The following is a 66,083-nucleotide window of genomic DNA, read 5'->3' as shown; positions in this document are numbered from 1 at the left end:
TTCCTCCATCATTTAGTCCCTCAGAGTTAAAAGCTCTAATAAGAGACGAAACTCTGGAGTGGCTCCGCCGTTGTTGTGAACTCAATTCTTTGGCTCCATTGCTGAGAATCGTTAGCTGTTCCTCCTTGAGAGCTTTCTTTTGCTGCGACATTTCCATAAAGGGGTGCTGGAATGTTGCAGAAACCTGGCCCTGTGTTCTTTCCCAATGGGTTTCCCACTGTGGGTCACTATGGATCTCAGATCCCCACATTCTTCCATGCATCCAGTCTTGTCCATATTGCTGCATCCTCTGCCTAAAGCTCCAATGAGCAGTTCTTTTAAGTTCCTCTCTCTCATTGTCTTCTCTGTCCTGTCCACTATGGCATAAAGCGATCTGTCTGTCTTTCTGTGAGCAGGGTGAAGGTGGACAAAGGTCTGAGTCATTATAAACCGCCTCATCTCCGATACAGAGACTTCTGAACGCTCGATCGGTCAGATTGCTAACTTCACGATCAGTCTCATCGAGAAAGGATCCGCAACTGGAAGTGTCACTAAAGCCACCATCGCTGTGTTTTCTATGTCTGCCATTCTTTCGGCTTGAGCGGCGTTTTTCAATTGAGGTCATGGTGCAGACTTGCGAACGAAAGGCTGTATCCTCTGGTGCTCAGTCATTTGAGCAAATGCTGTCCTCAGAAATCTAAACAATGTCCGTAACAGAAGTTTGTAGAACCCCAAGATCAGGGCTCCATTCAGGATGAGGTTTCTCCCCTAAGACATTTTGTGTTTCAGTTATTCTCTGTCCCAAGTAACCCTGGAAACTCTTGTCACCCTGTGAAAAAAAGAAAGGAAGATTATCCTGGACACTGGCGTACACTCACACATTTCAACACAACCTTTAATGTTTAAAAGAGCAGCTTTATTGTGCTTGTATAATGTCTGTGTATTTTAGCTTTGTTATTTCAGTGATTACATTAAAGTTCACAGTTTTCAGTCATTGGAGAATGGTTTAAAACCTCTCCATATGGCCTTTTTCTAGCCTTTTTTCTGCATTAGGTAGCGATGTACAGTATGCCGTTCCTAAAACAGCCTTGAAAATCCTTCCGATCAATCACCGTGACCTTCATAGGCATGTTATGAATAAAACTACACTGTTGCTAGGTGCAGTAAAGAAAGTCTCACGAGAATGAACTTGGAAGAGCTGGTAGCGAACTCTGTTCTTATACCGCTGTATTGACTTCAATGTTTTTCCTTTTTTTTTGTTGTTAAATGTAATCAGAAAAGTTTTCCTGCCCAGTCACAGAAAATTCGACAGCAGGTTGAGCTTTTTACTTGGCCGTTTTAATATTATTTTAACATTTTCAAATGAAGGAAACTGATCATGGAAATAATCTTTGAATAAATAGATAAATACATAAAAATGTACTTATATATGCGTATATATATGTATATATATGTACATATGTATGTATGTGTGTGTGTGTATCTATGTACATATGTATATATAAGTGTGTATTTCTATATGTATATATATACATATTTATGTATAGCATATACATATAGATAGATAGATAGATAGATAGATAGATAGATAGATAGATAGATAGATAGATAGATAGATAGATTTGAAAGAACTAATTAAAAAAAGGACCCTAATTGAACTAGAACTATTGATCGAGAATTAAAGAAGAAAAGTTTTGAAAGTCTATTGCTGTTAATATGTCATGTTTCATGTGGCAGTTTACATAAATAGTTTACCTACAATCATTGGCAACCAAACTTAAAATTAAAATTGGTAAAGCATTAAATCTTTACTGTTAGTGAAGATTTTTTAATCATTATCTTAATAATAGAAACTGAACTGTAGAGCCATGTTTTTGTACTCTCATAATGTTAAATCTATTGACACATTGACCTTTCCTGCCTTATTGCCTTCATTCATCATCACCTGTAAACCAATTCTGCATTTGTCTGTCAAGTAAGTTTTATATAAAGAGCTATTTGATATAAGACGCTCTAGAGAGGGGAAAAATATTATAAATAACCCTCTTACCGCATGCATTCTCAGTGCAAGCTGTACAACAGCAACGTTTGCGAAAGACGATAAACATAGTAGTTGAAACAGACAGTCATCGAAGAGGGTTTAGCAGGAAATATGTACAAATTTGCATTTATGCCCTAAGCCTCTTACAGGTTAGTTTAGCCCTAAATATTTGAAGATTTAGAGGCAAACAAGAAATGTTGTATGTATGGTTATGTTTCGATTAAATTTATAACAAATGCCAGGAAGCCATCTCCTCAGAATGTACATAGCTTCATTAACAGCCTCAGACCTGGAGGTTCTTCATTTCATTTGCTTTTAGCGAAGAGCTAAAACAAACCAGTGTGTTGTTATGCTCCACAAAACAATCGATGAAATAATATGAGAAGTGAAAAAGATAGAGTTCATTGAACACTTGCATTTAATGAATTTGCATGATGGACTGTTTTTGATGTGACAGAATCTGTTTCTCAACTTGGAAAAAAACATTATCTCCGAGGGAGAAACATTGGCTCATCACTCTATTTCCACTCTTTCCATTGTTCAGCATCACACACAGCTCAGTGGAGAAAGTGGTAGCAACAACTACAAAATCAGTGGAAAATCATTTTTAAAAGCACAGTTGTGGTAACTATGTCTCCTTTTTGCAGCGGCAATCTCACGACAAGCTGTCAGAGTGATTTCTGTTCATTCTTTGCGTGTGGTTTATTTCTGTCCAGTGACGGGGCCTCTAACTCTAAAACCTGACACCCATCAAGTCTACTTGCAGAATCTCTGCCGTGAACGTATCATTCTTATGAGAAAAATAAGCACAACAGTAAAAGCAAAGTGTCATTTGTAGGCAAACAAATACCCTTTGTGTATATATAGATTTCTGATTCTGATTCTGACATATCCATTGATAACATAAACACCCGCATGCATGTATTCACATGCAAACTAGCATGTACTGCCTGTGTGTGTGAAAATGAAAATGTATAATATTTTACGATATGATTTTTTTTTTTATTACATACTGTCCTTTTTTATAATACCGGTTTGGAAGAACACATAGAGCGACGTCTTACCGTGTCCACAAGGTTTTTAATCCATGATTTGAGCACTGAAAAACTTGGTCTCCCCAATACTTCAACATGGTCCTGCCTTATTCGGCTCTTCCTTTGAAAAGTAATCCATAGAAAAAAATCATCTATAAGTCCAAAGCAGATGCGTGTCGGAGCTTCTGACCGTAGGAAGGCAGCAGGATTCAGGGCTGGAGACCAGACAGAAATAGAAGAGCTGTCCCGGAGAGTCGTCCACCATGGGGGACAGAATAGGGCACGAGCCAGCATGAGGATATGCAAGATCCTTTGGTGTCGAGTGTCATGTGAATGAAACAAACAGCTTCTCAACTATTTATATATCTGGACAGCTTTATGCTGGCCATTAGCACTACAGCTAACTGTCAGCAAAATAGGAAAATGTTACAGAATTGCTGAGGAGGTCTTTGTGTATATTTAAAACAAAAAGCCATGCACCCAGTTGTGTTATTTTTGCAGACGGGGGTCGGGGGGCTGTGGTTTGGGTGCCCCTCGAAGAGTTGTAAATAACTCAACAGCCTCTCGGCGGAGGCCGGCCCGCATGTAGTGTCAACAAGTGCCTCTTATTCAGAGCCACCTGCTCTCAGTCCCTGAAAAACACTAATTTATTCTTTTCTATCGCGAACAATTCTCCTGCATCTCCTATAAATTAATTTCAACACAGATTATACTTTCTCCCCATCACACTTGACTTGGTCTAATCTTCCCAGCTACAGCCTCACTCACCCCCAAGCAGAAAGGCCATAAGACAGAGGAAGGGGGAGGGCATTCTCTCCCCCAAGCCCACCTCCCTGTCCCCGGCTGCTGCTATAATAGGAGATTGCTGCAGCAGATAGTTCCCTGGATTCTTGGCGGATGCAATGCAACCCTGGCGGCATGATGGACACACACACATGGGGTCTGAGTGCACCACACTGCTCCTCGTGTGCCCGATACACACACACACACACTCACAGATGGTTTTACGTACAGCTCACTTAACTTCGGAAAAGGCTGAGGTAATCCCTTTTTTGAGATAATCTCTTTCCTCCCTTTAAAACAGGCCCACCTCCACCCCCTGCTCCTCAGGCCTCCTCTCTGTGGGCTCCTGTCATGCCAAGATCAGCTTCTCTGATTTCCACGCATCCCCGGGCATTTTGTTTTGCAGTAAAAATGTGGGGTATCTAACACTCGGCGCTTGTTCAAAAAAAATTGATTAACGCAGTTTTATTTAACAAAAACCACCCTCAGCAAATATTAGTCAGCGTGCAATTTTCTCGGATTTTTTTTTTTCCCAGCGCCTTTGGAGACATGAAGCAGGATGTGAGAGTGCGGGTTAGTTTCTCGCTTGCATGCGCCCTCTCGTGGTAAAACGCGGTACCGACGCACTATTTGGGTCCTCACTGAGAGTTGTGTTGAGTTTTTGTCCAGTGGAACTGGGCCCAAGTTGTCGTAAAGCTACATTGGACTTTGAGAATTGATCCGAACAACTGAGGATGCTCTTCCCCGGTGCTGAGTAAGGAGGAGAGACTCGGTGGTTCTGTGGCAGAAAGCTGACGGGCACATTATTCGTTGCATTAAGGTATGCTTGGTTTGTACTATTTCCATTCGGAGATGAGCGTAATTGATTCTAATTGATTGGGGTATTGATTAGCAAGAATTAAAAGCAGAGATGACAATCAAGCGGCGAGTTTGCCCGTCAGTGAAACAGCCCTACGTCAGAGAGAGGAAGCTGGTTCAAGAATGAGGTGCCGTACCTGATGTCAAGTAAAAGAATGTTTATAAGCGCCGAGTCTGTTTGTGATTTATTGTATTTGTGTATATCTGTGGATGGGGTCCATATGCACGGCGCCCGGTTTCAGAAAGCATTTTCCCACATCCCTGCAAAATATTTCATTACTGCAACAAAAGAAGCCCATTAACTGCATTGTAAGAACAGAGTTCAACTGCTGTCGCCCATATTCACCATGTTTGTCTGCATTTCTGGCCGCTCTCCAGCTAATTTGATATAACAATGCTCCACAAAACTGCCTCAGGACTTTTTTAGGTGACAGAAAATTATCAATGATGCCACATGCACAGCTGAATGTCAACACCAACTTGACTTCTTTATGAAATATTAAAGCAGTGAATTATGGGCTCCATGTAGAACTTAATGATGATCGTAGTCATTATAACTTCAGCATCCTTTGTTTTGGCTGATGATTAAATTCCACAACTACTGTATTCAATTCTGGAGAAATTGAATGTTTTCCACATCTTTTGTATGAGTTGGCTGGATTCTGCTGCCCACATTGGTGCATTTCTGGTAAAGGAATTGATTTGTGTAAGGATATTGTGTTATCATTAGCTCCCATGTCATTGGGCTCAACAACTTGTCTCTCATGTATTTAAACCGAAATCATTAGATGAGGTATTGGATAATATTATTTGGGGCATGAATAGATACTGCAAAATACCTGATATATAATGAGTCTAAAATATAGTAAAAACAAATAAATGGGCACAGAATAACATCCCAACTGATTAAGGATTAAAATTCTGTGCCTGAAAAATATTTGTCCGCATATTTCTAGGAATGATGTGTGTGTGTGTGTGTGTGTTTATATATGTTCCTTTTCTGCTGAAAACGGTGTTCAGATAAAATAAAAACGGATACCGTCTGAAGAGGGCAACTCATTTGTTAGCCACAGCTCACTTTATTGGTTCATATGTGAGGTATTTACAACATGCACACATAATGATGTTAAAGGAGGATGTGAGTGCTCAATTCTGTGTACAATCTGGCACAACTTTTGACATTAGCTCTCTTTTCTCTGTCACCAGGGTGTCGCTTCATCAATTATTGAACCAGTACTTCATGGTAATACATAATTTCTTATCAATTATTCATGATAATGTGTGTGTAGTTTACTTAATTGTGTTATTGACTATCAAAAGTAATTTCCTGAAAATCCTCACGGATGCAAATTGAATCAAGCCCGACTACTCGTTGTGCGCTCCGCGGTTAAGTATTTTCAATGTGATCACCTGATCCTTTATTCAAGAGTCATCGGAGTAGGGAGATATTTAGAAATAATGACTCAACAAATATATTGCTTGTGATAAGATTCTGTGTGAAGAGCCCCGAGGTGATGAGAGAAAATAATTCTGAATGTGATTTCTACGTAAATAAATAGCCTATATCAATTCAATGTAGTTTATTAAATTGCTTAGACAGAAGAAGGGTGGAAGAGATTGAGCGTTCCTATAAGTAAATAACTAAGAGTCACAATTTGCTCCTTTCCTGGCTTTAAGGGAGGCTGATAAATAATGTATTAGAACAGATGGCTGGCGCGAGAGGCAACAGGAGAGGAACATGAGCGACTACATCTTTAATTGTTTTAAAGAACATGTCACAACAGGACTGGTGTGTTCGCTGTCTGCTGGTGCCAAAGATGTGCTAACAGAGAGAAAGGGACGCAATCTCTGTCACTCAATCTCGTTCAGCCCGCTCAACATATCATACACATCAACACGGAAAACGGCTGACTAATATTAAAGTGCACTTTCACTTTAAAATAAAACAACTAGAAATGATTGTTGGAGCCCATCGCTGCTCCATGGCATAGACGACATATTGCCAATGTCCCGTAGAACCCTCGCCGCCATCTGCTCCACAATTACACTTTACATGCATTAACAGGGACAATGTAAGTATTTGTCCACTTTATGAAAACTAGAGAAACTGTCAGAAATATTTAAACTCACATCATCAAATAGGTATTTAGTCTCTCTTTCACACATTGTAGTCCATCAAATAAAGCCCCAGAGTGCATGAAGACAGAGACCCAAAAATCACAGTTGTGCTTACATGAGGGTCACACGACCCCTAAGGTTGAGGATGTCTCACAAAGAATATAATTTTCTGTAAAATAAATAGTTTAATGTTTGAATCCATACATTAAGATATCAGTAATTTCTTCCGCAGTCGGTTTTTGGAGTCAGGCGACAGTTGTGCTTCGTAGCGCAAAAGACCAGGCAAGAGAGCAGGCACCATCACACAGAGTCAGAGTATCAGTACATCCACAATTTTGTCCAGCATCTCACTTTTTCTCCAGTGGTTCCTTAGAGCAGGGAGTAGGGTGTTTGTCGGGGCCGCTTCCCAGGACCGAAACCTTAGTGCCAGGGTTCGGACTAGAGCCGTCACCTCCTCGTCCCACACTGCTTCCCACTTCGATGGCAGGACCCACTGCAGGTCGCGCCATCCCGGAGGTGCTCACGCTAACGCCAGATAAGACTCCCACAGCGGAACTGGGGCCGGTCGTTGCACCAAGTAGATTGGCAGACTGCAATACGGCCTCCGAGTGCTCGCGAGCCTTCATGCGAAGGGCGGCCACACTGGCTGTGCGGTTGCCTTGACAACCATAGGGCGGCAGGAAGGACAAGCCCATCGGGTCAGAGACACAGCAGGAGCACAGACCATTACCTGGGAGAGAAACAAGAATAACGAGAACAAGAGAATTAGGCAATTGCGATTTGAAAAAACATGACCCACATCATCACTAATGTTGGTCAAATTTACCTTTCAATGTGGCAACTTGGGAGAGTGCTTGGGCATACGTGGCAGAGTTGAGAAGGGTGCCGGGGAGACACGACGGGAAAAAGGGACCAGCAGGAGCCACTGTCCTATTAATACTGAAGAAACAAGTACGACTGAGTCACTCTGCACAAACCTTGAATAGTCGAAACATCCTCATGCGAAAACTCTAACCCATATTTATCCAAAACATGAATTATTCAAACTGAGGTGATATTTTCTTTAAATATGTTGTACATTGATATTTCTCAGACCTTTGCGTTTTATATTTGTTTAGTTTTTTGACATTCAGGCGATGTGACAATTTGAAATTCACTCGTCCGGAGGAATGGTCAAGATTTCTTACACAAACGTGACAGCTGCTGAAGTGAATATATGTCCTCCATCGTCCAGACAGTCAGCTGTCAGGATTTGGTTTCACTATAGCAAGAAAAATAATCCATCTTTTCTCACCTCTGCTGCATTTCCAAGGACTCTTTCTGTTTTCTGCTCTGGTCCACCGGAGACTGAGAGTTGATACTGCGGGACGGAGGAGCGCCCTCGCATATCTGCTCTTTGCCTCCTTCAGGGTCGGTGCTGCCGCGCTCAGTCTTCCTCCACTTTGCTCTGCGGTTCTGAAACCAAACCTACGGTTAAAAGACACAGAGAAAGGGATTAATCTACAATTAAACACGTTGATTACAACCGTCAAATTGCTTTATTTGTGTATCGTTCATATCCATGCCTTATATTTCTATTATTTATGGCATACCGCAAATCAAAGCAAATTTAAAGTGCACATTTTTTGGTCATGTCTTGCAAAAAGCCTTTCCACAAATGTTCGGCTTGTTGTCTTTACTCTTGTGCATCAAGCAGCGTGCTGAAGGTGTCACCGATATCCCAGAGTCTGCAACTTAATGCCACAAAAAAACTTTACCATGCACAAAGCTGAGGACATATAGCCAAGTAACGGTATCTTAATGGAATGAAGGTCACTGCCTATAACAACATTTAATTGAGCAATTTTTCATTATCATATTTTAATGACTTCCCAGTGACAGTTGTGCAGCCCGAGAGAGAGGCAGCTATGATGAAGTCGTTTATTTCCCTATTTAGTGATTGTTTGACAACATCAGATTCGATTAGGACTTGGTTCTAGCAGGCATTAATCATAATGTGTGAATGGAGGTTAGAGTCACTGGGCATGTGCTCCGCATCCCTCCTATTGTACCAGAGGTATAAATGATGTCAACAGCCAAACAAAACATACGCATTTATTCAGCATAAAGAAAGGACAACGTTTTAGTGGCAGGACAACAATGCAGCCAATGGACTTATCTCACCCCTGCACCTTCCAGCTAGAAGTCGTGCCCCCCCACACGAACCCCTCTCTGAATGGGCTATAATTGCTCCATTAATCTCAATTTGCGGCATGCTCTTAATGCGGGGGAGGCCCATTGACACTTTACAAAAAGGGGGGCAACAACACTACAACAGAAAGGAAATTTATTTTCTAATAATAATGTAAGTTTAATATCCCTGCATACTGCGTTGGATTCATGTTCAGATTTAATAATAGGAATGCTGTAATCGGATTAGGAGGGGAATAATTTGTTTACAATCCCTAATTTACAGCGCTGGATTCCATTATCAACCCCGCCATTGGATTTAAGCGATAGTAAGATGACCCTGGGGAACAAAAGGCAAACTATTATATTTCCCACAATTAGATCTGTGCGCACAACAAAACCCAAAAGCAAATCTGGAATGCAGGAAATTACATACAGGCCCCATAACTTAATTACATCTGGCCAAGTTTATAAACGCGCATATGTGCAAAAGGCGGGAGCGGAATATAAATTGGCACATTTGAGATGTTTTTGCTTTTGCTTCTTTCGTCGCAAAGTTTTGCAGGCCCCCCTTCTTCTTCTTCTTTTTTTTTTAAAAACCCGCAAAAGCCTCCCAAAGAGCGGGGAGGTGACAGAAGAAGAAGAACTGGCCACACCTGTGAGACGTGGACAAATCAGCGAGGCACATTATCGCCGGTTAATTATGAATGACCGATTAATCACGCTAATCTAATATTCACCATTATGTTGATGTTATTAAAGAATGACAGAGTGGTTTCATTCCGCCTCCACTCCCACCCCCTTTCCTCTACCCCCCAGCCCGGTGTCGTGGCGCTGCCGGCGCCGTACCTGCACTCTGGCCTCGGTCAGGTTGATCTTCATCGCCAGCTCCTCCCGCGTAAACACATCCGGGTAGTGGGTCTGGGCGAAGACGGCCTCGAGAGCCTCGAGCTGCGCGCACACCAGTCACGTGACTTCAGGTCAAACCATTATTCAGGTAGGAACACGGTTACCTTAAATTTTTATTTATTCCTCTCTTTATCGTGTTTACAGGTCGAATTGTGTCAAGATTATGAGAACAAAAGCAGTTTGTGTTCTGGAAACTGGAGCCTCGCGATGACTGAGGCTTTCTAAATATCGATTTTTATTATTATTTAATAAGCGGCGCGGCCATTAGTATTCTGTGAAACTAGGCGCCTCTGAGGGCCTTTCGGACGTAGTGAAAGCACAACTCCAAGATAAAAGTCCTCTTTTAGAAAACTTTACCTATTGCACGACTTAAGAACTACTACATGCTTTACCTCTTTATTTTCTTTTTATTCCAACTGTAAATTACCTGTTGCAGAGTAAACGTCGTCCTGTTCCTGCGTTGTTTCCGGCGTAGAAAGCCGTCATCGAAATCCGCCGGGGCGTGGCCGCCAAAACCGCTCGAATTCACTGGAAAAATAAAAATAAAATAAAGTTTATAAGAGTTATTTTACTTATGAACTGAACCGCACGTCTTAGATCATCCTTAAATAAATCAACCAAATGCACTCAAATTGACACGCGGACCGATGGTTTTATAGGCAGGATAATTATCAAAATAAAATAAAAAGTTGATTTTTATGCCAAGGCGTAGAAGACAGGGGGGCTTGTTCTCTGGCACATTTCGACCCTTTTCCACCATTAGTTGCATGAAACATTGATGCCGAGAGTCTGAGGGGAACCATGACGGACTAAGGAGCCATGACACCCAACATCTGTGCCCGGGACAAAACGAGCCTTTTGCCCCGGGGCCAGAACACCAGCGCCTGTCAGCCAAACCCGATTCACATAACAGAGGCGGCACACACACTCACACACTCACACACACGTTATGCTGTCAAACACATTCGGACAGTATTTATTTCCAAGAAAAAAAATACAAGCAGGTAAGATGGGCAGTGTATAAAATGCCGCATCGCCCCGGTTATTTCATGTCTATGTTCCTCTTTGAAGGGATGAAAAAGCATTTCCGGGGCCTGCTCGCAGTCCTTCAACTCCAATCTACGCGCAACTTTTTTTTTCAGATTGCGCAAAATGCAATTGAAGGAAGTTTAGAAAAAACTGAACAAAGCAAATAAAACCAACAAACAACAAAAACGCCCCCTCCCCGAGTAGAGAGGAAGTGATACTTACACGTGTTTGAGCGACAACACTCCCCATCCAGCTGCGGAGGACAGTGAAAGTAGAACATACCGTCGCGTCTGACAGCCGCCCCAAGTCTAACTCCAAAGTTTGAACCTCTAATCGGCCCGCAGCACCTAGGGAAAAAAAAAGAAGAGGGGGGGGATAAAAATTAAGTGGTGATAATGTTGCGATCTGATGCTCGGTCGCAGGATACCACGCTGAAGGTGGGATGGTTTTGGTGGGAGGAGGGGGAAGAGGGGAGCATCAGATCATACCTGCAGAGGATGCTGATGTGAGAGGGATACTGCTCTGGAGAGAAGTGGCTCCACTTCCACTCACCCTGTCTGGGAGGGTCCGGATCTCTTCCTCCCCCCCTCTGTGTGTGAGTGTGAGTGTGTGTGTGTGTGTGTGTGTGTGTCTCTCTCTCTCTCTCTCCCTCTCTCTCTCTTACATACACACACACACACACACACACACTCCGGGAGCTGCTGGGAGTGTCCAGATGTCTCTATAACTGTCTACGGAGTGTTAAGGTTTTCAGCCAGTGTCGCAGAATCTCACGCCTAATTGCTCCTAATCGGATTATCACGGCTTTGTCTCTCTCACCCCCAACCGCTGATGTGTGTGTGTGCGTGTGTGTGTGTGTACGTGTGTGTGTGTGTGTGTGCGCGCGCCGGGTATGCGCGCAAGTGAGCGAGCGAGAAAGGAGATATAGTCGACTCAGAATGGCAAACGGCAGCTCTGGTCTGGTTTGAGGGGGGGAAAATAATCACAAGTGATTGTTATTCCAGAGTCAGGCATATTCCCTAACCATAAACATGCTCACATGCCCGCTGCACTTTTTATTCGGTTCTTTCATATATTAAAAAAAGGAGGATGACTGCTTTTGGGTTTTAGATTGACTGCGGGTGGGTTAATTGCTCGTCAGGGTGTGTTAGGGGCTCCACTTTACAAGGGCTTGCGCATATAGAACACTCGCAAGGCCAAATTTTTGATTTTGTTCACAGCAAGGGGTCCCGCGATTTATTTCGCTTCCTCAGATAAATGATCTGCGGCGGGACCCTTTCAATTAGTTTTAAAGCGCATCTGGGACGGCAGAGCGCAGACGCCATGCGTCTCTGAGGTGGAGGCAAAATGAGGCTTCGAGAAGCAGCTGAAATTTAGAAGAGGAGTGCGGGATTGGACTAAACCACATAAAGTGCAGAAAATCCCTTCTAATGGCGCGTAATTGGTTCTGTAATATCATTACAGGCGGATAATGGCCAGTTACGGGGCCCCGCGCTATTAAGGCTTTCCCTGGCGTGCAGCGTTTATGTTATTAAAGGGGGAATATAATGATATTTTAGTTATTAAATGCGCGTAATTAATTTATGCATCACTGAAAATAAAGTTGTTATTATGACCTCAGTGAGGTGCGTGGAGAAAATTGAAATCAAATAACGGTTGATAACTTTATCCCAATATTTGGTCTAGACTCCTCTGAAGAGAGGGAAGGCCTCAAGTGTCGGCACCTGCTTCCTGTCAGCGCATTTCCGCCGCACCTAATTGAAATTACCTCTGCTCTTTTTGAGGCTTGAGACTGTGTTCAAGGCAAACTGATGAGATTTTTGAATGATCTGGATTCGTGTTTGCATTAAGTCTAAATTCACAAGTAAGTTTATGCTGGAGACTGATTTGTATTGGCCTTGGATTTGAAATTTCCACCTTTAAGGCAGCGAATTCTCAACATGGAAAAAAGGAAAAAATGTATACTAGCTGCTTGGTCACAATATGATAATCTTTGAAATATCTGGTGACATATTTGGTAGGTCATCCATTGTGTAAAACAGCACAAAGTAATTCATACATCACTCACATGTTTATTACATATACTATTACAAAAAAGCCTTCATATCAGAATAATAAACAGCAGCTGAATGTCATTGTTTTGAAAGTTGTTCATACATAATTTTAATCAGGGTCCCATTCTACCGTTCACAGTGTATTTACCCATGAAAAAGGAACTGTCAGTTAATGTTATGTGAGTATTGCTCCAACAATGACACACAACTCCCCAGATGAAAAACAACCCACAATTGTGGAAATAATTAGCCAATGTAATACATTGTCAATATTCAGGCAATGATGAGAAGATTCAAGTATAACCAGATATAAAAGACTTCTGACAAACAATTGAAAATGTCAACTCAAAATTGAGAGCTAATAAAAAAAAAGCAGTTTTCCTTTGCGAGCTAGTCGACTGATATCATTTAAGTCAGTAGTCCTTTGTACTATGGCATTGTGTGTGGTCCTGCCGATAAGGTCTTTCAAAACAGCAAAATACAGTATTTGCATTGAACACATTTTTTCCACATGGGATACAGTACTGCAAATGTAGAGTTGCTCCGTTTATCATAAATGATACAGAAAAAGAAACAAACAAAAAAACAAATTAACTTGAAACTTTGAGGGTTCAAAGTTAGGAAGTGGTCAGGTTGATTTATCGTTTCCCCAGCTTTCACTCAGCGGAAGCTCTCCTTTAGTCTCCAGATCCCCTCCTGACCAGGTGACCTATAAAAGTCACAAATGTTCCTGAGAAGCTCCCTGAAAACGGGTGCCTGCTGCTGAGTCAGTCTAGGTTTGAAGTATTCTAGTACTTCATGTGTACTGGCCTGTCCGTCCACATGCGCCTGAAAAGCTACGAAGTTGCGCAAATCTGCCAGCAGTTCATCATGCTCGGTGGCTGGAGCTGGGAGGGAGCTGGTGCTTTCATTTACTGGCCCGTTGTCTTCCTCTGTTTCTTCTTGTTGACTGGAGGGCACGCCGAGGTGATTACGGGCCATCATTTTGGCCAGAAGGGAGGATGAGGATAGTGGGGCGGAGCTAGGGTCACTCTCTGCCCCCTCCCCTGAGAAATGCACCTCTGAACAGGGCTTCTTCGGCGTAGTCTTCCTTATTATAGCAGCGTCCTAAACAAAGAAAGATGCATTTACACAAAATGGCATTATGTGTAAAACTCTGCATTAGTGAAAACACTGCTGATACCTTGCATTTGGTCAAAGCAGGGAGAGACTCAACAGCAGGTGCAACCAAGAGAGAATTCTTTTTTTGTCCAAATCTTTTCCTGATAAGTAAAAAAGGGAGTTATTTATGCAACATACACTATGATTACATTTAAATAACTGCAGCCGGATTATGAGACTGTGTACTTTGCAGGTGGTGGAGGAGGTCGACTGAAGGCCTGCCTGCACTGCTGACGAGATACTTTAACGGCTTTCAGGGCATCTCTGGCCACTCTGTTGGCTTCTGCCTCAACCAAAACGTAGTCTGGGTTGGACGACTCCATGATAGTGTCATGCTGCATCACACTGTGGATACCTGTACAACACATGACAAGAAATTTGATTTTTTTTTTTTTTCTGGATCATTATATTAATTCCTTCTGACAATGTCTACATATGCAAACTCTTACCTGATTTTTTGAAGAGCTTTGCCAAAACATAATCATCTGATTTTTTCTGAGCTTCAGAACCCTCTTCTGTCTCCTCTTTCTTATAGGACCTTTTCTTCACCAAGTGTGAGATGCGCTGGCCTTCAAACCGAGCATCCCTACGTTGTTTATGCTTCTTACTTCTGCTTCTTTCGACGTCAGATGGGTCGCAATGCTTCCTCTTTTCCCTGCGTTTCTGTGGACTTGTAAGGACTGTGTCTTTGTCTGTATTTTGATGAGGTCTGACTGATTTGTTTCCAGACGTTACTCCCTCACAGTTATCCTGTCCAGTAAGGAGTAATGTTGCGTCAACACTCATGCTGTTTTGGCTGTTACTTGAAACATTTGGTTTACCCTGAGAGTTCTGACTGCATGGTGAGGTATTTCTGTTTGGTATAACATTAATGTTCGGAGAATATTTGACGGCACATGTTTCATTCTGGTTGGCTGTGGCATTTGTATGGAAGTGGTGGTCATGGCTCTGTGTGATCAATGGCATAGGCCTCTCAGGTTTCTTGGGGACCTTCACATCAGAACCTGTACCTGTCAGAGCAATGCAAATGGTAATGTGAATTTGTCCAATGTTGTATTGGCAAACTCCTCAGATTTACAGAAATTTATAAATGAAATGGAGGAGGAACATTCTTCAAACCTGCAAATATGGCACTGGTTTCCGTTCCCTGAGTTCCATCAGGGTCAGAGAGAGTGAACAGTTCATAGATATCATTAGACTTGAAGAAGCGTCTTTGTTTGGGGTCCTTCAGAACACGGTTTGTCAGGAACTGTTTGAAAATTTGCCTGAATTTCAACAATAGAAAAACAATTATAATTCTGTGTGACGCACTGATTTGCTTCAGCAGCTAACTTTAATCCTCTCACAACAGAAACCTTGCTAACTCAAACCAAAGGTAACAAAGCAACTGTTTAAACCGTCCAGTTAAAAATTTTGGGGAGTTAAAATGAAAGAGAGCCATATGAGTGGAAAGGGTATAAAAGCGATCCAATTTCAATAATTAATTTCCTTTTTCCAGACAAATATTAAGATAGAATGTTGGAGATGATATCTGACCTGTGGTATATTTTCTCCTCAATGGTACCTGCAGTCAGCAACCGGTAGACCGTCACTTGCTGTTTTTGACCTATCCTCCACGCACGCTCACGAGCCTACAAGCAACGTCCCATGTTAAAATTGTTGTAAAGAAAGATCTGGTATACTGAAGTTTTTGTTGAGGTTAATTTTGGTGACTAACTTATTCAAAAAACCTCATTTGTCCCTTGGGGAAAATGACAATGCTTATACTTTCCAGCTGAACGGAAACTTTATAAATCTCATTTTAAAGGGCTGTGTGTTCAATGAATTATGTTGAACCCTTCTGTTTTACTCTATTTTATTTATTTATACCTTTTATACCAATCTGTATCATTTTCTAGATAGTTTTTTTTCCCATTGTTAATATGATCTATGGTCTGTGGGTCTGAGATCAATGCAATTTCAATCCTCTATATGTGTACAACATAATAGCAGCATTGAAATTAAAGAAGACCTTTGACTTTTGACTTTTGATTTGACTATAACAGACAATAACATGTTATGCATATCCCTAAGTGATGGAGAATGGTGTAGACGGGAAACATTTTTCTCATATGTGCTTGTGTGTCCAACCTGGGTGTCTGTACTGGGGTTCCAGTCTGGGTCGTATATGATAACTCTATTGGCTCCAGTCAAATTGACTCCCAGACCTCCTACTTTAGTCGTTAACAGGAAGATAAAAATGGATTTGTCCTGAAAAGAAATACAAGCATTGGGGGAGAAATTGCCTGTCAAAATCTAACAGATTGATAAAAAATAATGTTCCTTGTTTAAAACATATCAATACATTACATAAAAATGAATAATGGTTGTACTTTAACACAAATAAAATACTCATTTAATTAAAAACTGTATTGATTGATGCTAAATCTAAACTTGGTTATTACCAATGTAATCAGTAGTAGGGGCATTAGATATTTTAATGAAAACAATATTCTCATATTTTACCTCAACTTATATCATTCTCCTTAGAAACGTCATCATGTTGTTCATGATGCATTTACTGAGAGTGACGTACTGATGTGCTCAAAACATAGTAAAATGTTCTGCTGTATTTTAAAATGAGGAAAGCCAAAGCTTCATCCACTTTGAACAACAGATTGTCATCGATTTATGTTTCCACCTCAGGGTGAGCTGGGTTACACTGAAGCATTTAGTCCCTCAGGTCCGGATTTTCATGGGAAACACTCACAGCCATTAGGGGCAACTAATCCTTACCTCGTTGTAGCGAGCGATGAGGGGCTGTCGGGAAGCAATTGTGGTAGTGCCATCCATTTTCAGGTATGTGTAATTTTTATCCCTCACAAACACCTCTAAGATGTCCAACATCTGGAAAGCAAGGAAACAGAGATATGAAGAGAGAATGTGGGTGGGCGGGAAACGGAGAAGAAGACATGAGCTGGGGTTTGGATTATCTCTAAAAGGATTAAAGCAGATTAATATTACATGGACAGAGATACCGACAGGGAGGGTCTCAGGTTCCCTCCGAGGTATAATCTCATTGGTATTGACTGCAACAACTGGGGCCTCCCTCTCACATAAACTCTTTCTTTTTCTCCCACTCTCGCGCAACAAAAACACACACAAATGAAACTTGCTAAAATTTGACATTGCCTCTGTAAAAGGGAAAAGCTAAAAATATTTACTTTAATGAGTAAAAAAACTATAAATTGAATAGGATTTTAATCATTAGTTCAGGGCTGTGACTGACTCAAAGCGACTAAACAGTATACTCCTAACCTGTCTGGACTGTGTGAAGAGGAGGACTCTGTGGCCCTGCTTGTACCAGAGACGTAGCAGGGACTCCACCACTATCAGCTTGCCTGAGCGTTTCCAAAAGCCAAAGTGCTCCTTTTCAGTCAGCTGATCCTCAGGGATTCCCCTCAGCATCCGGGGGCCACCAGAGAAAAGATCCGGGTGGTTGCAAATTTTACGCAGTGCTATCAAACCAGAAAACACCTAGAGAGAGTGGAAAGACATGGCACTCTTGTTCCCATTAAGAAATAGAACCATATTATTTGGACAGATGAAAAATCAATTCTTATAAAGTAAAACTGGTGGCAGCGCGAAATGGTCTGCCAATTTTGGTGACCATTCCATGTGATTCTTCTTGGAATATATTTTAAGAAAGGTATGCAAATATTCAGAGCCATCCAAATGTTAAATGAAAAGATAGAGCCCAAACTTATTGTTGCTGTATATTTTTGACCTCAACTTTCAAACTATCATGAAAGGGAAAAAGAACCAACGTGTGAGAGCAGATTAACTGGAAACTGTATGTTAATGGAGAGTGATTTGTACATTTTCATTCGTTAATATTCTTGTTTTTCCACACCTGTAGATTGGAAAGTTGAAGTGGGACATCACCATTATTAAGTACTTCTTACCAAGAGTGATTGCAAAGCCCCTCCGATTAGTGCTCATTGTGCAAATCAATGTGCAATTGATGACTGTAACAGTGACAGAAAGTGAGGGGCTGATGCACATAGAATTGGTTAAGCCACTGAATCATAGAAACATGACAATGGACAAAGCTCTTATCCTCTTGTGTTATTAAGATGCTTCATTTTAGTTTCAACCATAGGCTAAATGCATCGTCTTTAGAATACAGGAATGAGTTACATAACTTATTTAAGGACAATAAAGACCACGCATCTTGATGCAGGCCCAATGGTCATTGCATAAGTAATGGTGGTTAATGGGTTGAGTGTGACCACTGACTATATGGTCGTGTTTATTTGTGTGTGTGTGTGTGAGTGCATGTGCATGTGCATGTGTATGCGCTTGTGTGTGCAATCTGCTGTGGTCACCCCTGGCTCTCCAACCATGTCCATTTGGTTAGTGGTGATAAATGGTCGAGCCACCATCCTCAGAGTCTGGCTAATGTGAGAACAGTCACTGTACAAGCTCTTTAAACATAGCATCTTAAAGACAATGAAAGTCCGTTTTATGGGGCTCTTCAAAATATAAATTGCAATGAAACCTAATGTTGCCTGTTTTGAAAAAGTAAAAGAGGCCTAAAACATGCCAAAATGTCTCTTGAGTGTTGAAGTGAAATTCATCAGTTGTGTTACGTTAAATAATGTATAAGGGTTGTCTTTTTCCTGGAAGTCGTTTCCTCAGCTGAGAATTGTGCCCTCCTTATCCTTCCAACATTAACACAGATCAAACGGAGCTATAACAGCAGAAATACAAAAACAAAAAGAACCTCTTACCTGCATGTCTCCATTTAGTATCTGGTAGACTTCTTTTGAATCTAAGAAGCTCTGATAAACCTGCCGCTGTTCCTCGGTTAATCTGCAGAAAAGAACCTTCCCACATACATAGGGTATTGTAAGAGTGTGTAATGTGCAATGAACATCCATGTTGAAGCTCTGAGATACACTGTGCGCGAGAAGTGAAATTACAAGTGAGCAATGTGTTTTTGGAGCCACCAGCATCCCGAGGGACTGACTTAATGAGCTGAATTGAACGAAAGAGTCAACCAGCATCAACCTCAAGGACAGACCAGAGATCAGCCCCCTAACTGAATACCTGCTACTTTTACTTTATAAAGACTTTATTAGCTGGTTTCACCTGGAAAGGCCATGCACAATCATCACTCCTTAGCCATGGCACACATTGTCATCCAATCAGAGAAACACCTCCCCTAGCTAAGAGACCCAGAAATGAGAGACTTGTTTTATAATTAGGGTCAAATGTCTTACATTATGATGAATACCTGTTCATTTTTGTCAGGCAAGGAGAGGTTGGCCTTGACGTCTGCCTTCATTCGTCGGAGGAGGTAAGGATTTATGGTGTCCCTCAACACGCATGCACACTTAAATGCAGTCTGGACCTTTAGAACAGGAAACCAGTAAATTAATAATTTAGCATGAACAAACTGCTACAAAACAAAAGCAACATAAAGCCAAACCTGTCCTGCTAACACCTGTCACAGTGAATGTTTCCTGAGGCATGATTGTCATTTAGCCAACGCCTCTTTCACTTTGCTCTTCTCTCACCAGCATGAACCATTAACCCCCGATCAGAGTGCTGCTGGTCTCAAGGGACGGAACCCTGCTCTTACAAAGAGTACTGGCCTGTTCTTGCGGACACCCTCCCCATATCAGGAGCCTCACTAGAAGTGCCTACTACTCCTGATTCTAGAGGAGCAAGGTTAGTCTTTTAAACATTAACTCAAAGGGGATGGGGGTTGTTGTAGGATCAAAGAAAGCCCTGCAAACCTGAAGAGGACAATAATGTGGAGGGATTTAGGGCTCAATGGAGGTCAGAGTAGAAATGGAGTGAGGAGGGTAGCAGATGAAGCTGGGTGGATATACCGTGGGTATAAACACCTGCTTCAATAATGGCTTTAAATCCACAAATTCACTTTGCTCCGCCTCGTTCTCATATAATTTTAACATTTATTTTACAAGAATAAACATATGTGTCAGCCAAAGGCCTGTTCTGGTGCTCTGAGAATTTCAATAAGAGGATAAGGTAGCAAAGCGTAGCTTTCTCTGGCCATTTAATAACATTAATAATTAGTAAAGGTTTTTATTATCGACAGCGGAAGAAGCATCAATAGCCATCTTAAATAATTAAATCCATACAGTCATTGGGTTATTAACGATTGAACACTAATGACAAAGGGCTACAATCTACCTCACTGGCTTTCCACTTTAGTCTCTCTCTCTCTCTCTCTTTCTCTCTCTCACACACACACACACACACACACACACACACACACACACACACACACACACACACACACACACACACACGGGAGAGACCAAAGTTCCTTTGCATAGACCCACATTATTCTTCACTACTCTTAATGGCTGTGTTGCTCCACTATTACTTCCACCTCCCTCTCTGAATCTGTGTACATGCGTGTGTGACTAGTGTTGTCAGGAGACACTTAAGCAATTCTTCTTTCCAACCCTTAAGTATGTTGACATACTCTTGGGGCTTTAGCATAACATCACAGGTGTAGCTTCCAATGAGAGGCAAATTAAAAAAAAAGGTTTACTTGGCTTCAGAAAATGTGTGAGACAAATGAAGTGAGACAGTTTCATGAGTGAAGACTAATTAACAAAAAAAATCAGGAGCTAAATAATACTTTGCATGTGTTCAGTACCTGAACAGGTGAGGCGTTGCTGTATCCTCCCATAGTGATGGGAACAGAGAACTGTTCCATAAAAACAGGCAAGGTTCCAAGTTTACCGGGGAAGACGAAATCAAACAAGGACCACAACTCTTTCAGATTGTTCTGCATAGGAGAGCCTGACAGTATGAACCTGTGTGGAGTGCGAAACTGGAGAGAGAAGAGAACAATCAAATATATACTGAGCTGCAACTTTTGATTAGTAGTTCTCTTATAAATGAATTGCAAACCTATTAATGTTTTCAGTTGGTTTATTGAAAAAGAAGAAATAAAATATGGCTAATCTCAGCTCATCAAATGTTTTTTTTTTTTTGCTTTACCTCCCTTTAACAGCATTTTTGAGCTTTGGCCACTTGAGAACATTATCTAGATCTTGAGAAAACACTGCTACCTATCTTTCACAAATTTCTAACATTTTATGGCCCCATCAACTCTATTCATTAATCAAGAAATAATCCCATTATCAACTGATAATGAGCTTAATCAGTAGCTTTGGAAAAAAATTATAATATCAAAACAAGTTCCATTATAAAAGCATTTAATACATAATAAGTTTTTTATTTCCTCAACGATTTGCTACTTTGAACAACACAGATTTGTAGTGATTCATGATCTTAGCAAACAGGCACAAGTCTTCTCTGTACTGCTTGGACTATAATTACCAATACTGAGTAAAATATCTTGCTATAGATTTATATCATCTGTGTGAATGTTACTTTTTGTTGCAAATGCAAAACGGCAATTATTATTGCTCTAAATTGCTTCATCAAACTATTGGTGAGAACAAGTCATTTTTCACAGAATAAAACCCACCTCTGACTTCTAAGAAAGAGATATGATGTTTATATGTCTTCAGCAATGGCAGTTAACCTTTTTCTGGCTCCAATCCTTAAAAAGGGCGGTGGCTTGTCATCAGATGCTTGACAAGTTGAAAATTTCAAACCCCAGCTGAGGAAAGTGTAGGTTTAAAGTCTGACTGGTATCTGTAGCATTGTTTGACTATTGGCTTAGGCAATGTTGATCCCATATTTTATTTTATTTTATTTTTTATTTTTTTTATTTTTTACATTTAATAACAACATCATGTATTATCATTATGAAAGCAATATATGAAGGTATTCAAACATTGAATGTCTCACACTGACTATGTTATTGAAACTGACAGCTCCTGTTATGAGTGATCCCAATGTCAAGAATTCTGCTCCAATTCCCACTTCATGGTCCTCTTTTTGTATTGAGATGTTCAAGACAGAATTATGGCATACACATTCTTCTAAAGGTAGCACCTAATCCCACCTGCCAGTATACAGGCATGTGTGGAATAAATACCTGTTTGCAGGCTGTGGTCACACCAGCATTCGGATTCCTGATCTTGTGGCCCTCATCCAGAATAATATAGTGCCAATCATAGCGTTGCAAGGTGTCCTGCATATTCCTCACTGCTGAATATGAGGTTATCAGGATACCATGGCATGATGCTATCTCTGGAATCAGCTTTTCCTGTATCACAGAATGAGACACGCACCAGGACTGATAGGTCTTGTTTCCAATTATTAAGGTAATAAACTCATGCTCTTTGGTTTGCAAAACAAATCGTGAATCAACAGACCTATAGTGCCCCCCAGAGGAAAAAAGATTAAGCTGAGCTATGACTAATTTCTGGTACATTAAGACACATGTGTAACATTTACCTTATTGCTGGTAAAAGAGCCAGTTTCGTGCAGAACAGCTACTCTAAAAGGTGGCCACCAGGTATGGAACTCCTTCACCCACTGGTGCATGACTGTAGCTGGGCAGACAATGACTGTAGGCCCCAGACCGACGTATCTACCACCAAGCAGAATAGAGGAATATTTAATCCCTAACCACTACTTGAGATCTGTAAACAAAGGAACACAGTGTTCATTTAATATGGAAATGCGGTGCAAATTTTCCCGGAAAATTAAAGTAATAATTTTTGTGCCAAAGATTAAACAATTAAAGTTTTGCCTTTAACTTTGCTTGTATTTTTCACCATGTGATGCATAGGGGAAAAAGGGGTGGATGGTGACCAGTACAATTAGCAATCAGCCCATACTTCAAATGCTTTCCTGAGTAAACCTTCTTCTCCATACTTTAAAAGACCAAATTAAAAGAAACAGGGCACTTGGTGAGCTCCTCTGTCAAAATTAATCTCACTCACTCACTCACTCACTCACTCACTCACTCACTCACTCACTCACTCACTCACTCACTCACTCACTCACTCACTCACTCACTCACTCACTCACTCACTCACTCACTCACTCTAATGGCCCGGTATGAACCTCTGCCAAGAGGAAGCTATTGATATTGGGCCCTAATTGAGTTTGCAAGCAATCAATTTGTGGGCGTCTATAGTAGACGGTGTATTGACCATCAGGGAAGCTCCACCTACAAGATGCATAAGTGTCGTTTGTGCAGTAAGACCCTAAGATGACCACCACTGTCCTTTGTTTTCAAGAGTTGATTTATTATCCCACATCTGCTCCAGCCCCCTCCTGAGTAAAAAGTCCAAAATTCCTTGTACTGAAAGTGTCCATGACTTTCTCTAGTCACTCTCTCAGGTTCACTCACTGACTCGCTTGCGCGCGCGCACGCACGCACGCACACACACACACGCACGCACGCACGCACACACACACACACACACACACACACACACACACACACACACACACACACACACACACACAGTATTCCCTCTGTCTGCAGTAAGATAGTGAAGAGTCTGATAATTGAAACATGTTTAATAATTTAGACGAACACACTCAAGCAGAAATCCCCCTAATCAAATATTCATACCATACAGACACAGAGTCTCTGGCCACAGTATTTGCGAACACGTCTGTGTGTTTATGTGTGTGCACCTGTAGTTGGATCCTCTGGTTCTCAGTTTGCTGTAGCTCAGACCAGCCAGAAAGCTGATGATCTGGATGGTTTTACCCAATCCCATCTCATCTCCCAGGATGCCACCAGCCTGCTGACAATGGAGTTCCCACATCCACCGCACACCCGTCTGCTGGTACCTGCCCATGTGATATATCCCCATATGAAAGAATTGCATGCTTGTCCACACACATCATGATGGCCCTGATTTTACATGAATTTATCATCTTCACTGAAGACAGACAGTGTGTAATGTAATCTTAGACACTTGAGAAGTATAGCTTTTTTTTTTAAATTTGAAAGCTATTGGACAATATGCTGTCTCCTCTGATGAACGTTAAAAACATTTGCAACAGACTGAAAAGAGTATATCAGATATAGCTAAAAAAAAAAAAAAAAGTTTAAACTTACTTGTAAAGTTTTTTCCAAAGGAATCCTGGGACTTTGAATCCTTCATCAAACTCTGCATCACTGTCATCTGAGAGCTCCTCACCTCTTTCTTTCTTTTCTTCCCTTTCTCGGAGGCGCTGTCGCTTCCATCTCCTAAAAAAAAAAAAAAGTACTTAATGCATGGATACAAGACATGTGAAATTTCTCTAAATATGGTGACAATTTAATACATATACTCATTTATCTTTGGCGCACTTAAACTAGAAATCATTACGTGCTGAGACAAATGCAATTCCATCGTAACCTTTATGATTACCAGGGCACAGAAAAATAATGGACATGCCATTTATACTTTGGATTAAGACTATGCAGGTGTAAGGAGGGTGCAAAGTTTTTTTTTGGTACTTCTCTTAAGGTTTGAAACATGTACAGCAAAAAGGGAAATGTAAAAGAGAACAGTTTTAATAGCACAGGAGCCAGGGCAGTTAGAAGCAGAGTCGTCGCACAGTCAATGAAGATTGATACAGACAATTAGTAGTGCGAGTTCCCAAGAAAGGTGTAAGGTGTAGAGGATAAGAATCCATCTTCATTTGGGCCTGGTCCTGTCACCCTGCCACAAAACTGGTCCTGTAGCCGGGCCTCAGAGACCTCACTCTAATTAAGTCAAGACTAAGCATTGGTTCAGTTAATTACACTTTTCGGCCCCCACCCAACTACAAATATCTCCTGCTCTAATAATATCACTGTTCATACCAGATATCTTCACCCGTCCATGCAGTTTCTGTGCAGTTGAATTGACATTCTATCATCGTAGTGTAAAAAAGGACACATGCCAACACAATTTATTTGGCAGCTATAAATATGAAATCTCATTAGGGCTGCTCTTCCCTTAATTTGAGCATGAGAGTGAGTGAGCATATAAAACCATGTGCAGGAGGATAATTAGGCCAGTGCAAGAGAGGAAGAAGAGCAGGGAGTGAATTTGCTTAGTCAAGAAACAGCTGCCAATCTCATCTGGGATTAACTCTACGACTGCACTACGGAGCCAACAGAAACCAAATGCCTTTCTCCTTAACTAAAGGAAACAACAATAGCACAATTGCAGTAGCGCCATAACAAATGTTATGCAAACTTAAAGGCTAAATCTGGTCTGTTATTTGTTACATGTCATTTGTGAGAATGAATGCTTTCTCCATAAAAGCAGATGTTTTGCACCATTGTGTTTCAACATGACACAAATCTTTTACTATGACTTCAAATGTATGCTACATATTTTGAGTTGCTTCTGTGACTTTAAATTTGAGTGAAAGTACATTATAAAATGAAAAGTGAATGGAAAGGGGTACGGTTACCGTACCTTATGCGCTGCTGGTAGTACTTAAAATCCCCATCATCTTTGTGTTTTTTGTCTGTCCCCTTTTCATCATCCTCTTCATCTGAACTCTCAGGGCAGTATTCTTCCTCACTTTCCTCGGTCTTCTTGACAGTCCTTGGTCTGTTCCATTCAGGCTTTCTTTTGTAAGGTTTCAACTCGTACTCCTCATCGTCATCATCCAGCCCAAAGCCCTCTTCCATGGCTTCTCTTGCATTGAGATCAGGATCGATGCATTCATCACTAGGCAGGTACTCCGATCCCTCACTGTCTACCTCCTCTCCATCTGCGAATGACCTCTTCTTTGATTTTGGGACTTGTGGTTCAGTCTTGGGTCGAGCTTTTGGGTGGGTCTTTAGAGCAGCTATCTGGAGCTTTCGCATGCGCTTTTGCATTTTTTTATCCTTGGGTGTTAAGCCAGTTCTGCTGTTTTTTCCCCTGATGTCCTCATCAAGACTAAGTCTAGAGTTTTTTTTCTTCTTTAGAACGGGAATTCGCTTCCTCTCTGTTGCTATCTTGGCCTGGTCAGCCATGTACTGATCAAAAGCTGAGTTTTCAGTTAGCATCAGTTTTCGAGGTTCTTTTTTAGCCTCCTTTTGTGGGATTCGTGTTCCAAATGGAGTCATTTGGCCAGTACGAATAAGCTCTTCCCACTCTGTCTCCTGAGCTGGCATGAGCATGCTGCCGAGGGTTGATGGTCCAGCTTCTGGTAAAACATAAAATGGGTAAAGGCGGGGTTACATAGTGGTCAGATCGTGGTTCTTTAGAAGTACCCTGAAGAGTTTTAACCTCCTTTAATGATAACAAGCAAAATTTTGATAAGAGAGGTATAACTATGCATACTTTTGTTATAGACCCCCCCCCGAGACCCAAAACAGCAAATTTTGCTCTGTGGCTCTACAGACCTGTATGTGTGGTTAAGTGGGACTATACTTGAGATTACACATCTGTTATACACAAGAGTTTTTGAACTAAGGGTTAAACTGAAGCATGCATGCTTGCAGTGCCCACACAGAGGGATTTTCTGCTTCTCTGCTTCTATATGGCCTCAAGCTTCAGAGTTTGAGTGCATAACCCTCAGTTTTATGATGAATTCTCTCTCACCTGTGTCTCCATCATCTTCTTCAAAGAACTCAGCTTCAAACCTCAGAGTGGATTCTCCTCCCAGAATAGCCTGGAGTCGCTTTTGTTTGGCTCTGACTTTCCTAAGCTGTTTCTCCTGAATTGAGAAAAACAAAACAAACAAAAAAAAAAACATCACGGTCAGTCTTTTTATGGTCAGGAAATTCAAAGATGTGTGATTTATGATTTATAGCATGGCACCTTATTTTCCTTCTGCCTTTTGACAGATTCAATCTTTCTACTGATGTCTTTACTTGATGGTGCATAAGGAGAAAGCTGCTCAATAATCTTGTTGATCTGTTTCAGGGATGCAGTGACAGATCTGAAAGTCAGACAGTTATCTTGATTAAATTTTGAAGAGGTGTCCTGGGAAACAGTTCATGAATTAATTCCATTTTTTTTTTTAAATATCACCATCATATATTCTCTCTCCATGGAACATTTAAAGTTACAGAAACAATATCGGAATGAAGATATTAGATTTTAAAATACTGCTTTACTGTTAGAAAAAACAACACAGTGTTAGGTTAAACATACAATGGCTCTGAAAATCTGTAAACATTCTTTAAGTGTCATGTTGTTTCACCCTCTGGCTTAGGTAGGATGAGCTTTATTGTTTCTCACCGGAGGAACTGAGAAGAACTTCAATTACCTCAAAAATACAACAGTCTCAGATCAGCCTGTTTTTGTCCTTTACCTGATATCATCTAGAACGGACTCGTACTCCTTCTCTGCATCCACTTTAGCCGCTGCCTGTGTGGCCTCCTGGATGGCTTCATCAACTTGTTTAAGGACACCTTGCTCAAGGACTTCCTGGTCATAGACAGCCACACCGAGGCACTGGAGTTCATCAGCACCAGTACTGGCAGATGATGCCTGGATGCGCTGTCTGTCGATTTGGAGCAGGGCTCCAGACCGCTTACCACCTGTATATATGGCAAATTTCAATATGCAAGTTTGGGTTTTTTATTTTCTTTCAACAAACTCTTCTATTAGCTTGATTACTTACTACTGCTGCCTTCTGCCATGCCAGTGTTTGCCTGACATGGGGCAACAGCTTCAGGGCCTTGCATGCGAACTGCTGAGCCTCTATCCTCCTCATTGCCTCCCCACGTGAGAGCAGCGCTAGCGGGGCTTGAGAGGGAGGGGGACGCCTGATCCTGTGAACCGTCTATTGGCATCGTAATACAGCTGCAGGGATAGCATAGTCCCATCAAGAAGTCAAACAGAATAAATAGTAAAGATAAGCAAATGTTTAGTAGGTATGGGCTTCTCAGTTACATCATTATTAAGATGAAACTATTTTGTAAAGTACAGAACTCATTTTCGATTTAAAAAATTTGCTCAAAGACTTTTTCTTCTTTCGGCATTTCCCTTCAGGGGTTGCCACAGTAAATCAACTTTCTCCATCTAACCCTATTCTCTGTATCCTACTCTCTCACACCAACTACCATCACATCCTTCATCACTATGTCTATAAATCTTCTAAAGACCAAACATATAATTGAACCTTTGCTGAATTCATATCAAGTTAATGACGAATTTTAACAAAGCAATGTATTTAGCAAAAACAACATCCCCATCCTCTTTGACCTGGACATCACCTCTTTTAGTACCCTTCCAGGACTGTCCATTAGTATTTTTATAAATTATTAAAAGTGATTGGATTTCATTGTTTGTCATAGGACCATTAGGCATGTACTAATTTACTATAGACATTATTACACTAAACAAAAAAAGATTTTTTTTCCAAAAATAACTTTCTCGTAGAGAGAACAATATTTTCTTGAGACAATCTAATATTCAATTAATTGATTTTTCCTGTAAGACTTGGAAAAAATAGCTTTTAATAAATTAAGAGGCAAAAGTTCTATGATTATTTCATTCCCTAGATATTTACTTCATTTTTCTTTTTTTTTTAAATTTGACACTTGTTTTGAACATTTTTTTTACACAGTAGCTCATGTGGAATAACCTCTTTTTCTATTCATAATGATTATAAGACAAGACAATAAATATAAATTATGGGGGTATCTTACAATAAACTTTGGGTGGAGTATAAAAGTATGGTCACCTTAACTATTTCACGCATATATATGCTGGGGTTACATAACTCACTTCACTGTTAAGCTACTAAACAGTTATTGCTACCTACTAATCTAAACATTAGAAGCCGGAAGTGTTTTCCAGTCAGCGTTTGGCCTCTCTGTCACCTAATTTTATGACAGTCATTTAATCGTGTGATACAAAAATATAAGTAACGTATATTTCTCGGTGACATCCATTGTTTACGTGGCTAGGCTAGCCTGATAAGCTAAACGTGAGCACAGCAGGCTTGCGGACAGGCTATGGTTAAGCAGTCAAATAAGGATCAATAACTCACCTATCCAGCAGTTTCCGCGTTCCTGACATGGTAAGTACATTAAACCGTGTGATCGAACGATAGTGAAAAATTTCGGCTTTTACTCACATGCAGTGGAATTATAAACCATCACTTATGTCATCTCGCCAGCCGAACCTCCAGGCTTCCGGTGGCGGAGGGGCGCAGTAGTCTCGGTAACGACTAACTTGTTTAACAGCGCCATCTACTGGCCAAAAGCGTGATGAACTTGTTTAACAGCGCTGTTTGCTGGCCTGGAAAGGTATTTTTCTTTAAACCAGCAGATGGCGCCATAAAATCAAATATTCAAGTGGTGGGTTGCCTGCCAGGAAATTACTGATCCTTTTCAGCAACGAATAAACTATCAATGACAAAATTCGCTACTGAAAAGCTACTTTGTCGAACTGATAGATATAATAGTGTACACTCATCCAGTTACATTAGAGGCCAACTATAAACATAATTGCACCATCCTATTGCCAAGCAATTTTCAGTGAAGTGGATGTGCCTTGACTTTTTTTTTTTAAATACACAGTCCCTCCTGGGTAATGCAAGTGTGAACAGTGCCAAGTACTTGCTTCTCAGAGGAAGTTTGTTTTCCAGTATCTTGTAACAATAAATTGCGGGATTTAATTAAAACATCTCCCCCGCTTTGCAATAGGGAGCCTGTGCAAAGGCCAGCAATCTTTCCAAACATTTTTATTTGTCTAAACAGAAACATCTCAATAGGGATAGATATTGCTGTCAACCTTGGCGCTGAAAGTGTAGGAGGATGGAGACACTGGTCCATCCTATTTGGTTTGCAGGTTTCCGTCAGTGGAAAGACTTCAGTCACAGAGGGGTATTTTGCTAAAAATAATTGAAACAAAAGCGACAGAGAATGAAAAAAAAAAAAAAAAAAACTTCACTGGTATTATAATTTAAAGCCTGTGCTGATCTGGTATTTTGTAAACAGATGATGTGTCTGTGTAGGTAGAGGATAAGAAAAAAGCCACACACATAGGAGTCAGAATAGGTTAAATAAACTATGAAGCTGCTTATGAATCATCCATGGAGGAAAAATAACACACATTCACACAATGTTGTGACTATTTGCTTGAGCTATGCTGAGGAATGTATACTTTATGTCTGTATTCGGGCTCCATCTTATGTGTAAATTCACTGAAATCACGAGGGAGAAGATAGCATAGACCCCCCCCCCAATATGTTATGCATTTAGAAGTTTTACTGATTGAATAAGAATAAGAATAAGAATAAGAACAACTTTATTAATCCCGAAGGATTAATAAAGTTGTTCTTATTCTTATTCTTATTCTTATTCTTACTCAGAACTTATTCAGAACTAAATATTAAATACAACCCTTTTCATATTGTTTTATTTGATGGAATCTTTTCATATGTGCAGCGCTATTTTCAGATCATTTATGAGAAGCTCTCTTGGACCCAGGCCATTCAATAAACCTTAGTTTCAACCTGAAATCGTAAACCCTTCAAAACGTTTCGATCAGAATTCAGTCTTATCTGCAATCTCGGAATTGCCTATGATAACAAGTCTCCCAGAATATTGTCTTCCTTTTAGTTTCTCCAACCTTTACAAATGAACCTCATCCAATGATTTCAGGCTATTTGGATCTTGAGTTACCCGAAAGAATGGTAGCTCCTAGTCCCAGTAAGGTCAGTTTTGGAAACATCTGGAAACTCAGTTGAACAAACTTTTTTTCCTTTTTAATCTCTTTATTTCAGAAGAATAAGACTTCTGCACTCTCTGTTTGGTTCATACCTTGAAACAAACTATGTAACGGAATACTCTTTCAAGTATTGCAAGGAATGCTCAATGTTCAATGTCAGGTTCTTGTTAGAATTGTGCCTTTGCTAACAGTTTCTAAGAAACACAATCTGACGGCAGAGTACAAGGCATCTTAATCAGTTGTAAAATACTTTTGAGGCCCATTTATGAGCTAAGTTTTCAATTGTTACTTTTATTATTTCTTTTGTATCACCAGAAAGGGGAATTTTCTCTGTTCTAATAAAGAACTGAAATTTCTCTGTTCTAATTTCAGAAAATTGCAATTTCAAGGAAGATAAGCTGAGGTCACAGCAAGCTAACTTGATTTATTAGATGACACTACTGTTTATGGGATTAGTGTTTAGGATAAATCCTATATCAGCCTCCTGTATGAAGGTCTGGTTGTGGTGATAGATACAGTGTATGGAGTCTGGAGTCCCAGAGACTGTGGACTTTGTTGTTAACAGTGCTGCTCCATGCCATATTGCATCCTGACAGAAGAGTTAACAAATGGAACATGATTTAAAGACTGATCCTATTAGGTTTATATTTGCAAACCATGGTGAGTTTGCTTTCCAAAGTGGAACACTTCTACAATGTGTTGCATGTTTATGTGCATAAAAGTGATGTGATGCAAGATTTTATGCTGACACAGTTGGGAGCCAAGTGTCCTATACTTCATCATCTCTGTATCGTGATGGAAAATGAAGTTGTATTTCACCCACTATCTCCTGAACGTTCATCTTTTCTGTTCTGAGTGTTTCAGGCCACATGGCCCTCATCATCGTCCTGGAACTGAACAAATATTCTGGGATGAAATTTTGAGAGGCTTGTACTTGAGGGTCTTCTTGTAGGCTTTAACTTAGATGCAATTTTATATAACGGTGTCAGATCTGGAACAAAACAACTTGTGTTGTTGTTTCACTGAATTATGATTAATGGTCCTCTCAGATAGTAAACTCTATTCGTTCAGTGTTGTTAAACTTCATCTGTGCCCACATCCTTGCTTTTGCATTCCAAAAATTCCCATGGCAACTTTCTTTAGTCAAATACTCCAGTGATTTGTGGTTTCATCCAATAAAAAAGTTAAATGTTGCACTTAATGTGGTCAAATTCCCCTCCTCAAAATTTAGCTATGTAATTTGATCAACTTCAGTGTCCCTACTGTATTTGTTGCTTTTGTGGTTATATAACCTACAAAAATCCTACAGCTGATTGGCATCTTCCTCTACTTATATCTTGGCAGTTGCTAAATATAAAATTAGAAAGAAAATGAAATTGAAAACCTATTTATAAATATTTGAATATATCATTTTGAAATTGGTCCTTTGCACTCCACCAACGCACACAGACACACACACACAAAAGACATGCAGAACTAAATAAATCTTTCAGCTCACCAAGTATTTTACAGTAATTGGTTTTATTTTTTGGTTGAGTTAATGGCCACCAACTAACTGGAAATAGATCTGGAAAAAAAACTTCCTCGGCCACTGATGGGTGAATAAATCAACATGAGTAAGCTTCATCATGTCTACATTAATGTACTGTATATGCAAGCCATATTGTTCTTTGCTGTTCTGTGACCGTATTGGTGTTGTTAATGTCTCCCATGTGTTCTGCTTGCTAGAAGATGTCTGGAAATGCGTCTGATAGTGATTAACCGGGTGTGTATGGTCCTTGTCTGTGTGCATCAGACCACTGCCTGCAGTGACAATGAAAGCAACTGCTTGTGATTTCACTCAGCAGCAGGTGTATATTTGCTTCCATAGTAAAGTGATTATTATGAATTGTTCTGCTTTAGAAAATCAGCATAAATCATTCTCACTGTCTTCTTACTTCAATCCAAACTGTTTCCTCCTCGTGCACACATTCATATCATTTTACCACTTCCAGATCTCGTAGTCTCAACATACCAAGCGTGTATTGCAATATGTATTTCAAATATAACCTGACAAACGAAGCCTGTGAGGTAGGGAGAACACAAGCCCCAATATGACCTGAAGCCTCCATGTCCACATGCATATTTATGAATGTGTGCTTTAGTATGTGAGAGCATCTTGTGTATGCATTGCATTCCTGTAACAAATGTAAAGTTTTCTTAGATGTGGCTTTGATGACCCCAGCCAAAATGTGATCTTAACTGTCTGGGTGATGCTCAGTGACTAAATGATGTAAGCAGATGGTGATGGTTCAGGCATTATTCTGCAATTTCAGTTACCATCCCTTCAATCAGCTCTGGAGTGATAAGTCAGTTTCTGTATAATGAGACAGTCAAAGATATGTAATGAGAAAAACCTTGCATGCTAATGTTACTCCCTACTATAGCTTACACTTTTCAAAACTCTAACGTTGTGTTGTCAGTTGGCAGTATGTGTTATCTTAACAAAAGTTTATAAAGGAACATAAAATGGCAACTGAAACTGATGATTTCTGCAAGTGAGATACACAGACTCTTAGTATTCAGTAAGTGTCACAAATGCAAACAGAAAAAATCAGTCTTTGAATTCGAGTGGAGTTTTTCCTATATTTTTCTGGGGAGGTGTCAGTATTGGAATGTGGGTTAAATACTTTAAGCAGAATGAAAGGGTGCGGTGTTATCTAAAGTCTGAGAAACATTTGTTCATGTTTTTTTCTTTTCCGACTGCACATGGGAGACAGAATTCTACTGAAGATGAGCTCACTGACTAGCCACTTATGGATGAAAACAGTTTATTCAGATGCTGTAATTTGCTGACCACTATTTACAATAAAAATGTGAACAGAATAACAGCAATCAAAGAACTGAAGAGGTCCTTCTCCATAACTCTTTTTTTTTTAAAAAACAATTACGACCACAGTAGTATGTGTCTAAGTTGTATAGAATAGAATAGAAACAAATATGCCTTTAATTTTCTCAGAATTGAGAAATTTCATACGCATATCCCTATGTGTAAATTTTGTACATTTAATCCTTAGTCAAAGTTCAATTGCCTGCAATTTCTGCAAGGAGGAAGACCAAGATTCATTGAACCGGTATATTAAGGGCATTGCATTTTACTCTCGATCCTGCTATGCCTTTGAGTTCATAACATGAGTGGGACCACTTCAGTATAAATAAAAGAGTTACTGTGGATCCATCCCTCTACAATGAGAAATAATTGCCTGTTGTGGTCAATTTATAAATAGTCTGCATGCATTGGAGCAAACTTTGGTGTAAAAAGATACCTTTTATTCTATCAATGAACTCAAAAACTCAAGGCAAATGCATACTGACAAATTCTTATCAACCTTGGCCAGACTGATACCAATCTTATTCATCGTCCAAGATGAAATGTTTCCAAATGTGAACCGTGATTGTGTTCGGTTTTCTCTGACTCGCTGGCTGTTTTTTTTTTTATTCCTTTCAAATTCAACAGTCAGACTTCACATTTTTTGTCTTGCTATCCTGTGGAGAGAGATAGGTTTGATGATAATTTACGCACATGGAATATATCTAGAAGGAACACTCGAGTGTCTCTATTGTTTAGTGTGTTTGTTCCCAGTCTAACCAGAAGCATGTGTACCCTTATTGAAAATGTATGCTGAACACACAAAACTTCGGCTGGTTGACCTCTACACACTGGGTACCTCACCCACAGGCTCTTTATTTTTATGGGCACAATAAATGATTGGCAGTAAACTCCCGTAATAGGACCCAACAACAGGCACTTCAGTGAATATTTGGTGAATAAAGCATTAAAATACTGACGAAAGCCCTTGGTTCTCAAGGACATGGAGTAAGATAAGACTGTCATTAAATGTATTGTGAAATTACTCTGTTTTTTTCCCAAGATACAAGAGGTGAATTATTTTTACTTGTACTATTATCATGACACCAAAAAGATCAGCGAACAGGATCTAACTGGATGACAAAGGTTGCCATCTGTTACAAGACATTTTCTGATGTTCTGAGAACAGGAAGCAACTCAACACTTCTCACCAGCACACCACTGTGTGCAGCACTTAAATCCCCGGAGTGCTATAGTAGTGGTGTCAAGTACCGTGAGTAAAAAAGGAGTTTCCCGATAACAAACACAGAAGAAATTTTTTTGGCTGTTTTACAGGAATTGCTTTTTCATTGTTCATTTGTTTCAGAATATTTGTCTTGGATAAATATTACTAACCCAGTGTGTGAAAAATGAACTATTGAAGCATGTATTATGATTACTACTCTAAATATGAAAACATTTTTTTTCCATTCCTGGAAGAGAGACCAAAATCCCATTTTTTATTCTTTGCTTGACTTTTCCTGTTATCTTTTTTATTTCCAAAGAAGACATAGTATTTAAAAGTTACGTCGTAAGTTACATTGAATCTACTGGGTTTGCATGGGGTGAAGTGGTCCAAGTAAGCTTGAAGAAACTGCTTCAAGCTGTTCTGAATGCTCCATTTTCATCCGATATTTTCATCCGAGTCCAAATCTATACTGGTTAGAGTTTCTGTAGCCATAATGCTACTTTGCATTTGACAGCTTCAGTCAGTTTAGAGGTGGCTGTATAGTGTGGGGTTCGTCACTAAACTTGTATATTTTTATAACATAATGCTAGAATGTTTTGTTTGTATTCACAGCATACGTATATTGATGCTTATTTTGTCTATAATTATAGACAAAATAAGTAGTTTTAAGTTTTTGCTGTCCCAAAAGTAGTTTTAAGTAACTTTACTTTGTTTTACATATCACGCTCACAACGGATAACCATACATCTTACTCTATGACTACCTTCTGATTATCATGGGTTGGATAATGAGTCTTTTAATCGCTTTTGCCTCAAGAGTATCGTCCAAAATTGCATGTTTTAAAAATCAAGATGAAGGTATGTTTTAAGAAATTCAATTTCAGTCAGTTACTAAAAACCTAATCGAAGAAAAAAAAATACACATGCTCACGCACGCTTGCACATACAACTCAAGGTTTTAAGACCAGACATAAAACCCAATTTACTGTAACTTGAAACATTGTGGACCGTCCGCACTGCCTGTTACAAATGCTTTCATCTTTTATGTACGACAATGCATCTTGAACATGTGTTGGAGGCACAAAGACTAGCTATCTGTTTTTGAATCACAAAGGTGGTCCAATTATGGTAGAATATAATAATGATTCTCCTTAATTATCCTAATCTGTACTTCAAGCAAAGGAAAGTAGTTGAGTATTGTTAAGGAAATCTATTAGCTGTCTGATTTTTTTTCGCCAATGATAGTTTCTCGTTGTAAAGTCATCTGCAGCCATAGATTCTGGTTTCTGCCTGTGTGGCTTTCCAAAAATAATTTGAAACTGTGCCCTATTGAAAGAAACATAAATTCAGCTTTTTGGGACCTTGACCTCTGTGAAGCCCCTTCCATCCCTCCCTTAGTCTCCCTGTGTCACCCTCCGTCTTTATCCAAATCCTTCTGTATGACATCTAGCTGATTTATTCTACAGAATTATGCAGAGTAACACAAGGGGGAAACAGGTTGCCCTTATAGACACTATGCTTGTGATGTTTTGAGTGGTTGTTTTACTCTGCAGGATCATAGAGTGCTGAGCACTGACAACAACCCTCATTGCCAAAATGCTGTTACCATGCCCTCATTTGTCCTTTTAGCCATAAATTAGCCAGAAGCTTTGTTCACATTGGCCCACGCTGCTATTGCCCCCCTCACATGCTTGCCCTTCATCACCATTGACTTGGCCCCTGTCTCAATGTACAATGATTAGAAGCGCAAACAGAACCACAGGAAACTTAAGGGGCTGCATTTCGCTGTCAACGGAAAGGACTGTCCCCATTAATGCATTTATGCATTTATTGAGCATTACAAAAGTTTGTTTATGGAATTGAAGGAATTCTTCATTCATCTCTAACCATATGAGAAAGTATATATATTAGCATACTCTAAGAGAGACCTGATGAGAACATTTCTAAAATAGATTTGAAAAGAGAAGAAATGCTGTAGATGATTTGAACTTTTTGAACTGTTATGGTGGACCAAATTAAACATACCGATGTCTTCTGAGACTCGGTTTTAATTACAGAAGTAGAAACATTTCCAGCTGCACAAGCTATCATGTGGGAGGAAAAAACAAGGTTGTATAGCAATCCAGTGCTTTAAAAGAAAATACAAGGAGCTACAGCAATTTCTTTTTACAAAACATCAAATCATATTCCAGTGGTGATTTATTTGAGTTGATAATGAGTGTTCTGTCATTTTTCAGTAAATTTCCATCTCAATTGACTTCTAGCCTCTGACAAGAAACTTCAATCTGCTTTACATAAATATGTTATTAAATATTAAAAGTGTCAATTCATTTCCTTTAAAGAACAGTGTATCAGGTGGCTAAGCACCAACTTGAATGGGCCAGTTAATTGGACCATTTCACTATTTTTTGACCCTTGTTTGTACAGTTCAAGATCATTTCCAAACTTCTCATCCAAAGTGCACAGGACTCCTGTACAGCAGGTTTATGTCTCCACATAACACATACAACTATGACGATGATCTCTGTGAATTTTAAAGGGGCTAGCTCTCAAATAGATAAAGTACCAGGCCAGGGAGCCAAGTTTGTTGGCTGTCGTGCAACTCTGACAGATAACAGCTCTGTGTGGAATCAGCCAAGGAGTAACATTAAGTGCTTTCTGAGTATAACAGGACGCTGGGGACCCATCTACTCAAGAGGAGAGAAAGGGGACAAAAATATAATGAAACCATGTAATTCCCAAATGCTTATCTTTAGTTCCACCAAGGAGTTGATTTATCTCAGTGCCCTCCCTTTCAGTACATTGTAGGTTATTAGCCCCTATAAGTTTGGATGAAGACATGCTCGATGTGCATTTCTTTTTTGGACCTTGACAAAAGCATCCGTGCTTGTTGCCCTGTTTTTAATAGGTTTTTACATGTCTTGGTGCGTTCTCACATCCTCTTTACCACCACCTCACATTTCATTGTGAACAAGGTATCCACCCATGGAAAATTAAATTCCCAGCCAAATACATCCATTTCCTTTTGTGGCCCATGGCTTTTCTTCCTTCCTAATCTTCCTTATCCAAGCCTAAATGCTGGCAAAAATGCCAGATGCTTAAACCATTCTGAATTAGATTGTATTTAGTTTTGTGAATGAAAAGATGATTGAAAATTTAGATGGTGCACTATGATAATTTATGCAAAGTTGGAGGAACAGAAATACAAGTTTATAAGAGCCTAAACCTCTTTTTCATAGTTAGTTGATACAGAAATTGCAGGTCTGAGGTCTTTTTAAGTCTTATTTTCAAAACCTATTATTGCTGAAATAACAACGATAGTTCAGATAGTTCAAATCACTATAGTTCAAATTGATGTTTTGGTTGTTTTGGTTTTGGCTGGTTGTTTTCTTTGACCTTTGCAATTTTTTTATCACTGAACTTTCTGCGATCAAGACCTCAACATTTGCCTGGAGTCTATATTTAGCTTCAGGTCAAGCCTTTTCCATTGTCACTTTCCAGCACACAGCATTGTGTTTCCTGTGAAAGAGCATTTTTTGCTGTGGTTGTGCAGAACATGATGTTTCTCTTAATCCAGAGGGGACCTTGAGAGGTCTTGTTATCTTGCCACATATTCGTGGTAACATGGGGTCTGGATGTCCATGAGAACCAATGTAAAGAAAAATGGGAAAAAGGGACAATGGGACTTACTTGGGACTGCAGCAATTCAGAAAATGTAAACAAAGTATTTTATTTTGGAAGAAACGGTCCACAATGTCAAATAAAAACAACGCTGGAATAATTACAATAAAGATGACATTTTTAATCACACAACTCCCAAAGGCAGTTTTTACCAATGGCTATCTTTAGTTGGGAAAGAGTTGTGTCTTTCTTAAGAATGCATTTCTAAATTGTTGAAACAAAACATGACGCATAACGTCAGTTACATGAATCATTCTCACTGTCTTCTTACTTCAATCCAACCTGTTTCCTCCTCGTGCACACATTCATATCATTTTACCACTTCCAGATCTCGTAGTCTCAGCATACCAAGCGTGTATTGCAATATGTATTTCAAATATAACCTGACAAACGAAGCCTGTGAGGTAGGGAGAACACAAGCCCCAATATGACCTGAAGTCTCTTTGTCCACATGCATATTTATGAATGTGTGCTTTAGTATGTGAAAACATCTTGTGTATGCATTCCTATAACAAATGTAAAGTTTTCTTAGATGTGGCTTTGATGACCCCAGCCAAAATGTGATCTTAACTGTCTGGGTGATGCTCAGTGACTAAATGATGTAAGCAGATGGTGGTGGTTCAGGCATTATTCTGCACTTTCAGTTACCATCCTTTCAATCAGCTCTGCTCACACAACTCCCAAAGGCAGTTTTTACCAATGGCTATCTTTAGTTGGGAAAGAGTCGTGTCTTTCTTAAGAATGCATTTCTAAATTGTTGAAACAAAACATGACGCATAACGTCAATTACATGAATTGCAAAAAAGCTAATTCTACTACTACTATCACTATATTTCATATGCTGTGTGATGGATTTACACTATATTTATATGAAACAGAGTCTCTCTGGTCATTGTGCAACAATTTAGCCAACATTGAGAGAGATGGCATTAAGACAAAATGTTAGTGGGCATTCTTACCCAGCATTGTCAGCAAAATGTATTTCTATCTACCCATATTTTTTTTTATATATATTATATCCTTCTTGATCCACCTGCAGTGTATTATGTACCTGTGCGGCACCCTTTGGACAGATATCTTGTATTTTCTTCCTGAAATATGCTGGTGCCATTCCCACTGGCTTATGGTTTACTGCTTCAAGTGATTTGATCACAACTGGGGCCACTTTTGACACACACACACACACACACACACACACACACACACACACACACACACACACACACACACACACACACACAACACACAAACATACATACAAACAATTATACTCTTCTTCTTTCGGCTTTTCCCTTCAGGGGTCATCACAGCGAATCAACTTTCTCCATCTGACCCTATTCTCTGTATCCTCCTCTTGCACACCAACTACCTTCATATCCTCTCTCATTACATCCATAAATATTCTATAAACATATATATAGATATATGTATACACAATAATCTCAAATTTGTTGCTAATAATAGCATCCTATCCCTTTGGTAAGTTAATCGGTCTCACAAATTCATCCCACATGTCCATCCCTGTGTGGTGTGTCACTAGCATTTGTCACTAGACTAATATCCTGAAGGCAAGAGAGAGTGGGAGAGCTGTAAGTACTCCAGAGAACAGCAGCCAAATTATTAATGAATTAGGCAGGCCCACAGCTACCAGTGGCTAAACCTAAACATGACTGTGACTTGCTAAATATCTTATTTATCTGTCTTTAACTCATGTGACAAATGAAGGAGAAATACCTCTACTGTCACATCAGTTATAAATACAGCACAACATCGGTGAAATTCAACCACTGCATTTAACCCATCATGGATTAACCATGAGCAGAAGGCAGCTACTGAGCAGCACCAGGGGGACCGGTTCAGGGTTCAGGGTTCAGTGTCTTGCTCAACACTGCTTCAACAGTCTCGGTGGAGCACGGGAATCGAACCAGCAATGTTTGGTTCCAAGGACGACTGCTCTAAGCCCCCAAGCCTTGCTGTCCCTGAAAATGTCCTCTTCCTCAATTTCACAGCCCTTTTGATGTTTCCCAACTGTGCTCTTTGCCTCAGAGAAGCTTTGAAAAGTAGAGGTTATGTTAAACATTATGGAATGTAAATTTAGAGCACAAAGGGTATTATTGAAGCAAGCAACAGTCTCCTCATCACAAGGTGCTGTTCTAGCAAACGTGTTGTTGAAACTATCATTATGGAGAGAACACAGCTTAACAGCTGCAACGTATTGCTTTTATAGTACTTTGACAGTATCAGTTTCAAGAAAACATTACTGCAAATGGGCAACGAACAAAAAAATGTGTGTTTACAATTCCCTTGATCTGTGGAAAGTATTATTTCAGGAGTAAGTATTTTTCAGTATTTACAAGATGCCCTGCACCTCCATAAGTGTATGAGGTCTCATCTGCTAATAAGCTCTGATGCCTCTATTGTTTGGCTTACATAACATATGACAACGTGAATGACAACTCGACAATGGGTTGAAATAAGCAGCTGATTTAACATCATTCACATCTGTTGTTTGTATGGCAACATTTTTTATAAAACGAACACATTTTTCCACATAAATGAAACAAAGATGTTTCCCATGAGCTGTTTTTTGTTATGGTTGTCCAATTCATCACTTTCATTTAGGTTTTGAGTTATTGTGAAATATTCTGCACTTCAGTGAGCTACCCACAGCATGTGATTTTGTTCATGTCAATCGTCAATCTTATGTTGATGTTGACCAATTGTGAAGCTTGGTTGTAGTCCAATGTCTACAAACATTTGGTCTTGCCTCACAGAAACTTAAATATTGAACTTTTTTTCAATACAACATGTGATATCCTGTGAAAACCCTGTTGTTGTTTTTTTGTTTTCAAAGTAAAACAAAGTTTTTTGTGTTTGTCCTGATCCAGCACTCTCACCCCCTTGTACGACAGATCTCAGATCCCTTCTTCAGCCTTAACGTCTTACTTTTCCTTCCATGAGACTATATGTGCAGCAGTGAAAATTATTCTTTCATATATTTTCCAATGTTTTTGTTAAACCTTCATGCTTGGTAAAAGCATCCATCCATCTATCTTCTGCTGCTTATCCTGCACTCAGGGTCGCGGGGGATGCTGGAGCCTATCCCAGCTGTCATCAGGCGAGAGGCGAGGTACACCCTGGACGTTGCTAGTCAATCGCAGGGCCACATATACAGACAACATTCATAACTCACCCATTAGGGAAATTTTCACATTTTTTTCAATCGACCTGTATGTTTTTGGAATGAGAACCCAGAGGAAACCCACACAGACACAGAGAGAACATGCAAACTCCACACAGTACCCTCATCCGAATTGAACCAGGGTCCTTCATGCTGTGAGGCTGTGAAGCGACACCACTGTGCCACCATGTCGCCTTTGTTAAAAGCAATTAATGCTCATGTATGACATGTCAAATAAATCATGGAAACTTTCCCAACAGAGATCTGAGCTTGCAAAATTTTGGATCAACATTTGTTTCCGGAAAACCATTGCACAATTCTTTGGTACGCATCAGTATAATTAACCTAGATCAAACCAAAATCTCATGACCAAACATGTTTGGTTATTGTTTTGTTTTGTAAAATAGCTATCTACATATCCATTTAGTCATTTTACTTCCATGAACATACACTGTGTTTTCACAGCATTTTATGTATGCAATTTGATATTTCAGACCACAGAAACTTTTAGGATCCCTTTGAAATGCTGCTCACATAAACTTGCATTTCAGTTTAGATAAGGAAAAACATATTTATATGTGTCAGTCCTTACATGCCTTTCCCTGATTCATCATGCCAATATCATGTGATGCAAGAACACAGTAGTACATTATATGTTACAGACTTAAGGGGGGCACCATACTGAATAAACTTTCCTTTTTAATTTTTTTCCTTCAATTTTTTTTCCAAAATAATGTTGGTCAGTGCATTTATATTATTATTAATGATTTTAAAATTGAAATAAAATTCCAAAAAGAAAAAAAAATTAAATTGCAATTTTCCTTTAGTTCACCAAGTTGGCCCGTGCATAAAAATCGAATAAGAAATGTGCCCTGCAAGCCAAAATAATTGCCCACCCCTGATCTAGAGGATCACTGTTATCGTTGTTGAAAAGTCATCTTCACGCTTGCTGAGGGGCAACAACCTCCTCTTGCTTGTCTCTCCTCCAGGTATTCAGGTTCCCTGTGGTGATTTTGTTGACTCAGCTGGGATCAGTCAAGTACCGCTGTTAAAAAGAATCTCTCAGTTATCCTGTTGTTATCCACCAACAGCCTCTAAGCCTTGTTAAACTGCTATTTATTATCCTTAACACTTACTGAAGACCACACTCTGTCTTCCTGTCCACTGCCATTCCCAGATACCTCGTGCTACTACTCCTTGGCAGCTTCTTTTCTGTCAGTGCAATTGTCCCGGAAATGTCTAACTTCATGTTGAAATGCATTCATGTGTGTGTTCTCAGACACTCTGTGAGGTCAGAGGTCAGTGGGGTCTCAGGTTCCTGCATTGACAAATCTTCCCAAAGGGTTTTTTGGGGTCCTTTCAAGACAACATCTAAACATTCTGCCTAATGCAAAAAGTTTGTGTCAGCTTTACGCTTCACATGTTTCTGTGTTTGTGTGCATGTTCAACATTGCTCCCTCAGGTATATTGTTGCTAAGGTTGAATAAAGTATCATGTAACAACCCTTGACATTTTACCATTGTTTTCTTCTTGTAATTATTGAACGAGAACTGAGTTTGCAGCTTCAGGCATAGGTCTGCTATTGGGAAAACATTTAGAAACAGTTAGTAAGCTCAGATATGATTGTGTTTCAGACCACAACAACATCTTGTAAAAACGGTCAGTAAATATTACAATAAGATTTATTTTCTCAGTGACTTTAAACCAGCTCCCAAAAAATAAATAATTACTGAAAATAATCATAACATGAAATGTCAAAACATCAGATATATTTCTGAACAATTTGTGTCACCTAAGATAAGTTAAGATTATTTCCCACAAAAGATGTTTAAACACATTATTGTTAATTTTAACAGGATATGTATTCTACCAACATCTTGCAACTACTGTGAAATTTTTTTTCTTCCTCGATTAATGTGTCATCTGCAATCTTTTCTTAGAGGACAGATGAACTCCCTATGTTAGTATATTAAATATATTTTGTATATACATGTATATATACTGCTCAAAAAAATAAAGGGAACACTTGAACAACACAATGTAACTCCAAGTCAATCACACTTCTGTGAAATCATAGTGTCCACTCAGGAAGCAACACAGATTCATTTTGACTTGTTTTAAGGACATTACATCAAAGTTGGATCATGCTGGAGTTTGTTTTTACACTTTAATTTTGAGTGTGATTCTTATCCAGACCTCCATGGGTTGATACAATTGATTTCCATTGATCATTTTTGTGTGATTTTGTTGTCAGCACATTCAACTGTGTAAAGAGCAAAGTATTTCATAAGAATATTTCATTCATTTAGATCTAGGATGTGTTTTTTAAGTGTTCCCTTTATTTTTTTTGAGCAGTGTATATCTATATATATGCGCAATCACACTGATAGTATTAACAATTTTAAATCAAACTAGTATTTGTAGTCAACTCAAGCACATTAAGTGCAAAAGGACTGTGGTTTTAATATTGAATAATTAAATATTACCCACGTTGAGCAGATACAGTGTGTAGGTGCAGGTGTGTTGGGTTGTGAGCCTGGTAATTCTGACCTCCATCTTTTCGGTTTCCTTTTAAAGACTGGGTGCTGTAGGAGGATGAAGTGAGCCTGGGTGACGGCAGCTCATTACTCTGGAAGCTTTTGTCCCCCTCCTCCTCTCCCAACTGGCTTTATTTCTGAGCTGTTCAGCTGGTGTTTAAAAGTTAAAGGATTTTGTTGCTGATTTCTAACCTGTAGCAATTAGCTAATCATCTTTTGGTTATTGTAAAGGTAAACAGTTGCTCTTTGTTTTCTACAAGACCATTTTAAAATAATTTAATTCATGTTGCTTATTTGCGCTTGCCCACTCTTAAGCACAGAGGGCCTGATATATTATCACATGAGTTTTGTAAAATAAACCCAATTGTTGTTATTTGAGCCATATATGTTTCTGTGACTGTTACAGAATTGGGTTGCGCCTGTGTTGTGTTCTGGCTAGCCCGATATGAGGCATAACGAGTGGAAAATTACTTTAAGGGAAAATTACTTGCAGGGAATTTAAATGCCAGATGCTAACATATGTTTATTTTAACTTTTTTTTCAAAGTAATTGGGCAACTAGCATGACCAACTTCATCCCCTTCCAGTCAAACAAGATTCACTTTCAATTGTCTGCAGATCTGCTAGATTAACAAGGTGATTGAATTAAGTCAGCAAGCTTGCTAGTTTCCAAAAATGTATCAGAAATGTATCAGAAACAAAAAAAAAAAACAATCAAATCTCCAAAGCACATTCAAACTGTTCACCAGAAAGTTGCATTAGTAAGCCAAAAATTTTCACTAACACCATCACTAACTGCAATGCTGCGAGTATATTGATCATTTTTAAGAACAATGATCAATGATACACAACTGAGTTGATAAAAGAAAAAAAAGGATGTGTCAGTTTGCAATTGCTGTCATGCCAGATGTGGTGCCAGCGCACAGTGCATCTCCTATGAAACTTAATGTTTCTACATATTCTGTCAGCAATCCTCCAGTTACGGCTGGTTTGGATAATTGTCAGATCACTTTCATGCCACAAGCAAACCATATTCAAAGCTTGTATGTAACCAAGACCAACTTTGCAACATATTTATAAGTAGCTTTCACAGCAACGCAAACAAACTGCACCACTGAGAAAAAAAGAATAAAACTCTTAACAGACTAAATAAGGCACTTGTGCTCGTACCCTCCCTTAGCCCTCCTCTTCCTTATGCTCTCTCCTCATACCCTGAAGGGCATATCAACCCACCAAGCTCACACAGAACCCTGATATGTTAAATGTTATTTTCCCCTCAATAAATACAAACATTTGTGCAGAGAATGGACTATAAAACAGTGAGCAGGTGTTTGGAATTTGGCCCCATCGCTCCGATCATCCATCGCCCTATTGTTGTAATGGATTCAACATTTTGATGCCTTTTAAATACATAAGTACTCTAATAGTTTGTAAAATGGGAATATCTTCTACTCTGTTAAAGCAACTGACATATTTTCACTGTGCCTGCCTCGAAAAAATTGCCCTTGGTGCTAAATAAAGTTTTATGAATGGAAGTGAGAAAAGGATTTCTCAGACATTTGCTCGTTTGGCCCGGCAGAAACATTTTCAGTAAATGGTTTTGAGTATTTGTTGGTGTCTGAGGAATACCATTGTTCTTTTTGTGTTCCGGCCAGAGATAATCTGCAAATATCTAATGCTCCAGGAAGATTAAGCAATAAAAGCAAAGCTATATTGGCTAGTCATACATCTGTTGGCAGTTGCCCCTTTCTTCAGACAGCTGCCTTCTGCTGCTGGAAGCGACACTAACGAAAACACAACAACAATACAGTAGTATGGAAGCCAAACAATACCCTAAGAGCAATCAAAATATACTTACTGTTGAAAGTAATGTTAATCAATGTGTCAATTCATCTGAGATATAGTTAGGTCTGGGGCACATATATACTCAGTTATGGTCAGGGAAGCATCATGGCTTGGGCACTGTGGTGTAAATGAATGTTAAACTTTCCTCTCCCGCTGCAACCTGACCCCTCTTTGTTCTGTTTTTTTATGGCCAGATCTGGTTTCCACAGCAGAATTTGTAGCTTATGACGTAGAATCGGGATATGTCACAGCTAAAACTTCCAGTTAACTTTCTATTGGCGTTGGTTATGTAGTTCTTCCATGTAATTATAAACAGTATGTGATCACCCCACCATGATGCAGTTTTAAGAGTTCATGGACCGTTCACAGAAGTGTGATGCCTCTCAAACCATCCAGTGATATGGTACATTTCCGTTTTGTTGGAACTTTCATGTTTTATCTTAGGGTCTAGAATCAGACTCACAATCCATGATTCTGGGCCTCTTTAGACCCTTTCCACCCTCATGACAAATGGAAGAGAAAATGGATCTCATAAATTATTTGGCAAGTATGTTTGGCTCACAGATCCAAATTTAAATCTCCAGAGCAGCTTGAGGAGTCATCGGGGCCACCCTGATAATTTCGATGATCCTTCATTGTTGATAGAGACAAAATGTGAATGTTTCTGTTGCTATGTTCTGAGCATGACAAAATTAGCTCGTGAGCGGAGCTGGAGTGTAAGCTGACAGGAGAAATTAAAGAATCCCAGGGTAGCTAAACATTTGCAGACTAACATTATTCCCCTGACAGTACAAATTCAGTGTTGAAATGCTGCTTTTTTTTCTGAGGAATGGACAGGAAAATGTTTTGACTCATGACCTTCTTTTCATCTAAGCCTGTTTGGTCTCCTCTTTTTTGTTATAAGCCATGAGCAGGCAGTGTCCTACTGCTTTTTTGTTTGAGTTTGCTTTTCCCCCAGGATCATATGCAATGTTTCATATGCCACAATTCTTGACTTTTCCAAATCTTGCCACCTGATCTGAAAAAATTCTGTGAGAGCTATGGGAGCATGGTTTGAGAACCAAGGTTGTTATACCTTTGGTTGGTATTAAATGCTCGTCATTGTGGCCTTAAAAAGGAGAGCTTTACGTCATCAATTTGTAAAATCTCTGCTTCCCCCAAGACACTGATGCATAAAGCAAGGGTTTTAGTGTCTTGGCACAGTTTTTGTTGGAAAAATGGATGAAACAAGAGGGGTGGGGGGGGGACAAAAGAAAAAAAAAAGAAAAAAAAGATTTTCACAATTTACTTGCCCTGTGGGCCGTTCACTTGAATCTACTCATAGATAACAGTCTCTGTCAATGACAAAGATAAATAAACATCCACACCAGTGCGCCTGTGGCTACATAAGAAAACGATCCTCTTCCCCTCCCGGAGCTTAAACTAACAACCTTTATATCTGTTTTAATGCATACCATGCTTCCGTCCAGAGCTCATCCCCCCAGAGAAATGTTGAATCGCCTTCGGTGAAAAGATGTTTGTCAGGCCACATGAATCAAAAAAGGTTAGAAATGCATCAGTATTTGTCAATACCCCCGATTCTCATTCTTCTCACTATAAATTATCTGTCAAGAGAAAAATAATATACATCGGTTGAATACAGTGGCGAGCGCTCTAAGAGCTTTGTTAATCCATTCTCTAAGGAAATATAAGGAAGCAGAACATTTTATCTGAAAAAAAAAAAAACCCTATTCATAATGAGCAGGTCCCAATTCTTTTCTCCTTTAGTTCAACCTGCATCTTTTTTTTGCCTCAATGCTTTGTTTCCTTCCAGGAAAATCAATCGCTTTCTCTTGTGAAGTGTAGAGTACTGTCTGGTGCATCATTGTGAAGAATCGCTGCGAAATTAAACAGAAAAATGTTCTCAGGTCTCAGGGTCTGTGGTCTCCTCACAGAGGAGTAAGGCTCTGTGTGGGTGGACAACTGCTGTGTCTATCCATCAGAAAATAAAACTGGGGCAAGTTCTTAAAAGTCTGCCAGTTTCTCTGTAGAATGTTGTTCTCAGTTTCTAAACATATTTTGACAGATCACAACTGTAATGTTCTTCATTTTTAATGATACATTAGATTTTCCTTATAATACAAGCATTTATTTTCTTTAGGAGTCACACAGATGCTACATTTTTGGCTGTTTAAAATGGAGGTCACCATAAAAATGTAATGCAATCTAATCATCATGAACAGAAGACCAAACAGAGACTTTTAGGAATTCAGCTCCAGGAGCATCACTGATAAAAATTTGAGTCAGTTTAGCTATTTGTGTCTATAAATATTTACTCAAGCCGTACAGTAATTTCTGTCTAAACGAATCGAATTACATTTTGGTATTTGTTTCCTTTCATTATAGATTCATATTCATATTATTAATATTTACACTTGCACACAATAATAAAGTAGTTGCCTTATTTTGTACATTTTTATCACCAGATCAGTAGACAAGGTTTCAAAATGCAGCTGACAAGAACACGGTGGGAAACCTTGTGCTTTACTTGATGTGAACTGCTGGGAAAAGCATCTATAACACTGTCAGAGAAGTGCATTTGGACCAATCTGGAATTTCTTTGGCTTTAAAATGGAGAATGTTTTTTTAAGAGACAAAAAGATTTATGAATGGAAGATATCGAGAGAAATTTCCGGCATTGTTCCCCACATCATTTTCATGAACATCATTCGAATCAGAATAAACTATTTGCAGGCTTGCAGTTTTAAATTTTTCTACAATGTATTTTAGAGGTTTTCCTGTGCAAAAAAATATCTCTATGTTCCTGAATAACATTTATAACATGTTTTAAGGTATCTTATTAGTGTCTTGTGAATTATCTGAATTCTACCTAGATCAATGTGTCAATGCCAGGGACGAGAAAAATTACATAGCACTGGAGGCATCATTAGCTGAAACCAATCCCAGTTGTTGCTCGCTACAAACTGAAACTCAGTTTCAGTTGAAACAGGAATTTTCATGTTGATCTGTATATCATATCAATTAGACAATAAATATTGTCATGGTATTTTGTATAATTATTTTTATGCCATAGACTTATTTCTCATATAACATTACATTTACATGGAATTGAAGCCATCAAACAACCCTCGAAACAATCAAATACATCTAAATATATTGAGAAAGCGGGGGGGAAAAGGTCGAAAGCAGAAACTTTCCATCTACCTGTTTTAAACACACCAAATGCAATGAGACCTCCATATCTATTTCCCATGTGACACTTTGGTATAAATTTCCTTACTATAAGCAAAGATCAGGTTTCTGTTGTTGTAAAAACAGTTACAGTGATGTTTTTATTCCAGTTTAAAGGAGACAATAGGTATTTTTGACAGAATAGCTGATTTTACCTCTGAAAATTACATGACTTTATTTTAAATCATCAATGTTGAAATGCAGGTCTTCAACATCATAAGGTTCTTCTGCTTATAGTTGGTCACTTCTATTCTCTGAAAATTCCACAATCCCACCAAAATGCACTGCATGCTAGTAATCAGAAGACAAGAGATCACTGAAATCATTGATCTCTAAAAGCTGTCTTGAAAATTTGACTGACATATAAATGAGGAATGGGCTGTCAAAACACACAATGAAGAAAGAGAATCTTGTACATTTCATGGCAGTAGTTGTCACTGCATTAATTAAAACAGCCAAGCCAGAATGTTTAATAAAGAAAAACCTTTAGCATTTGGTAGGGTTTTGCAAATCAGGAAATGCTCATATATTGTTTTTTTTAAATAAATCATAAAAACTCACAAGTTATCTTGGTCTGTATTTTATTTCCTTATAGTATTTTTACATATATCTCACCATGCTTTCATTTCAATGTGAGCCTTATAGAAATCTCATTCATGGCATATTGACACTGATGACAGTCATAATTTTCTCGACGTATCTTGGCGGTAGCCTGTTGTTAATGAATCAACTGTCTATAAACACAATCAAAAAGACCATGAAAAACAGGGCAACGACACACATGTCCCTACAACAGTTTTATACAAGTCATTGAAATGTGTCCATGGCAATAAATCACAAATCTACTGTCAGTGGGAGAGCCCCCGGCTGTCTTTGTATGTTAGCGAATGTGTGTGTGAGTCTGTGCGTCATGGCTTTGTGATGTGGCCTTGAAAAGCTGGCAGTGAGTTGTGAAACACGGATGCGGCTGTTTGGTGGTACTTTGACACTAACTCGATATTAACTATTTTGTGAAATCACAGCATTTGTAGCTAAATCTAAACAGCTTGGGGGATGAAGTGTTATCATTTTTAGCTGCTGTTGAAATGTATGTGAAGCTGTGTCCTGCACTAGATTACCTCATTATCTTTCCAATGATATATAACAGACAGGAGCTCTGTGAACTCTCCATGATCCCTCTTGTGTGTGGAGTGTTTTTTTTTTGCAGCATCTTCAGCTGTCTAGGCCTCCAATACCCCTTGAGCAACAGAAGTCAACAACCTTTGATTATTGATCTTTCATCCATCCATCTTCTGCCACTTATCCTGCACTCAGGGTCGCAGGGAATGCTGAAGCCTATCCCAGCTGTACACCCTGGCCTGGTCGCCAGTCAATCGCATATATCACTCACTCATTCGGGGCGATTTTCCCAATTGTTTCCTAGTAACCTGCATGTTTTTGGACATGCAGACACCGGGAGAACATGCAAACTCCACACAGAAAGGTACCCTTGTCAGAATCGAACCAGGGGTTCTTCGCGCTGTGAGGCTGAAGCATCAACCACTGCCCTACGTGATGTTTCATTTATACAAATGCACTTTTATAATTCACATTTACGCATTCTGAATTTTGTTTGAATTGGTTAATTACAAAAAGGAAAAAAGTTTTGGCAAAAGTAAATGAAGCATCGTCTCATCACTTTGAGATTCATCAAATCACAATCCTCCACAGTTCTGTGTTTGGAAGGGAAAGTACACTTCTGGATAACTGGGCAGCTTTAATTTGAGAAGGCGAAGCAACATAGCAGACTTAAATCACAGGGCATCCCCACAATGGCAACTTTTAAGCAAAACACCCACATAGTTCCTTCATGATCATCCAAGTGACAGGGGTCAACTCTGACTGTCAATGGTGTCCAGCCATGAGTCAGTGACAGCGGGAATTTTTGGAGAAAGATTAAATTGCCTGTTTTTATTATTCACAGTATTTCCCACATTTCTGACAATGCAAGTGACACATGAAAATAGAAAATCTCCTGCCTAGAATCTCCTGTCTTCAACAATATGAACAGTGAGTTTGATGAAGTTCCAGGGCAAAATCCTTATTTCATTCTGAAGCAACTAAGTAACCATAGTTGAACATGTAGCTAATTCACTTCAGCTGATTACGAATGAAATATTTACTCTATCATATTATTGCTTATGCAGTAGGGCAAAAAGTATTTCGTCACCCACTTAAAAAGATGATAAAGGCCTGTAATTTTCATCATCGGTACACTTCAACTACGAGACAGAATGCGAATTCAGAAAATCACATTGTCTGATTTTTAAAGAATTTATTTGCAAATATGGTGGAAATAGGTATATGGTCACCTTCAAACAACCAAAATTTCTGTCCCTCCCAGACCTGTAACTTCTTTTTTAAGAGGTTCCTTAGTCCTCCACATGTTACCTGTATTAATGGCACCAGTTTGAACTGGTTATCAGTATAAAAGAGTCACACTCCTCTATGGCCAAGACCAAAGAGCTGTCAAAGGACACCATAAAAAATTGTAGATCTGCACCAGGATGGGAAGACTGAATCTGCAACAGGTAAGCAGCTTTGTGTGAAGAAATCAAGTGTGGGAGCAATTATTAGAAAATGGAAGACATGCAAGACCACTGATAATCTCCCTCGATCTGGGGCACCACGCAAGATCTCACCCTGGTCAAATGATCACAAGAATGGTGAGCAAAAATGCCAGAAGCACACAGGGGGACTTTGTGAATGAGCTGCAGAGAGCTGGGACCAAAGTAACAAGGGCTACCATCAGCAACACATTACGCCGCCAGGGACTCAAATCCTGCACTGCCAAACGTGTCCCAGTGCTTAAGCCAGTACATGTCCAGGCCCGTCTGAGGTTTGCTAGAGAGCATTTGGATGATCCAGAAGAGGATTGGAAGAATGTCCCATGGTCAGATGAAACCAGAGTAGAACTTTTTGGTACAAACTCAACTTGTCATGTTTGGAGGAGAAGGATTGCTGGGTTACATCCAAATAACACCATACCTACTGTGAAGCATGATGGTGGAAACGTCATGCTTCGGGGCTGTTTTTCTGCAAAGGGACCAGGACGATTGATCCGTGGAAAGGAAAGAATGAATGGGGCCATGTATTGGAAATTTTGAGTGAAAAACCTCCTTCCATCAGCAAGGGCACTGAACATGAAACATGGCTGGTTCTTTCAGCATGACAATGATCCCAAACACACCGCCCGGCCAATGAAGGGGTGGCTTTGTAAGAAGCATTTCAAGGTCCTGGAGTGGTCCAGCCAGTCTCCAGATCTCAACCCCATAGAAAATGCTTGGAGAGAGTTGAAAATCCATGTTGCCCAGTGACAGCCCCAAAACATCACTGCTCTGGAGGAGATTTGCATGGAGACTTACAGAAAACACTTGACCTCTGTCATTGCCAAGAAAGGGTATATAAGAAAGTATTGAGATTAACTTTTGTTATTGACTATGTACTTATTTTCCACCATAATTTGCAAATACATTCTTAAAAAATCAGGCAATGAGATTTTCTGGATTTTTTTTTTCACATGCTGTCTCTCATAGTTGAAGTGTACCTATGATGAAAATTATAGGCCTCTCTCATCTTTTTAGAGGGAGAGTTTGCACAATCGGTGGCTGACTAAATACTTTTTTGCCCCACTGTAAACATTGTGCCTTTGAGCATTGTTGCCTTTTTTGTATCATGAGAAATGAGAAGGAAACCTGCCTCTCACGTTGATCTCTATGATTGGACAAGTTCCATCCATTACTACTACTCTGATTTATTTAATATCTTGAGGAAAATAGTGCAATGAGCCATGGTGAGATGATGAATTAGTTCTTCTCTCTTCAGTGTAATAAGCTATCTGGAAATGTTGCATAAACTTGAGGACACTTGAGTACACTATTCACAATCTGTACTTAAACGGCATCAAATATTCCCAGGCCTGTGATGTGCTATTTACCTTTAAGAGCAAAATTTAGCATTTTCATTTATCTTCAAAAAAAAAAAAAAAAACCTAGCTGCAGCTGTTAAATGTCACAGAATATTCCTTTTTTGAGACAGATTTTAAATCATTTCAACTTGTCTTTTATGTCATTGTTTTTTTTTGCACACAGTCAGGACTTCCTTGCAACACTATAACATTTTAGGGTTATTTTTGCAAGGACAGTGTCATTCTCAAGAACTTTTTTAGGGCAGTATCGTGATTTGTGAGCTTCTATTAAGAGGTCAGAGGGAGAAAAACACTCCCCAACAGTATTTAATATAGCAGTCATGCCAGATCTGTCTTCACTATATCAAACTTTTTGACTGATGTGCACAGCAGAGTCATTATTCTGTAGTTCATGTCTAATGCCCTCAACTTGTATGCAGCCCTTCAATAACCATAAAACTTGCACGTAGTAGAAAAACATGCATATATTCAGGACTATGCGGGGGGATCCTTAAATAGATTTTGATATTAACAAGTAGTGACCAAAGACTGTTCTTTTCTACCGTTGCCAGCAATGAACAGCTGACTTACAAGATCTCCTTTATGTTTCACGCAATTCATACCAGATTGATAGAGGTTTGTTCCAGTCTGGGAATTGGAAACCCTTTATTCTAATGCCTTTGATGTGTTTTGGAAAAAAATAAGCAATTGTAACAGACAAACTGGTCTGTCTTTGGGACTTTGCACTGCTCTAACAATAAATGATCCCAGGAAGAACTGCTTGAAACAAATGAACCAGGCGTTTTGTAAGGTGGATGTTCTCAATATCCCTTGCAAAAGATTTTGGTTTCCTGCAAACTAAAAGCAGGGGGTAATTTGAGAGAGGGCAAGAAAAGAATTAGTAGTGTAGTGAATGACATTAGATCATGTCCAATTTGGATAATTTACAACTGATCCCCCATCTAATGCCAACTGGAAATAAGCCAGAATGATGTGAAAATAGTATTACCTTTTTAATTTTTTTATTGATTTTTCTGAAGATTTCAATGTAGACAGACTGCACAACAACACATGTTCTTTTTGTACTAATACGCAATCAAAGCCTGATTCGTGATTTAAATATTTCCAAACATCTTAACTCCTTCTGACATTTTGTGAACTGGTAGAAGTTCAAAACAGGACAACGTCTTGCAATGGAGCCAGAAAAAAAAAATTCTGGTGAAAGTCACTTGCTTTGGTAAGCTCCAAGTAAATGTGCACTATCAGACCGCTATAAATAAGAAAGAGTTCAAAACACAACCGTCTGGCTAACCTCTATTGCAGCTGCTCAACCAATTTTAAGTACACCCACATTGACGCGAGTGAGGCACTTGAAAAAATAACAGAAAACAGAACTTTTAGCAAAGCTATGAAGGTCACTCATTAAAACAAAGTCCCCAACAACACCCCAACCATGTTAGAAAATGACTGGATGAAGGATTGTCCAACTAATACTCACAGACAGCGATTTCTTGATTAGAGCAATGATGATAATGACTGTAAAAACTGAGGTCTGTTCCAAACGAGCACTTTGAGTGAGCTGCATTAACTCACCATCAGTTAAGGGTGAATACAGACTATTTCAAAAACAAGTACATTACTGACTATGTCAAAGAACTCCATCCAGTACAACTAAACTTTGTGGCTTCTGGAAGATTTCAACAGTTATAAAGCTATGTTAGCAGGAAAAATCCTGTGGCATAATATCTCATTACAGGCTGGAGCAGAAATGTCACAAGTGATTATGTCAGGACAGTTTGTTTGAGCCAAAGAGTAATGAGGCACTTGCTCTTGTATTTTTCCGCATCCATTGCTTGGTCCAGAGCATTGTTAAACCCCAAATTATTAGCGTATTGTGGTTCCATGCCAACTGCCAACAGTCTATTCTGATTATTTCTTGGGCTGCAAATTCTGCAAATGAAACAGAAACGCAAGCATTAACACTGCAAACCATTTGATAAACTCCTGGTTACATCAAAATATTTGTGGGGTGTAAGTCAAAGGGCAATTATGGATGCATTTCATTAAGGAAAAAAATAATAGATTTTTTTTTTTTTTTGAAAATGGAATTGGTTGGGAATGAACAATAGTTGATAGCATTTGGCGACAGATCCCTCCGTCTGTCCCATCTGGACAGCGTGCTCAGGCACTGAGTCACTGCCGCTAACACAGGAGTCTCTATGCCGATTTGACTGCATGGTTAAAAAAACACTATGTGGTTTTGGAGATGAGATGAGCACTGTATAGCGGTTTCATCTCAGGATAATAGAGTTATTGTTTTTTACTATTTATGGTCAATTGTAATGTCCATGGACCCTGTTTTCCATCTCTTTTAGTGTTGCGTGGTATACGGTGCCTCACTGAATAATTAGTGAGGTACTCCAGTTATATCAACCAATTGGGATGAGGGTGATAATCTTGAAAGGAATGGAGAGTGAGGGAAGCATCGTGTGTGATATGCGTCTGGTGGTTTCTGAGCTTCTCTGGGCCCCTCAGATGGAGGTGCCCTTATGTTTTTATAGTGTGAGACTCCTTTGTGCCTCATCTATACCTAACATCCACAGATTACTGTGTTTCTTCTTAGTTTGAATACAGAATCTCTGTGACCGAATTTTGGCCATATCTGTGTTATTGTGTGAAGAGAAGGCCCCAAGTTTCTGCTTGTGTGTTCAAACATCTGTGTGAAGATGTATAGTGTTGGGACTCATAACCTTGAAGATATTAGCACATGAAAGGTTGAGAGACTACAGGGGGGCTATTTTACCCGCTCATGTGGCCCCTCTATTAGCCTCCCATTCATTCCTAAACAGACACACACATGCTGCTGTTATTACACACTCCATGTTTGTCACTTTCAACATCCGCCGCAGTAATAAACACTTTTGCGACGTTTTGCAGAATAATGCTGTCATAATTGTGATAAATGTTCCACCGGGTCACTGGCAGTGTTGATGCAATTAAATGCAGTGCCCCTACCCGCATAATCAAAATGTAATTTCCAAATCCTTGTTTAAGTTTTTTTTTCAGAACATGTACTGGTAGAAATGTGCTACGGGTCATCTGATACAAGAGCCACTATGACTCTGCTAATGTTTCCCTTGGGGATCATGATTTTGGTGCATGCCGTGCCCCAGGGCTCTGGCCTGGTCTTGTACAAAAAGGGGTGTGTGAGTAAATAACAGGGAGCAGGAGGGCAGATCTGGTTGAGACAGAGCAGGAGCCATGGATAAACATCTCAGAAACACACACACACACACACACACACACACACACACACACACACACACACACACACACACACACACACACACACACACACACACACATCAGCCTTAAACAATATTGTTAGAATTTTAAGAATAACAATACCACATAGGCATATGTATATCCTAATATGTCTGCAGACATGTCAGTATGCAGGATATTGAGAAATGTAAGATTGAGCTATATAATCCATTGCATGTTATACCAGGCAGGATCAGTTGCATTAAATGATATGCTGATCAACCACAATCACAAATAATGCAATCATTTCAAATTCTGTAAAAGATCAGAATGGTTATTTACAGTAAAATTACAAAAGGCATTTGAGACCTCATTATTTTTCCAGGCTAGGGTTACGGCATTCTGTGTGTTTGATCCTAGACAATGCCTCATTGTCTGTTCTCTTAGTTACTCATGGTGAAACTACCATTCAATATCCAAAGTTGGGTGCTATAAAAATTAAGGAAGTCAAAACACTTAATCTAGAAAATCCAATATCAATTCCACATAATAACCAGCCATCTGACCTGCAGTAGCTGACCTGTGTTCTAAGCTAATTGCAAGGGAGGTGAAAATACCAACTTTTCCTGCAGGTGGGATGGATTTGGTGGTTGTGGCAGTGGGGAAGATATGCCTCTCCTCTCATAACCTGCTTGCCTTAATGAGAACTACAGTGTCTGAAAGATAATTTTTTGTTGATGATCAGTGTCGTCATCAAACATGATTCAGAAACATCATATTTCAGTGAATGCCAGACAGTATCTAAATGTAGGATATTGAAACTTAATCTGAAAATCAGAGAACCACAGTGCATTCAAGACAATTACTGTCACGCCGTTTGAAACACATCTCCAATCGATCAGCAAATTTTAATTTCCCCCTCAGAAAAAAGCTTTGGGTCTCTCATTTGTATTTTTTTTCAAGCCCTGTGGAACTACGGTGACAGTCCTGCCTTCGGGGTCTGAACACCTGAATCTTTTTGGAACACTATTTTGCTCTATCCCACGGTGACATAAGCAACTAATGTCAGAAGAGTAATGGCCTTAGAAAGAGTTAAAATAAGTAATAAAAGCTCAGTGGGACACACTTGCCGCTCGTTCACAAATACACACCAAAATAAAAAATGATATATTTTCATGCTAAACTCAACATGGTCACCCATTTATAATGCTTCAAAAGTAGTATATCTGGGAAATGTTTCTGATAACCGTGAACTGTAAATTCAATCAACACATACTGTATACACCTATTCCTGTCATCCTCTGTATGTCATGACAAATCTTTGCTCATCTGTCAAGGTGGCAGCTCTGCATCTGACATTGAGGCTGAACTTTGAACCCCGGGAGAGTTTTGATGGCAAAGCTGAATATTATTTGCACATGTCTCTTTCTGTCTTGTACAATCTGCCGTCTTTGAAGAAACCTCTGCAGTTTTACGATTCATACCCAGGTGCTGAGTGGTCAAGTATTTTCATCCGTTTTCAATATACAGTATTTCACCATTTTCTAATACATGAATTTGCAAAGTGGAGTTGAAAAGTTGAAAAGTTGCTATTTCCTCCAGATTTTATTTGTCTCTGACTAACTGAATCAGTGCTGATGGAATCTGCAAGCTCACCACTTGAGTTTAAAGATAAATATATGATGCACATTGAGGTGAACAGACTCATAATAATACTTTCTCATAATTTGTTTGGTACGCTTCGTTAAATTGTATGTGTATGTGCATTAGCTCTTTAACATATCTCGTTTACCCTCTTCCCTGCAGCTTTACTGAAAACATGCTTATCCCAACGTATTTTTAATGTTTACCCTCACTCTTTATTTACCCAGACAATATATTTTATTTGAACAACCTACCTTTACAAGCAATGTATGATCTTTCCCAACTTGCATTTTTTTCCACATTTTACATTTACAGGGTAAATGTATAAGTCCACAAAATATTAAATGAAGAGGGTTTAAACTGTACCACGTCTCAGGCTTCCTGGCACCAGTCAAACCAGCTGCGTATTTATGTGGTGGGTGTTGGCGGTGGTCCTAGGAACACAAAAAGTAATTAACTTCATGGTTTTATTAGGGGATGTGCTTTTTTTTTTACCATGGAAGATTAGCTTTTTGTCTATTTTTTTTCTTACAGTAGTTTCTATAAAAAATGATAAGCCAGATTTGATATTAGTTGAGGGGTTGGAGCGTTGACTAACACCTTATAAAATGTTGGCTTCATAGCTGGAGCGGAAGAGTAATTTCAGGTACCTAGTGAATGGTTCATAATCTATTTATTCTAATGGAGGCTGTGATAATGGCCGCATTTACATCTCATTCTGGAGCAATCCTTCACAAGCAACATATCTGTTAACCATTCAGACTATCAAATGGCATTTTAGGAGACCATAAACTTTGTTGAAGACCTTTCTTGTTCTCACTGACACTTTTAGGGGCTCTGTTTACACATCCCTGAGAGGTACCTCTCCCATGGGTCCATTATACTTGTTAGTTGTCAATAGTCTGAACACCAAGCACAGTTTGAAAAGTGCTGGTCTTTTGTTTTCTGTTGCTAGTTTAGTTCTTCACCATACTTTCAGCCTGAGCTTCAGATGTAACCTCCGATGTAGCTGTTTTTTTCTTCGCATTGCTGCAGCATTGCCATAAGTTGCAACAAATATGGAGGGTTTTTTCAGGGCTGTGAGGCAATTGAAAGCAGTGGAGACACTAAGAGATGATTCTTCATTAAAACTATAGTTTCAATACAGTGCAGAAAATGTCCTTCAGGCAAAAGGCAAAATCAACTAATGCTGCTTTTATTCATCTATTTGATATTCATGCCAACCTGTGAAAATGAAGGAGATGTAGGATATACCACTTTCTACATATAGAGTAAATGTAAGTCCTGCAATGTCCCGAGTGAAGTTGAGAGGTCGGATCCTCTCAAGATTGACATTTAAGGCAATGGATATTATGGAAAGGGACGTTTCCTGATCTAACCTGCTTCTTTTGACGCTCAGCTTTAGCATTTCTTCATTGCACTGTGTGACCGTGACAAAACCCCAGGGAGTCTGAAATACTCAAAGAGGCTGATATTCTTTAGGCCACATTCTTATATGGAAGTTGATCCCAGATGAATTGTAAATCTGCAAATGCTTCCGTTTTGCAAGCGCACTGCTCAAATATGAAGTGTCATTTTGAGTGCTTTGAAAAAATAAAGACTCCATTTTTAGTCATATAAAGTCAACTTCCTACTTGTTATGTCATCTGCTGCAGAGGAGTGCAATAGGGGATATGAAGTCTGATATTGTAAAACTGAGCATATTAGGAAAGCAATCACTTCCATTATCATGAAGAACTCAACTGTTCTAAATAAACCTGCTATGAACAATTACAAATGGTAACAGCTATTTGTGTACTCTCCTTTTGGAATCAGTAAATTCACTTTTTTCCCCATTTTGGCTGAGGAACGCTATCTGTATGTGTCTAAATATTTGTCTTTAAATGTTTTTTACTTGAAGCATTTACATTTAATATGTGTCTCTTGAATGGGAAACAGCAAGCAGGTGTTGCAAGCGAAACAAGACAAATCCAAACTGAGTCATGTAGCATCTTTGCAGAATTAAACAAATTAAAGTGCAACACTTTTCTCTTGTTCTGACTCTTGCCTTTGGATGTTGTCATGAAATTGTCAGGAAACATTTCATGGAAATTCGACATCCGAGTGAACCTGTAGTTGTGTATGTCACTGTGGAAACCACGACATTATTAAACCAAAAAATCCCTGATGAAGTCACATAGAACAAGAACAAAATCAGACACATTAAAAGAGTTTGATCAAAATATGTTTATTAAATGTTTGCGCTACAATAATCAAAATGTAACACATGAGAAGTGGTGATTTAGTGATTGATTTGACTTAATTTACACAACACATGATTTAGAAAAGACAATCCATGTTACTTGCAGACTGCTGGTGATATCCCTGTTGAACATAGTTAAACAATCACGTCATGCACTCATTGAATCTTGTCATTTTGATTTTAGTACGGGTCACCAGCTACAATCATTGCCTTTATCCCGCATAAGAAGGCTTCTACTTGGCTTTTCGTTATTAAAGCAAATCCTGAAACACGACAAGGGGTTCCAGCCTGACACTCAAAGGCCTTTATCGCTGAACGTTACAGATGCTCAGCAGGTCTCATCACGTAGACCCTCTGTTCAGCCTTGAATTAAGCCACCAGAGAGAAGTTAAAAGTTCATCCATTTTAGCCATAATGTTTTTCCAATGACTGCTTATTAAGATAATTGTTAAATAGCCACAGAACCATTGTCCTTGCCTTTTATTTGCCCTTGTGACTAAAGCTGAACATATGTTCTTACATGAAAGGCTTTTGATTGCCTTTGTGACTCAACGGTGCGGTAAATTAGTACAGTAATTCTAAAGCTGTCACCTTTGACTGTATGATTGCATGATTTTGTATTATGGATAATTTGCTTGACTGTGTGAGTTTGTGTGTGTGTGCAACAGTGGATATAATTCAGTGGATATATTACTAATGAAGATTAAGAATGCACAAATGACCATTTTTTTTCTTCTTTGACCAAATGTTGACACACTGTATTTCACAGTCAAATGCTGCATGGATGGCTTAATATGAAGAATACAGTACTTTCATTTATACGTTTTGATGTAATGTATAAAAGCATTAGAGTACAAAAATAAAACATTTATATCATGTTATCCTTCATATGTCAAGGAGATCTGAATGAACAGATGACATCTCCGAATTAAATGCTGTTAGACATTTAGTTGATCAGAGGGGCCAGTATTGAAAAAAAAAGAATAAAAAAACATTGAAAAAGACAAAAAAAAAAACAACAGAATTTAATGATCAGACATTGTGAGAATAGCAGACTTTTTGTCAAAATATGAATACATCAGATATAAAGTGCATTACTATCTGCATGACAGTTGTAGGTAGTCGGATCTATGTACAACTCTACATATGGTCAGTGCTGGAATTTCTCTACTGCTGCTTGAGTTTCCTCTTGCCATATAACCCATTATTCCAGCTACTGATATGAGCACTGTTATCCAAATTGCAGTACATCCTTCTTTGATTACCCCCCTAAGTTCTGATTCACTGAGTTCAACTTAAGTTTATCCTTTTGACACTTGTTTAGTAAGAAAGCCAACTGTTATTGTTTCTATTACGATTTGTTCTTTGCTGGTAACTGACACTACTTCCAGTAATTTTTTTTCCCTCATTGTTTGCTCCATTAAAGTTGTTTAGGATCCAGATGTTCTGATTTTCTTGAAGAATAAAAAATGCACACTGGGTGGATAACAGGGTCACACAGCCAAAGAATAGCTCAGGAAATAGTTGTGTGCCTGTGGTATCCTTATTTTCATTACAAAAACACTGTAATTGCAGTTTTTACTAGATTTCTTATATATTTATACACTGTATGGGTGTTGCTGGCACCTACTGAAATATAAAATTACCAGTCAACTTGAAATGAGAAATACTACCTAAAACTAACACTGGTAAGAGATTATACAACTCATCATCAATTTGTTGATAATTTTGGACATTTTAAAATTAAGAGACAGTAAGCATTAGCAGCTGCCAAGTTAAAGACTGGTTATGACTTATCCTCCTAAATGTGAGGACGGCAGAACTCTGCCTCTAATAGCATGTCGACCTCCGATCAAAAACATTGTCAAGAACAGCTCCACAATTCAACCTTTCAAAGTCCATTAACAATGAAGTGTATACACTGAAGTTAGAAAAACAAACACGGATATAATTGCACTTTGCATTAATAACATCGATATGGACTGACGAAGTGGTGACGAAGGCCCAACAGTGCAGTTATTTCGGAAGTCAGGATAACACCTTGAAACCAAAGGTCAAAAAGGCTGCCTCGTGGCAACCATGATAAGTGCTGTATAAAAAAAATGACCTCATATTATATGTGATATAACCAAAACCTCACTGATGGCTCAGAGGGATATCCCCAGACATCTTAGATGCCCTCTTTGGATTTTTTCATCCTGGAAACAAAAAAGGTATTAGTTTGATGAGTTGTTTTTGGTATATTCAAAATCACCAAATCTTTGTTCAACAATCAAAGAAAGAATTTCTCGCAAAAGAGAAGCTTCTTAAGTGCATAAGGGTGAAGTAAGTGTCTCCCTACAAGAACAGCAGCCTCTAGATGTTTATAGGGCCAAAAATCTTAAAACGTTACCTATTTAAGTTACATTCGATTCATTTCACAAGTCCACCATGGTCAGTCAATACACTTCTAAACAATTCATATTCTAATCATTTCATGTTGAGTTTTTAGGATTAGCTCCTTCACATTGTTGTTTCTTATGATGTCACTCACACCCCACACCCACACACCTCCCACACCCGTAATTTAGAAAATAGACCAGTGGAGATAATCTGTGTTATCATGTGTGATTGCTTTCATTGTAAGATACTGCCATTTTTAGCATGGTTAACTGATATAATTCCAGAAACCGATTGTCCTGTTAGGCACAAACAATCGCAGCATGTTTTCCAAGTGACAGCGAACGGCATATGTATCATGTGTTATCCTACGCTATGGCTCCATGTGGAACTGGACGCGCGTTGAGTCTGATCCATTGTAGATGGCTGCCGTCCACTCTTTACACGAGCTGCTTTACAATGCAAACGACTGTTCACACCTCACAAGTCGCGAACCCAGCGGAGAAGGGTTCCTCAATCATCTTTGAGAAAGACAGTCTGACTGAAGGGCTATGGGCAATCACTCAATGGGTATTTACTGTGTGCACGTCAGGGGAGCACAGATGAGATATTAACATGTGCGCCCGGCCTATTAGATGAGTGACAATGACTGCATTTAGGTTTCTTTGGAAGCAAGACAGGAAATATTTCATGCACCCCAAAACTCATCATCTGAACACAATACAGCATTTGTTAAAAAAAATTCAAGAAGGAAGTTCTCAATCACTGATCATACAGCTTATGACGTCACAGAGTCCAGAATTCAAACTTAATTCTGCCAGCAAATCAGCAACAAACATCACATGCTTTTGAGCAGAATAAATAATGGTGAACTTCTAACCTTCTGACAGTGTATTTGAGGCTGTCCCCTTAACATTACATTAAGCGCTCAACTGACAAAAGGAACATTTTGTCACTTTCTCCAACTGACAACATTGCCTGCAATAACCAGTGGTTCCAAAACACTATTTTGAAACACATTTAGTTAAAGAGATGAACAACTGAATGCAGTTCAATTTGAATTATTTCTTCATGCTCATTCATTACCTCCCTTTGAGTCCACAATTTGTTTGCGACAGTCAAATCAGTCTCTACCTGCACTTGATGGTGCAATTAAGAGGTGTTAAGATCTCAAATGTCTGCTGAGTATCAATAACAAAGACTGTCAGATTTGTTGCAACTTACTTGTTGATGGCGTTTTTCAGGTACAGCTGCAACCATCGGATTTCTGGGTTGACGCAAACCTCTTTGTTTGTCTTCAGTTTGGCACTGATTAAAAATAGAAAATACTTCAGCAGAGGTCCCAAAAGGAGATAAAAGAGGGAAATATGCAAATTCAGGTATCTTGACACATTGCTATCACACAGTGCAAACTGACACTGACATGTGAGCTTGACACAGATGACATTTTCACACTGATCCATTAGTTTGATAATGACCCATCAAAAGTCTCCCCTCTTTGCCGGGACAAATGTGTCACTTTTAAGTTTTGAATACTTAGTTTGCTACAAAGTGAACAGCCATTATAACTATAATCCATCTTTCGGTTAATTTTGGTCGAATAATAAGTTAGCTGAAAGTCAATGCAACAAACTACTTTTAAATTCCATTGTCAGCGAATGTTATTCTAAGAGGTGTCAAGAGTGGATTGTGTGTCTTTATGTGAGAGACAATAGAAGTTATTTTGATAAACTTTTGAAATCTTTGTGATTTCTTTGTATTTGTGATCATTGAATGTATGTTCTGGTTTAAATGTATGATTGTTTTTGTCTTTCCCCTTTCTTTTTTATCTGTGTGCACTGTGGCAAACAAAATTCCATTAAATCTATTCTATCGCAAGAAGTGATCGCAATCGAGACCAAACCAAAAGACCATGAGCTCTTTTCCATTTGGAAGCAAATCAACATCTCGCTCACTTTAACATTCACTTTGACTCAAAATGAGAATTTCCTGTGCACACTTTGGGTGTTCCTCGAAATTAAAAATGCTGTTTGTTGAAGTGTGTGAGAGTGAGTGATGGAGGGGCGTGTTTGGAGACATGCATGTACAACTCTTTTCTCTGGCCTGTCTCCTCTCTGAGATTGATGGTGAGAAATGTCTGACAAGCAGGAAGCCTTTAGTGTCGGAGCAGAAGGCATGCACTTTAATGTATCCGCATTGAACTTTATATTAAAAGCAAAACTCACATGACTTGGAAGGGGCAGTTGGGCGTGTGGATGAACCTGAGCTCTCGAATGTATCCACGAGGGATACTGTTGATCGTCGAGCGGCAATAGCATCTCTCTACCAAACTGATAGGCTTGGCTGCGGAGCAGAGGAGCAGATTAATAACAGTATCGATCATGTGTCTGAGAGGACAATGGAACAGATGTCACTTTTTGGAAAGCGCAGCTACCACAGTTAGAGACATAACATGTCAACAGGTCAATAGACCAACATGTAAAGACATCTATCATGAAAGCAGACCATTTATGGCATATAAAATTAGTCCAGATTCTCTTATTCCTTTTCCGGCCATGACTGATCTATGCCACTTTATCCCTGAATAATATTGCATTGACCTTAAATCTTAGATATCTGTTTAAATAAACAGTGCAGCTTCGAGTGCGAGTGCAGAGTGTGCTCCCTCCTCAGGGGTCCTCCGGAACTCAAACTGTGGCTTCATACTGTCCTTTTTTGTTGAAACTCCAATTTATAATAAACACAAATAAATTGGCCGCTTGTTTTCCTAGTAAAAAGATTGACGTAATAAAAAATAATTGCTAAAGACTACTGAAATTCGCAAACAAATAAACTAAACAAAACAGCATAAAAGTGTTTGCCTCGTTTTATTTGCATTTAATTTCAAAATTATTAGTCATTTCAATTTTAATGTTTTTTTTAGAGTTTAACTGTCAATTTATCTACTATTTTTGTTGCTGGTTTTAAAAGTATGCTCTTGCTGATTTTCGCCAGTTTCCATCTTTTCAATCATAACTTTTTCGTTTTCAGTTTCACTGATCTTCGCAGTTGGCGTGGAAAAGGGTGGACAAAAGGCAAGACAGAGGGTTATTACCAGTTAATAATCATTTAGTAAAAGCTGCGGAGTGAGAGAAGCTTTGAACGTTGCGTTGCCTGTCGCTTTTTTTTTCTTCCCATCAATAACATCGTTAAAGTTTGGCTGAAGCTCCTAACAGATGGCGAGAGGTGAGCAGGGGAGATTAAATTCTATGCTAATGTGTTTTTTTTTACACTTGATCTAACGGTATTTACATGGTAATGAAGGCAATACCTGTTGATGTCGCCAGGAAGGCTGGCTTCGTTTTGTGTTTAAGCTGCCT

The 66,083-nt window shown here is 39.2% G+C and overlaps 4 protein-coding genes across 8 annotated transcripts in view; all 4 read right to left on the bottom strand.

Moving 5' to 3' along the window:
* Positions 1-3,225, bottom strand: part of c2h10orf71 (chromosome 2 C10orf71 homolog) — a 14,149-nt gene extending 10,924 nt beyond the window's left edge. For both annotated transcript variants that reach the window (XM_086169117.1, XM_086169126.1), the window contains exons 1-2: positions 3,085-3,225; positions 1-808 (exon numbers count right to left, since the gene is read on the bottom strand). The exon at positions 1-808 is cut by the window's left edge. In XM_086169117.1, the coding sequence (XP_086025243.1) occupies positions 1-604 (604 nt within the window). In that variant the 5' untranslated portion in view covers positions 605-808; positions 3,085-3,225. The remainder of the gene's footprint in view (positions 809-3,084) is intronic.
* A 2,614-nt stretch (positions 3,226-5,839) lies between these two features.
* drgx (dorsal root ganglia homeobox) lies at positions 5,840-11,505 on the bottom strand. 2 transcript variants are annotated; one of them, XM_086169102.1, is made up of 7 exons: positions 11,409-11,505; positions 11,143-11,267; positions 10,319-10,419; positions 9,832-9,933; positions 8,108-8,280; positions 7,640-7,752; positions 5,840-7,543 (listed from the first exon to the last, which is right to left on the bottom strand). In XM_086169102.1, the coding sequence occupies exons 2-7, from the start codon at positions 11,198-11,200 to the stop codon at positions 7,161-7,163; spliced, it is 930 nt and encodes a 309-aa protein (XP_086025228.1). In that variant the 5' UTR covers positions 11,201-11,267; positions 11,409-11,505; the 3' UTR covers positions 5,840-7,160. The 2 variants fall into 2 exon arrangements, with proteins under 2 accessions (XP_086025228.1, XP_086025229.1); XM_086169103.1 differs by lacking the exon at positions 9,832-9,933.
* A 1,471-nt stretch (positions 11,506-12,976) lies between these two features.
* ercc6 (excision repair cross-complementation group 6) lies at positions 12,977-29,157 on the bottom strand. Of its 3 annotated transcripts, none has more exons than XM_086169101.1 (22): positions 29,103-29,157; positions 27,642-27,823; positions 27,330-27,558; positions 26,834-26,954; positions 26,615-26,729; positions 25,496-26,216; positions 24,160-24,291; positions 23,730-23,888; positions 22,533-22,668; positions 22,171-22,341; positions 20,815-20,991; positions 19,414-19,530; positions 18,908-19,003; positions 17,433-17,651; positions 16,911-17,021; positions 16,266-16,385; positions 15,672-15,766; positions 15,255-15,400; positions 14,585-15,145; positions 14,322-14,490; positions 14,158-14,236; positions 12,977-14,081 (listed from the first exon to the last, which is right to left on the bottom strand). In XM_086169101.1, the coding sequence occupies exons 2-22, from the start codon at positions 27,811-27,813 to the stop codon at positions 13,635-13,637; spliced, it is 4,293 nt and encodes a 1,430-aa protein (XP_086025227.1). In that variant the 5' UTR covers positions 27,814-27,823; positions 29,103-29,157; the 3' UTR covers positions 12,977-13,634. The 3 variants fall into 3 exon arrangements, with proteins under 3 accessions (XP_086025227.1, XP_086025210.1, XP_086025218.1); XM_086169084.1 differs by lacking the exon at positions 29,103-29,157 and adding an exon at positions 29,016-29,083; XM_086169092.1 differs by lacking the exon at positions 29,103-29,157 and adding an exon at positions 29,016-29,083 and having other exon boundaries at positions 25,496-26,213.
* A 31,150-nt stretch (positions 29,158-60,307) lies between these two features.
* cxcl12a (chemokine (C-X-C motif) ligand 12a (stromal cell-derived factor 1)) overlaps positions 60,308-66,083 on the bottom strand; it is a 6,434-nt gene continuing 658 nt past the window's right edge. Inside the window, exons 2-4 of the mRNA XM_086169072.1 lie at positions 64,950-65,067; positions 63,949-64,032; positions 60,308-62,543 (exon numbers count right to left, since the gene is read on the bottom strand). Of these exons, the coding sequence (XP_086025198.1) occupies positions 62,516-62,543; positions 63,949-64,032; positions 64,950-65,067 (230 nt within the window). The 3' untranslated portion in view covers positions 60,308-62,515. The remainder of the gene's footprint in view (positions 62,544-63,948; positions 64,033-64,949; positions 65,068-66,083) is intronic.

This window comes from Fistularia commersonii, chromosome 2, assembly GCF_037954325.1.
Source record: "Fistularia commersonii isolate RoL2024-O1a breed Wild chromosome 2, RoL_Fcom_v1.0, whole genome shotgun sequence".
Taxonomy (NCBI): Eukaryota; Metazoa; Chordata; class Actinopteri; order Syngnathiformes; family Fistulariidae; genus Fistularia; species Fistularia commersonii.
This window is presented reverse-complemented; position numbering and strand designations above follow the sequence as displayed.

Excerpts from the sequence above, each read along its gene's own strand:
- drgx (XM_086169102.1), bottom strand. The coding sequence starts at position 11,200 with ATGTTCTACTTTCACTGTCCTCCGCAGCTGGATGGGGAGTGTTGTCGC. Across the intron at positions 10,420-11,142 it reads GTGTTGTCGCTCAAACACGT|TGAATTCGAGCGGTTTTGGC; the intron begins GTAAGTATCACT and ends TTATTTTTCCAG. Across the intron at positions 7,753-8,107 it reads TCCTTGGAAATGCAGCAGAG|TATTAATAGGACAGTGGCTC; the intron begins GTGAGAAAAGAT and ends TTGTTTCTTCAG.
- ercc6 (XM_086169084.1), bottom strand. The coding sequence starts at position 29,044 with ATGTCAGGAACGCGGAAACTGCTGGATAG. Across the intron at positions 27,824-29,015 it reads ACGCGGAAACTGCTGGATAG|CTGTATTACGATGCCAATAG; the intron begins GTGAGTTATTGA and ends CTATCCCTGCAG. Across the intron at positions 19,531-20,814 it reads GCAACGCCTCACCTGTTCAG|GTCCAGACTGCATTTAAGTG; the intron begins GTACTGAACACA and ends CCTGTTCTAAAG.